The sequence below is a fragment of the Panulirus ornatus genome, chromosome 13, assembly GCF_036320965.1.
Source record: "Panulirus ornatus isolate Po-2019 chromosome 13, ASM3632096v1, whole genome shotgun sequence".
NCBI lineage: Eukaryota > Metazoa > Arthropoda > Malacostraca > Decapoda > Palinuridae > Panulirus > Panulirus ornatus.
The window spans coordinates 43,816,242-43,888,330 of NC_092236.1; positions in this window are offsets into that span (position 1 = coordinate 43,816,242).

The following is a 72,089-nucleotide window of genomic DNA, read 5'->3' on the forward strand; positions in this document are numbered from 1 at the left end:
TCCTCACCTGGCCCACTTCTCTGTTCCTTCTTTTGGAAAATTAAAAAAAAACGAGAGGGAAGGATTTCCAGCCACCCGCTCCCTCCCCTTTTAGTCGCCTTCTACGACACGCAGGGAATACGTGGGAAGTATTCTTTCTCCCCTATCCCCAGGGATAATATATATATATATATATATATATATATATATATATATATTTTTTTTCTTTTTTTTTTTTTTCCCAAAAGAAGGAACAGAGGGGGCCAGGTGAGGATATTCCAAAAAAGGCCCAGTCCTCTGTTCTTAACGCTACCTCGCTAACGCGGGAAATGGCGAATAGTTTAAAAGAAAGGAAAAAAAAAAAAAAAAATATATATATATATATATATATATATATATATATATATATATATATATATATATATATATATACTTTATTAACTTATTATACTTTGTCGCTGTCTCCCACGTTAGCGAGGTAACGCAAGAAAACAGACGTAAGAATGGCCCAACCCACCCATATACTCACGTCCACACACGCACATATACATACCTATACATTGCAACATATACATACACAGACATATACATATATACACATGTATATAATTCATACTTGCTGCCTTTATTCATTCCCGTCGCCATCCCGCCACACATGAAATGACAACCCCCTCCACCCGCATGCGCGTGAGGTAGCGCTAGGAGAAGACAACAAAGGCCACATTCGTTCACTAAGTCTCTAGCTGTCATGTATAATGCACCGAAACCACAGCTCCCTTTTCACATCCAGGACCTACAAATCTTTCCATGCTTTACCCCAGACGCTTCACATACCCTGGTTCAATCCATTGACAACACGTCGACCCCGGTATACCGCATCGTTCCAATTCACTCTTTTCCTTGCACGCCTTTCATCCTCTTGCATGTTCAGGTCCCGATAGCTCAAAATCTTTTTCATTCCATCCTTCCACCTCCAATTTGGTCTCCCACTTCTCCTCGTTCCCTCTACCTCTGACACATATATCCTCTTGGTCAATCTTTCCTCACTCATTCTCTCCATGCGACCAAACCATTTCAAAACACTCTCTTCTGCTTTCTCAGCAACACTCTTTTTATTATCACACATCTCTCTTACCCTTTCATTACTTACTCGATTAGACCACCTCACACCACATATTGTCTTCAAACATCTCATTTCCAACATATCCATCCTCCTCCGCTCAACTATATCTATAGCCCACGCCTAGCAACCATATAACATTGTTGGAAGCACTATTCCTTCAAACATACCCATTTTTGCTTTCCGAGATAATGTTCTCGACTTCCACACATTTCTCAACACTCTAAGAACTTTCGCCCCCTCGACCACCCTGTGACTCACTTCCGCTTCCATGGTTCCATCCGCTGCCAAATCCACTTCCATATATCTAAAACACTTCACTTCCTCCAGTTTTTGTCCATTCAAACTTACCTCCCAATTGACTTGTCCCTCAACCCTATTGTATCTAATAACCTTGCTCTTATTCACATCTACTCTCAGCTTTCTTCTTTCACACACTTTACCAAACTCAGTCACCAGCTTCTGTAGTTTCTCACCTCAATCAGCCACCAGCGCTGTATCATCAGCGAACACAACTGACTCACTTCCAAAGCCCTCTCATCCACAGCAGACTGCATGCTTGCCCCTCTCTCAAAAATTCTTGCATTCACCTTCCTAACAACCCCATCCATAAACAAATTAAACAACCATGAAGACATCACACACCCCTGCCGCAAACCGACATTCACTGAGAACCAATCACTTTCCTCTCTTCCTACTCGTACACATGCCTTACATCCTCGATAAAAACTTTTCACTGCTTCTAGCAACTTGCCTCCCACATCATATAATCTTAATACCTTCCAGTGGGCATCTCTATCAGACCCTATCGTATGCTTTCTCCACATCCATAAATGTCAAATACAAATCCATTTGCTTTTCTAGGTATTCTCACATACATCTTTCAAAGTAAACACCTGATCCACACATCCTCTACCACTTCTGAAACCACACTGCTCTTCCCCAGTCTGATGCTCTGTACATGCCTTCACCTTCTCAATCAATACCCTCCCATAAAATTTCCAAGGAATGCTCAAAAAACTTATACCTCTGTAGTTGAACACTCACCTTAATCCCCTCTGCCTTTGTACAATGGCACTATGCATGCATTCCACCAATCCTCAGGCACCTCACCATGAGCCATACATACATTAAATATCCTTTCCGACCAGTCAACAACGCAGTCACCCCCCCCTTTTTTTTTTTATGAATTCCACTGAATACCATCCAAACCCGCCGCCTTCCCGGCCTTTCATCTTCCGCAAAGCTTTCACTACCTCTTCTCTGTTTACCAAATCATTCTCCCTAGCCCTCTCGCTTCGCACACCACTTCTACCAAAACACCCTACATCTGCCACTCTGTCATCTAACACATTCAACAAACCTTCAAAATTCTCACTCCATCTCCTTCTCACATCACCACTACTTGTTATTACCTCCCCATTACCCCCTTCACCGATGTTCCCATTTGTTCTCTTGTCTTACGCTTTTTATTTACCTCCTTCCAAAACATCTTTTTATTCTCCTTAAAATTTAATGATACTCTCTTACCCCAACTCTGATATGCCCTGTTTTTTACCTCTTGCACCTTTCTCTTGACCTCCTGCCTCTTTCTTTTATATATCTCCCACTCATTTGCATTATTTCCCTGCAAAACTCGTCCAAATGCCTCTCTCTCTTCTCTTTCACTAATAATCTTACTTCTTCATCCCACCACTCACTACCATTTCTAATCTGCCCACCTCCCACGCTTCTCATGCCACAAGCATCTTTTGCACAAGCCATCACTGCTTCCCTAAATACATCCCATTCCTCCCCCACTCCCCTTACGTCCTTTGCTCTCACCTTTTTCTATTCTGCACTCAGTCCCTCTTGGTACTTCCTCACACAAGTCTCCTTCCCAAGCTCACTTACTTTCACCACTCTCTTCTCCCCGACATTCTCTCTTCTTTTCCGAAAACCTTTACAAATCTTCAACTTCTCCTCCACAAGATAATGATCAGACATCCCTCCAGTTGGACCTCTCAGTACATTGATATCCAAAAGTCTCTCTTTCACGGTCCTATCAATTAACATATAATCCAATAACGCTCTTTGGCCATCTCTCCTACTTACATACGTATACTTATGTATATCTCTCTTTTTAAACCAGGCATTCCCAATCACCAGTCCTTTTCCGGCACACAAATCTACAAGCTCTTCACCATTTCCATTTACAACACTGAACACCCCATGTAAACCAATTATTCCCTGAACTGCCACATTACTCACCTTTGCATTCAAATATATATATATATATATATATATATATATATATATATATATATATATATATATATATATATATATATATATATATATATATATATATATATATATATATATATATATATATATATATATATATATATTCATTTGTTTATTTCCTATTCATGAACTTGTGCGCTTTAAGCCCAGACTTGCTCTATAGTCAAGTCACAATTCATTTTCAGTAAATGAAAAATGGAAATGTTTTCTTTCATAACAATCATTTGTGAGAAAGATAATCACAGGAGGTGAAGGTCGGATCTAATTCTGGGGTGTCGTGTTCAGGTCTTCAGCAGGCTGCTCCCAAATGATCACCTTTATATGTCATTCATCAGATTATTGGAAAAGCGCAAGAGAATTTTCTCCCTTTGAGAGTAGATTTATTATTCATTCATACGGTGAATAATGAATGCAATCGTTGAACTACATTTATCTTTTTTCATATAGCTAGATTTGCCCAAACGTTCGTATGTAAAGCCTTCAGACCTTCTCCGCCACTTCTATTCATAAGGCAAGATTTACATATGATTTTCCAGTGAAAACATGGTTCTCTGAGCCCAACCCACTCCTCCTAAACAAAGCTCACCTAAAAAACATTACCAGCATAAGACCTTTTACTTATATATTAGACACTTAAAACCTCGTCTGATATCGGAGGCGTTCGAGATGGAGCTTCTTATATCCCTGGGCTTTACAGTTTGGTTATGTTATGTCTCCTTTATCTCTTACAAACGTTTCACTTCGGCCACAACGTTTCCTACTTACAGTGAAAATAATTTTGAGACCAAATCCCCGCCCGACACACTGCAAATGTTCCCTTAAGCACCGACGATCAGGCAGCGGTGGGCTGTGCTCCCTCCCTTCCCTCGACTTATAAAGGCTAACAACAAGGAATCTTCCTCCACCAGCCTCCCTCCTCCTCCTGCTCTTCCTCCCACTCCATCCCCACCTCCCGCCGCCGTCTGCACCGTCTCCTATAATCTTGGGCAGACAATTAAGACGTGACAATTAGCCGGCCCACCTGCTCCACTACTGCCGTTAATTAGCACAACACCTAGTCTAAGACGCTAACGAAGACGGCGCCGACGGAGGTGAAGAGGCTCATCACAAGGCGTCTTGATGGCGCTGCTACTGGTGTTGTGTGCCCTGCTATTGGCTTAACATGACGCGGAACCTCTTGATGGGGCGGAGCTCAGGGGGTGAGGAGGAGTAGACGCTTGCTGCACATGTTTATCTTGCTCTTTCTTTGTATGTCTTTGCTAGACTGTAAGTTTTTGTCTCTCCTTCTATTATCTCTTCCCTTTGTCTTCTTTCGTTGTCTGTGCAAGAGTTTGTCAGTCTCTCTCTCTCTCTCTCTCTCTCTCTCTCTCTCTCTCTCTCTCTCTCTCTCTCTCTCTCTCTCTCTCTCTCTCTCTCTCTCTCTCTCTCTCTCTCTCTCTGTCTCCTGTCAATCTCTGTTTTCTTTCTTTTAACACTGACTTAATCACTGGATCTATGAGATAGATGTTGGGGCTAAGAAGCAAACGTTCCCTCTACAGATGCACGTACCCCCAGGCCAATATACATTAGTCCACTTCCGCCCATGATGGAGTCTAACCCAACCACTTATGTTCATCATTAAATCTAATAAGAGACATTCTCTCTGTATCACTACTCTATTGCTAATAGTGTTTTTGCTGCGGCTCTAGCTGAAGGCAAAGTTTATTAGCTGATTAATAATTCTATACGACAAACAAGTTTTGAAGAGGATTTTGCTGAAGCTAATAACTTCATGTGTTCAAAGGATCTAATTTCTTTGATGTTCATCTGTTGCGTAAACATGTTCCCGGTTCGAGTCAGACGAGGGATGGAAGATCGTTGGTGGGGTTCTCCAGGAAGCCACAGTCTGGCTGAAGTTGCTGATCGTTCGCTTTGTGACGCAGGCTCCCTCTACAGGCTGGCCACGGAAGCGGTAGGCGGGTGTGGGTAGAGTGCGGGAACCATACCTATATACGTGACTGCCATACTAACGACGTCATTGTGATGTTAGAGACTTCGCTGTCCTTACAGGTTCTGCCAGTTGGTTGGTACTTCGACTAGAGGCTCGTCGCTGTGGTCTGTCCTCTGCTTCCGATGTGATGAAGATGATTTTTGTACAAGAACGGAGTACATATATTCTTGTAGTAACTGAACTTTTTTTTCCTCTTTTACAGGAAAAGATTTTGTAACTTTTGTCATTATTGTTCTCCAGCCAACCAGTTCTCCTACAAGCACCAATGCCAAGCCTTGCATGTACCTCCGCAGTTTCATGCGGGATGTCGGCATAATCATTATTCACTGACACTTCTTGGTTCACTAGCAATCTTCTCGCAATTTGTCGTTTCCTTATCTTTGGCCGTTCTTGTTGCATTCATTATGCTTGAGACTTAGGAGCGAATGAAGCCATGGAAGCGGAAGTAAGTTACAGGGTGAGGGAGGGGTCAAAGGTTCTTGGAGCGATAAAGAATGTGTGGAAGGATATACGTTATCTCAGATAGCAAAAATGGGTATGTTTGAAGGAACTGTAGTTCCAACAATATTATATGGTTGCGAGGCATGGGCTATAGATAGGGTTGTACGAAGGAGGGTAGATGTATTGGAAATGAAATGTTTGAGGACAATATGTGGTGTGAGGTGGTTGGATCGAGTAAGTAATGAAAGGATAAGAGAGATGTGAGGAAATAATAAGAGTGTGGTTGAGAGAGCAGAAGAGGGTGTGTTGAAATGGTTTGGACATATGGAGAGAATAATGAGTGAGGAAAGGTTGACAAGATGGATATATATGTCAGAGGTGGTGGGAACGAGGAGAAGTGGGAGATCAAATTGGAGGTGGAAGGATGGAGTGAAAAAGATTTTGTGCGACCGCGGCCTGAACATATGGGTGGGTGAAAGGCGTGCAAGGAATAGAGTGAATAGGAACGATGTGGTATACCGGGGTCGACGTGCTGTCAGTGGACCGAACCAGTGAATGTAAAGTGTCTTGGGTAAACCATGGAAAGTTCTGTGGGGCCTGGATGTGGATAGGGAGCTGTGGTTTCGGTGCATTGCACATGACAGCTAGAGAGTGAGTGTGAACGAATGTGGTCTTTTTCTTTTTCTGGTGCAACCTCGCTGAAGGGGGGCGGGGGAATGCTATTTCATGTATGGTAGGGTAGCGTCAGGAATGAATGAAGGCAGCAAGTACGAATATGCACATATGTATATATTCCTATGGGTCCACGGGGAAAATGAAACAAGATAAGTTCCCAAGTGCACTTTTGTGTAATAATCACATCATCAGGGGAGACAAGAGAGAAATATAAGTCAGTTGATATATATCGAAGAGACGAAGCTAGGACGCCATTTGGTAAACACACACACACACACACACACACACACACACATACATATATATATATATATATATATATATATGTTCATGGACAAACAAATGAATATACACCACTGGTCGGCTTCGAACCCTAGGTAGGGCATCTGGCTGCCTCGGCCATGCGGAAGTTGAAAGACACACACTAGTAGGGTGAGGAGAGACGGGAGGTGGTTGTGTTTCACGTGAGGTAATATGTGAGTAAGTGTGGTCACAACTCATGTTCCTCTGGGAGGCTTCAGGTGTGTCAGGTCAGAGGGTGGGGGCCTCAACTCATCATCATCATCAACATCATGTATGTCATCACCAACACTAAACTCATTACTTTCGTAATAATCATTTTTATACTCATAATATCATAACCCCTCAAGACGCCTTCTATGGGGATCCAAAGGCTTCAAAAGCTGCGCCCCATGCAGCTGTAGGGATATGGTGGACTCCTTTGGTGCATGAGTCTACTTAAGGAGACTGCACACCTCTCTGTCAATTGACGATGATGCGGCCTTACCAACAGTTGAGATTTTGCTCGCAACACATTGTGAAAAGAGTACAAAAAGACTATTTTTGTTTTTAGATTTCTTCGATTGTATTACTCATGTTTAATCAGTCTTTCATAAATGTGATTTTTTTGTTATTTGAATATCTATTTCATCCTGGACCAGATATCATATTTCGTACAAGAAGTAACTGATGTGCGGAAAAGTTTTGTGGTCAACGGATGTCCCTCCCACTCCATCGGTTACCCAAATGTAATTTCGTTCACGACGCAAATGAGAGGCTGGCACATATGTCCTTCCTGTCCTTAGGGAAATAGTGTTGAGGAGGTACGATGTTTGCACACCTCTATGGTTCCTTACTTACCTTTCCAAAGCTCAGGATGTTTGTAGACGTATATAAGCCCCTCGATTTACTGTCCTGTCTCTATCGATATACATAAGTAATGTGGGACCCTTCTACTGTCCTCCAGTAAATAACTTCATCATAGACCATCAGATGTTTCGTTGTGTGGCTTTCTATGTACCCCCATGTGCTCTACCGTCCTGCGGTGGGTAACATTATCATAGATCACCAGGTCTCTTGTTATCTGGCTTTCCCCAATATTCTGTTGTCTCCAGTAGATGACATGATCATGGATTATCAAGTCTGGCTTTCCTATGTACTCTGCTGCTCTCCAATAGATAACCTCGTCATAGATCACTACGTCTCCTGTTATCTGGTTTTCCCATACAGTCTGTCGTCCTCCAGCTGGTATATTATGAATAAAATGAAATTTGGTTTTGCTGTTAAATAAAAAGCCTGAGTCTATCTCCGTTTGTCATAACAGTGTATGGTCCTCGTCCTCTGTCAGTATTATAACGCTTAACTGTATCTCTCCTGTGGCAATATCCAGTCCCTGTGGCCACGTACCCTTTGTTGCTATAGTTACATCTTTCCTTTATCTTCTCTAATGAGAGAAAGACATCTAGGTATCACCATCATTACTTTCACCATCAGTGGCGACCCTCATAATCCTATTACCTCACTGCCACTCTCCTGATCACGCCTTATCACCACTTAAGCTTCTTCAGCATCCGCGGGGGAACAAGTGTTCATTACGTGTGGTTGTGGACACCTGTGTGCCTGGCTGGGTGCTGGCGCAGGTGTGGACCGTATCCTCAGACGAACGTTCATGGCAGTACCGTTGTAGATGCTGACGTCTGCGTCTGTCGGGTCGATTTTTGAACACTGGAGAGAAGTGGGCAAAAACTCATACACATATGTGAACTACACATGGCGTAATCTGTGTTAATGCATGCAACTTTCAATTTTCCTTTCTTATCAATGGTTGTATATGGTGATAAGTAACCTCTCTCTCTCTCTCTCTCTCTCTCTCTCTCTCTCTCTCTCTCTCTCTCTCTCTCTCTCTCTCTCTCTCTCTCTCTCTCTCTCTCTCTCTCTCTCTCTCTCTCTCTCTCTCTCTCTCTCAGGTACGTATGTATGTACAGTGACATACCTCCTCACGAATCTCCAATTACCTCTGTCTGATCCCAGCCTTACCGTAAGAGCTCTCGTGAAGGAGAGACTATCTGGCACACTCCGGGGACAAGTAAGCAATTTCCCACCATACACGACTGGCGCTGTGGATGCGACGAATCCGTAGACCGGAGGAGAGCAGCAGGTTAGAGTGGTGCCCTTCTTCCTGGCTGGTTATCCTCTCATCCCACCACCCGAGGTGGAAATCATACACCAAGGATGGGATTTGATCCTTGGGATGGGTGCCTAGCCACATCGGCACACGGAAGTTAAAACATATACTTGCAACCTAACCTCATCTCGGCTCTGATGGTGTGACTAAATTATAACGACAGACAGATAAATGTGTATAAACCACGGGGTCAGATACACGAATCCTGGGCAGGGCGTCTGGCCACACGCACACACACACACACACACACACACACACATATATATATATATATATATATATATATATATATATATATATATATATATATATATATATATATATATATATATATATATATATATATATATATATATATATATATATATATATATATATATGAACAGTTGGGTTGGTTGTGAGAAGACTGCTGAGCACCCAGGATTCTAGACCGGGCGGAACCTTCGTGAATCATGGCCAGCAACGCTAACCACCACACCACGGAGGGTGTATCTGTAACCAAAGAACGAGTCAAGCCCTCATGATCTTGTCAACATTCCCTCACAATGAATATTCCTTTCCGATATACACATTCACACTCTAATGCTACTGTGTTAATGCACGGATGCCCCCAGCGTGACCCATCACACTACCGCTCCACGACACACGTCTGCTCCCTACATCATCTCTTCTGCCACAAAAACTCTGCCTGTGTCTGCTAGAGAGTGCGAGGTTTGGCCTGACACTAGCCAGAGTCGCCAGCATCCAACTGACGACCCTCCACCCTCCCCGCCACCACACGGGGCCAGTGGCTCTCTGCCTGACACCCAAGGTGGGAGGTCAGGCTCCTGAGGGCCTCCTCCCTCAGTGTGCAGCTCCCCAGCGGGGAAATAATACCTCCTGGTATTCCAACTTGTCTCACGTGATGACCTATGAAATGGAGACGCGTCTTTTTTTAAGTTAATGAATTTGAATTAATTTAGTCATGAAAATCAAATTTACTCCGCATGAATATGGAAAGTCACGGCATAGCGTCCCTTGCTTCCAGGTGGGGAAGAGGAGAATAACTTCCAATAGAAAAATAGTCATTTGAAAAACCATGGCATTTTAAAAAAAGGTTCAGCATGAACACAGCCTGAAGTGCGACCGACGCTGTGGCGTCTCCCGTCTGACGCACTGACTGAAGGTGGACGTCTGGAGGCCATTGTCCTACCATGCAAGACACAGACATCATAACCCATGGACCAGTATGGACTCTCTCTCTCTCTCTCTCTCTCTCTCTCTCTCTCTCTCTCTCTCTCTCTCTCTCTCTCTCTCTCTCTCTCTCTTTTATTTATTTTTGTCTGTCTTACACGTTTCTCCATTTTGTAGCACCAAGATCTTAAAACATTACTTTCTTTTACTAAATTGTCAAAGAGATGTGTCGCCTTCACGCATTCCTGCACTTCAAAATCCCCCATAATTCTGTCTCGTCTCACCACATCGAAAGGTCGTTTTAGTCAACAGGAAACAGTAAACTCTGGCGGATCAAATTAAACTAGTGAGACGAAGTTATCTAGTAACCATTATCGATTGTGGAGCCTTGGTAAAAAACTCCCGTTGATATCTTGGTCATATTTAAGGACAGAGCTGAGGCTGGGGGGGTAATACAGCCATTGATGTATTACTTTAGAGCCAAGCAATGAGTTTGCTCGACTCAGGCACTCATTTATAATTCCTTGTTACTAAGTTCATACTGGACTGGGAATACATATGTCATTAGGGCAACTTTAATGGTACTAGCTGATCTAGCTGGTACTTAGTGGTCATAGCAAGTTACGGTACAGCTGATACTTCGTGGTTACAGCAGTTACAGCAGAGCTGGGATGTAGGTGGGTCCGGCAGTTACAGTACAGCCGGTTCGTATTGATTCTACCAAATACAGCTGACACTTCGTGGCTCTAGCAGTTACATTATAGCTGCTATATAATGATTATAGGAGTTATGATACAGCAATTACAGTAAAACCAGTCTGTAGTAGCTGTAGTAGTTACGGTACAGTTGTTACGTAGTAGTTCTGGCAGTTATATTACAGCTAGTATGTAGTGGCTCTAATAGTTACAGTACACCTGGTATGTATGGGTTACAGGAGATACATTACAGTTGTTACGTAGTGGTTCCAGCAACTGTGACCCACCAGGACAACCACTATGACCCACCAAGACAATCAATGAAACCCACCAAGACAACCACTGTGACCCACCAGGACAATAACTGAGGCCCACCAGGAAAACCACTGTGACCCACCAAGACAACCACTGAGACCCACCAAGACAACCGCTGTGACCCACCAGGACAATCACTGAGACCCACCAAGCCAACCACTGTGACCCAACAGGACAATCACTGAGACCCACCAAGACAACTACTATGACCCACCAAGACAACTACTGTGACCCACCAGGACAACCACTGTGACCCACCAAGGACAACCACTGTGACCCACCAGGACAATCACTGAGACCCACCAAGACAACCACTGTGACCCACCAGGACTACCACTATGACCCACCAGGACTACCACTGTGACCCACCAGGACAATCACTGAGACCCACCAAGACAACCACTATGACCCACCAGGACAATCACTGAGTCCCACCATGACAACCACTGTGACCCACCAGGACAATCACTGAGTCCCACCAAGACAACCACTGTGACCCACCAGGACAACCACTGTGACCCACCAGGACATCCACTGTGACCCACCAGGACAATCACTGTGATCCACTAGGACAACCACTGTGACCCACCAGAACAACCACTGTGATCCACCAAGACAACCATTGTGACCTAACAGGACAACCACTGTGACCCACAAGGACAATCACTGTGACCCACCAGGACAACCACTATGACCCACCAAGACAATCAATGAAACCCACCAAGACAACCACTGTGACCCACCAGGACAATAACTGAGGCCCACCAGGAAAACCACTGTGACCCACCAAGACAACCACTGAGACCCACCAAGACAACCGCTGTGACCCACCAGGACAATCACTGAGACCCACCAAGCCAACCACTGTGACCCAACAGGACAATCACTGAGACCCACCAAGACAACTACTATGACCCACCAAGACAACTACTGTGACCCACCAGGACAACCACTGTGACCCACCAGGACAATCACTGAGACCCACCAAGACAACCACTGTGACCCACCAGGACTACCACTATGACCCACCAGGACTACCACTGTGACCCACCAGGACAATCACTGAGACCCACCAAGACAACCACTATGACCCACCAGGACAATCACTGAGTCCCACCATGACAACCACTGTGACCCATCAAGACAACCACTATGACCCACCAGGACAACCACTGTGACCCACCAGGACAACCACTGTGACCCACCAGGACCATCACTGAGATCCACCAAGACAACCACTGTGACCCACCAGGACAACCATTGTGACCCACCAGGACAACCACTGTGACCCACCAGGACATCCACTGTGACCCACCAGGACAATCACTGTGATCCACTAGGACAACCACTGTGACCCACCAGAACAACCACTGTGATCCACCAAGACAACCATTGTGACCTAACAGGACAACCACTGTGACCCACAAGGACAATCACTGTGACCCACCAGGACAATCACTGAGACCCATCAGGACAACTACTGTGATCCACCAGGACAACCACTGAGACCCACCAGGACAACCACTGTGACCCACCAGGACAATCACTGAGATCCACCAGGACAACCATTGTGACCCACCAAGACAACCACTGTGACCCACCAGGACAACCACTGTGACCCACCAAGACAATCACTGAAACCCACCAAGACAACCACTGTGACCCACCAGGACAATAACTGAGGCCCACCAGGACAACCACTGTGATCCACCAAGACAACCGCTGAGACCCACCAAGACAACCACTGTGACCCACCAGGAAAATCACTGAGACCCACCAAGACAACTACTATGACCCACCAAGACAACCACTGTGACCCACCAGGACAACCACTGTGACCCACTAGGACAACCACTGTGACCCACCAGGACAATAACTGAGACCCACCAAGACAACCACTGTGACCCAACAGGATGATCACTATCACCCACCAGGACTACCACTGTGACCCACCAGGACAATCACTGAGACCCACCAGGACAACCACTGTGACCCACCTAGACAACCATTATGACCCATCAGGACAACCACTGTGACCCACCAGGACAACCACTGTGACCCACCAGGACCATCACTGAGACCCACCAAGACAACCACTGTGACCCACCAAGACAACCATTGAGACCCACCAAGACAACCACTTTGACCCACCAGGACAATCACTGAGACCCCCAAGACAACTACTATGACCCACCAAGACAACCATTGAAACCCACCAGGACAACCACTGTGACCCACCAGGACAATCATTGAGACCCACCAAGACAACCACTGTGACCCAACAGGACTACCACTATGTCCCACCAGGACTACCACTGTGACCCACCAGGACAATCACTGAGTCCCACCAAGACAACCACTGTGACCCACCAAGACAACCATTGAGACCCACCAAGACAACCACTTTGACCCACCAGGACAATCACTGAGACCCCCAAGACAACTACTATGACCCACCAAGACAACCATTGAAACCCACCAGGACAACCACTGTGACCCACCAGGACAATCATTGAGACCCACCAAGACAACCACTGTGACCCAACAGGACTACCACTATGTCCCACCAGGACTACCACTGTGACCCACCAGGACAATCACTGAGTCCCACCAAGACAACCACTATGACCCACCAGGACAACCACTGTGACCCACCAGGACAACCGCTGTGACCGACCTGGACCATCACTGAGACCCAACAAGACAACCGCTGTAACCCACCAGGACAATCACTGAGACCCACCAAGACAACCACTGTGACCCACAGGGACAATCACTGAGACCCATCAGGACAACCACTGTGACCCACCAAGACAACCACTGTGACCAACCAGGACAACCACTGTGACCAACCAGGACAACCACTGTGACCAACTAGGACAACCACTGTGACCAACCAGGACAACCACTGTGACCAACCAGGACAACCACTGTGACCAACCAGGACAACCACTGTGACCTACCAGGACAACCACTGTGACCCACCAGGATAACCACTGTGACCCACCAGGATAACCACTGTGACCAACCAGGACAACCACTGTGACCCACCAGGATAACCACTGTGACCCACCAGGATAACCACTGTGACCTACCAGGACAACCACTGTGACCAACCAGGATAACCACTGTGACCAACCAGGACAACCACTGTGACCTACCAGGACAACCACTGTGACCCACCAGGATAACCACTGTGACCTACCAGGACAACCACTGTGACCAACCAGGACAACCACTGTGACCAACCAGGATAACCACTGTGACCAACTAGGACAACCACTGTGACCAACCAGGACAACCACTGTGACCAACCAGGACAACCACTGTGACCAACCAGGATAACCACTGTGACCAACTAGGACAACCACTGTGACCAACCAGGATAACCACTGTGACCAACCAGGATAACCACTGTGACCAACCAGGACAACCACTGTGACCAACCAGGATAACCACTGTGACCAACCAGGATAACCACTGTGACCAACCAGGACAACCACTGTGACCAACCAGGACAACCACTGTGACCAACCAGGACAACCACTGTGACCTACCAGGACAACCACTGTGACCAACCAGGACAACCACTGTGACCAACTAGGACAACCACTGTCATCCTCCTGGAACCATTCTCACCCTCCAGGATATTCACCCTCACCCTCTAGGATAACAGCTGTCACACTCCAGGATATCCACTCTCACTCTTCAGGATAACCATTGTCCACCTTCAGGATAACCACTGTCATCCACCAGGATAACTAGTATCATCTTGCCAGACAAGCTTCCCATAATGTAACCAGATCATCTTGATATTTCCTTTTCTTCCTGCCCGTTCACCTCACCTCTGGCCTCACGTGAGGAACCCAGTCGACCTGGTGATGAACGGCTTCTGTTGAGGAAGGTGAGAAGTGAGGGAGGAGCGGGTGCACGTTCACGCTCGTGCTTCCGGTCCTTAGTGGGCGAGCCCCCATGATGGTGGGTTGTGGTGTGATGACATACAAACTCACACACACACACACACACACACACACACACACACACACACCAACTGACCTGTATGTAACACTTGAAGCGTATAGCACACCCTATGCACTGTTTCTGGGTAATGGCCAGACTCATGTTGTCACTACCTGTGGCTAGTCAGATTCATGTTGTCACTACCTATAGCTAGTCAGATTCATGTTGTCACTATCTATAGCTAGTCAGACTCATGTTGTCACTACCTGTAGCTAGTCAGATTCATGTTGTCACTATCTGTAGCTAGTCAGACTCATGTTGTCACTACCTATAGCTAGTCAGATTCATGTAGTCACTACCTATAGCTAGTCAGATTCATGTTGTCACTATCTGTAGCTAGTCAGACTCATGTTGTCACTACCTATAGCTAGTCAGACTCATGTTGTCACTACCTATAGCTAGTCAGATTCATGTAGTCACTATCTGTGGCTAGTCAGACTCATGTTGTCACTACCTATAGCTAGTCAGATTCATGTTGTCACTACCTATAGCTAGTCAGATTCATGTTGTCACTATCTGTAGCTAGTCAGACTCATGTTGTCACTACCTATAGCTAGTCAGACTCATGTTGTCACTACCTATAGCTAGTCAGATTCATGTAGTCACTATCTGTGGCTAGTCAGACTCATGTTGTCACTACCTATAGCTAGTCAGATTCATGTTGTCACTACCTATAGCTAGTCAGACTCATGTTGTCACTACCTATAGCTAGTCAGATTCATGTAGTCACTATCTGTGGCTAGTCAGACTCATGTTGTCACTACCTATAGCTAGTCAGATTCATGTTGTCACTACCTATAGCTAGTCAGACTCATGTTGTCACTACCTATAGCTAGTCAGATTCATGTAGTCACTATCTGTGGCTAGTCAGACTCACGTCGGTACCTTTGGCCAGGCTTATCCTTTACTCACCACATATGGCTGGTTTAGTCCGTTATTCATCACATTTGGCCGGATTTGTGCATTACTCATCATTTGTGGCCAGGCTTAGCCTTTACTCATCACATGTGGCCAAGTTAGTTCATTACTAATCAGATGTGGTCGGGTTTTTCCGTTACTCATCACATGTGGCCAGGTTAGCTCGTTACTCATCACAAGTGGCCAGGCTAGTTCGTTACTCATCACATGTGGCCAGGTTAGTTCGTTACTCATCACATATGGCCAGATTTGTTCGTAACTCATCAAATGTAGTTGGATTATATTCATGAATCACCTGATGGTGCCGGGGCGTGGCACTGCAGACTTTCAGCAACACAGGCGATCGCATCCTCTGACCGTCTGCATGTTGTGTTGACTCAGAGGACGTGATTATTGTGTTGAGTCAGAGGACGTGATTATTGTGTTGAGTCAGAGGACGTGATTATTGTGTTGAGTAAGAGGACGTGATTATTGTGTTGAGCCAGAGGACGTAATTATTGTGTTGAGTCAGAGGACGTGATTATTGTGTTGAGTCAGAGAACGTGATTATTGTGTTGAGCCAGAGGACGTGATTATTGTGTTGAGCCAGAGGACGTAATTATTGTGTTGAGTCAGAGGACGTAATTATTGTGTTGAGCCAGAGGACGTGATTATTGTGTTGAGTAAGAGGACGTGATTATTGTGTTGTGCCAGAGGACGTGATTATTGTGTTGAGCCAGAGGACGTAATTATTGTGTTGAGTAAGAGGACGTGATTATTGTGTTGAGTCAGAGGACGTGATTATTGTGTTGAGCCAGAGGACGTGATTATTGTGTTGAGTCAGAGGACGTAATTATTGTGTTGAGCCAGAGGACGTGATTATTGTGTTGAGTAAGAGGACGTGATTATTGTGTTGAGTAAGAGGACGTGATTATTGTGTTGAGCCAGAGGACGTGATTATTGTGTTGAGCCAGAGGACGTAATTATTGTGTTGAGCCAGAGGACGTAATTATTGTGTTGAGCCAGAGGACGTGATTATTGTGTTGAGCCAGAGGACGTGATTATTGTGTTGAGCCAGAGGACGTAATTATTGTGTTGAGTCAGAGGACGTGATTATTGTGTTGAGTCAGAGGACGTGATTATTGTGTTGAGTCAGAGGACGTAATTATTGTGTTGAGTCAGAGGACGTAATTATTGTGTTGAGCCAGAGGACGTGATTATTGTGTTGTGCCAGAGGACGTGATTATTGTGTTGTGCCAGAGGACGTGATTATTGTGTTGAGTCAGAGGACGTAATTATTGTGTTGAGCCAGAGGACGTAATTATTGTGTTGAGCCAGAGGACGTGATTATTGTGTTGAGTCAGAGGACGTGATTATTGTGTTGAGTAAGAGGACGTGATTATTGTGTTGAGCCAGAGGACGTGATTATTGTGTTGAGTCAGAGGACGTGATTATTGTGTTGAGTCAGAGGACGTAATTATTGTGTTGAGCCAGAGGACGTGATTATTGTGTTGAGTCAGAGGACGTAATTATTGTGTTGAGCCAGAGGACGTGATTATTGTGTTGTGCCAGAGGACGTGATTATTGTGTTGAGCCAGAGGACGTGATTATTGTGTTGAGTCAGAGGACGTGATTATTGTGTTGAGTAAGAGGACGTGATTATTGTGTTGAGTAAGAGGACGTGATTATTGTGTTGAGTCAGAGGACGTGATTATTGTGTTGAGTAAGAGGACGTGATTATTGTGTTGAGTCAGAGGACGTGATTATTGTGTTGAGTCAGAGGACGTGATTATTGTGTTGAGTAAGAGGACGTGATTATTGTGTTGAGTCAGAGGACGTGATTATTGTGTTGAGTAAGAGGACGTGATTATTGTGTTGAGTCAGAGGACGTGATTATTGTGTTGAGTCAGAGGACGTGATTATTGTGTTGAGTAAGAGGACGTGATTATTGTGTTGAGCCAGAGGACGTAATTATTGTGTTGAGTCAGAGGACGTGATTATTGTGTTGAGTCAGAGGACGTGATTATTGTGTTGAGCCAGAGGACGTAATTATTGTGTTGAGCCAGAGGACGTGATTATTGTGTTGAGCCAGAGGACGTGATTATTGTGTTGAGTAAGAGGACGTGATTATTGTGTTGAGTCAGAGGACGTGATTATTGTGTTGAGTAAGAGGACGTGATTATTGTGTTGAGTCAGAGGACGTAATTATTGTGTTGAGCCAGAGGACGTGATTATTGTGTTGAGCCAGAGGACGTGATTATTGTGTTGAGCCAGAGGACGTGATTATTGTGTTGAGCCAGAGGACGTAATTATTGTGTTGAGCCAGAGGACGTGATTATTGTGTTGAGCCAGAGGACGTGATTATTGTGTTGAGTAAGAGGACGTGATTATTGTGTTGAGTAAGAGGACGTGATTATTGTGTTGAGTCAGAGGACGTGATTATTGTGTTGAGTCAGAGGACGTGATTATTGTGTTGAGTCAGAGGACGTGATTATTGTGTTGAGTCAGAGGACGTGATTATTGTGTTGAGTAAGAGGACGTGATTATTGTGTTGAGTAAGAGGACGTGATTATTGTGTTGAGTCAGAGGACGTGATTATTGTGTTGAGTCAGAGGACGTGATTATTGTGTTGAGTCAGAGGACGTGATTATTGTGTTGAGTCAGAGGACGTGATTATTGTGTTGAGTCAGACAACACAACTAGGTGTTAGCCTAATCTCTGGTCACTAGGATCCTCGGGAATTTGGTATACAGTGACTGGCTACTGAAGACATTGGTTAGATGGACTGGATAATGTAGACTTCAGTTAAAGGGGCATGATTGATAGAGATCCCGGATGATTAAGCGAGAGCTGGATAATGATGGTTCTAGTCACGAGATGGTTTAAGATTATTAAGGTTGACCCAAGCTGGATGATCACCTCCACCTTCTTTCCCTCATTTATCAAAATTCTACTTTTCCCGTCTTTTCTCTCCCTGCGTCTTTCCTCTTCTTCGCTGTCCCTTTGACTTAATCCTCCCTATCACGTGCCTCGCCCTCCCTCCATCTAGTATCACCCTCCTCCTCTACTACCTCCAGCCGAACCTACCATTTCCCTCCCGTTCTCCCCCTCTGCTCATCCATCTCCTCTTAACCCATCTGTGGCCACCTCTCCCGCCAATCCCTCCTGCCTCACGGAGGCCACACACTCCCTCGCTCTAACCATCTTTGCTTGCTGTGCTGAGGGGCACGGATGGTGGCTTCAGGATAAACGACTTTATCCGTTATGATTTTCACTATTCTCCTCTTTGGTTTTCATCTATCTTCTCCCTACCTCAATCTCTCTGGCTGAGAGTGACGTCTCCACTCTGACTGCCACTCTGAATGGCACCCTGGTCTCTCACTCCAGCCATTTCTCTTGCTGAACACTGCTACAGCACAGTACAGTCTCGACTGTAGCTTATGCAGGGCTACCCTTCTGGCTGACACTGCGACGTCCTTACGCTACCGCTCTGATCTCTTCTTTGTCTAATGTTTTAGCTAAAACTCGGACCACCATCCTGGCCCCCACTCTGCTAACGTGCAATATGAGTGCCACTAGCGTGACTCAGCCTGTCCACGGATTACGTACAGACGTGCTATATAGGTTTGTGTTGTGGTGTGCGGAAGGTTCTATATACGGTGGTGTTGTGGTATGTGGGAGGTGTATTATGGGATTGTGTTGTGGTTTGTGGAAGGTGTTATGTAGGTTTGTGTTTTGGTATGTATGAGGTATTATGTGGGGCTGTTCTGGTATGTGGGATGTGTTATAGAGGGTTGTGTTGTGGTATGTGGAAGGTGTTATGTAGGGTTATGTTGTGGTGCGTGTAAGGGTTTTATAGGGTTGCTTTTTGGTGTGTGGAAGGTGTTATGTACGGTTGTGTTGTGGTATGCGGGTGGTTTTATGTAGGCTTATGTTGTGATATGCGGGATGTGTTATGTAGGCTTGTGTTGTGGTATGTAAGAGGTGTTATGTAAGGCTGTGTTGTGGTATGCGGAAAGTGTTATGTGGGATGGTGTTGAGCCAGGTTGTGTTGTGGTATGTGGAAGGTGTTATGTAGGATGATGTTGAACCAGGTTGTGTTGTACCAGGTTATGGTATGTGGGACTCTGTACAATGAGGCATTGCTTCTCGTTATATCATGTGAGAATATATTGTGCTTGTGTTGTGTTGGTGTTCAGCCAGTAACATGCCATGATTGTCTGTTGGTTTTCCTTGTGTTTCAGGAGTGTTGCTTCCTTGCCTAAGACTGAGTAGTGTAAGGTTGTGCTATGTAGAGCCGAAGTGTGTTGAGTGGTGTTGTGAGTGTGTATGATATGTATAGTTGTGATGTTCTGGGGTTTTGACCTACAGTGGTGTTAGAGTCCTCATTCTCCTGGGTTCCTCTGTATTTTCTTTGTATTTTGTATGGCGTTGTATTATCATTTTCATTGAAAACATTTTAGAGAGTAAGACGTAAACGATATATAACATAAAGTATTTTTGACGCCACACGCACATACTGCACTCACGTATGAACCTTCACTCACACACACACACACACACACACACACACACACACACACACACACACACACACACACACACACACACACAAACACACACACATTATCTAAACCACTGGGGATGAAGAACCATATATACATCTAAAAAAAGAAAAAACGAAAACTCAATGCAATGAAAAATTTCATTCCCCCCGCTTCCCAAAAATGGCCAAATTGCCTCTCTCACCCGCGATTATGAGTTACAAGGGCAAATGGGGAAGAATTCCGCGCGAGATTGTCATATTACAAATTCATGAAAGTCAGCCAGATCTCCACAAACTGTGAGTGGTCTGGGACCGGGAGGAGTGGTGGTGGGGGAGAGAGGGGAGAGGGCAGTGGGGGAGTGAAGGGTGGTAAGAGAGAGAGAGAGAGAGAGAGAGAGAGAGAGAGAGAGAGAGAGAGAGAGAGAGAGAGAGAGAGAGAGAGAGAGAGAGAGAGAGAAAAGAGACTAAGGGAGAGGAAGAGAGAGCAAAGGAGAGGGAGGATCACATGAAGGAAGAATCGTGAACACCAAGTAGAGACGTGGAGGAAGGATGCTATTTGGGGCGGTGTCAGGAACGAGACGAGAGACATGTTGAGGAAGTGAGGGAAACAGACGCGAATGATAGATGTAAGACAACAAGAGATAACTGAGATTCGGGAAATAATTGAGCCAAAGGAGGCGAGTAAGATTATGATAAAATCTAAGAATGTTAAGGACGAAGGCTGTTCTTCGTTCGTATCCTCCCACGAAGGCGCTTCCTTGTTCGTATCCTCCAACGATGATGGCTCCTCACTCATACCCTTCGTACAGGCGGTCCCTCGTTCGCGCCCTCCCACGAATCTTACGGATAAACCAAAGTTAGAAAGAGACACGAAAAGACTTACGAATAAGGGGAGAAAGATAGGAGGAAGAACATTCAAGACACAGATGGGTGACAGAGGAAACAAAAGATAAGAAAAGAAGAGACTGAAAGAAAATGAAATAAAGAAATATCCCTGAAAATAACTGAATGAAGTTCCAGGTGAAGAAGGCAAATGGGAAAGGAGTGAGAGACTCCTGGGTCATAATGACGTAATAGTTGCCAGAATACAACAGCAACAACGATGGAAAAACAAAAGAAACCATACGAGGCGGAAACAAAGGTAAACCAGAAAATAACTTCATAGTCCGTTGAGAAAGAAATGCCTTAAACATGCCGAATAGACGGGCCAAGGTCCTAATTCTGCTGTCCGGAAGAAAACTGTTCATTGGCTGTGAATGGAAAACGGAAAGACAGTAAGATTAGGAGACACAAAACGAGAAGTCCTTCAGTGACAATAATCAAACGAAAATTGTGCTTATATAAGTTCGGTTAAAAGGATTTAAAGTCTTCAAATCCCGGATGTTAAGGGAGAATGTAAGGTCCTTTGGCCAAGTGACAAAACTCCAATCTTTCTCCTCTTATTCATGAATCTTTTCGTGTGTCTCTTTATATATCTTCCTTTTATATATATATATATATATATATATATATATATATATATATATATATATATATATATATATATATATATATATATATATATATATATATATATATATATATATATATATATATATATATATATATATATATAAAGTGAAGGGGGCTAATGGGGAGGTGATAACAAGTGGTGGTGATGTGAGGAGATCGAGTGAGTATTTTGAAGGTTTATGAATGTGTTTGATGATAGGGTGTCAGAAAGAGGGTGTTTTGGTCGAAATGGTGTGCAAAGTGAGAGGGTTAGGGAGAATGATTTGGTAAACAGAGAAGAGGTAGTAAAAGCTTTGTGGAAGATGAAAGCCGGCAAGGCAGCGGGTTGCGGGTTTGGATGGTATTGCAGTGGAATTTATTGAAAAAGGGGGTGACAGTATTTTTGACTGGTAGGTAAGGTTATTCAGTGTTTGTATGACTCATGGTGAGGTGCCTGAAGATTGGCGGAATGCTTGCATAGTGCCATTGTACAAAGGCAAAGGAGATAAAAGTGAGTACTCAAATTACAGTGGTATAAGTTTGTTGAGTATTCCTGGTAAATCATATGGGAGGGTATTGATTGAGAGGGTGAAGGCATGTACAGAGCATCAGACTGGGAAAGAGCAATGTAGTTTCAAAAGTGGTAAAGGATGTGTGGATCAAATGTTTGCTTTGAAGAATGTATGTGAGAGATACTTAGAAAAGCAAATGGATTTGTATGTAGCATTTATGGATCTGGATAAGGCATATGATAGAGTTGATAGAGATGATCTGTGGAAGATATAAAAAATATATGGTGTGGGAGGCAAGTTGTTAGAAGCAATGAAAAGTTTGTATCGAGGATGTAAGGCATGTGTACGTGTAGGAAGAGAGGAAAGTGATTGGTTCTCAGTGAATGTAGGTTTGCGGCAGGGGTGTGTGACGTCTCCATGGTAGTTTGATTTGTTTATGGATGGGGTTGTTAGGGAGGTGAATGCAAGAGTTTTGGAAAGAGGGGCAAGTATGCAGTCTGTTGTGGATGAGAGAGCTTGGGAAGTGAGTCAGTTGTTGTTCGCTGATGATACAGAGCTGGTGGCTGATGACTGAGTTTGGTAAAGTGTATGAAAGAAGAAAGCTGAGAGTAAATGTGAATAAGAGCAAGGTTATTAGATGCAGTAGGGCTGAGGGACAAGTCAATTGGGAAGTAAGTTTGAATGTAGAAAAACTGGAGAAAGTGAAGTGTTTTAGATATCTGGGAGTGGATTCGGCAGCGGATGGAACCATGGAAGCGGAAGTGAATCATAGGATGGAGGAGGGGGCGAAAGTTCTGGGAGCTTTGAAGAATGTGTGGAAGTCGAGAACGTTATCTCAGAAAGCAAAAATGGGTATGTTTGAAGGAATAGTAGTTCCAACAATGTTATATGGTTGCTAGGCGTGGGCTATAGATAGAGTTGTGCGGAGGAGGGTGGATGTGCTGGAAATGAGATGTTTAAGGACAATGTATGGTGTGAGGTGGTTTGATCGAGTAAGTAATGAAAGGGTAAGAGAGATGTGTAGTGATAAAAACAGTGTGGTTGAGAGAGCAGAAGAGGGTGTTTTGAAATGATTTGGCCATATGGAGAGAATGAGTGAGGAAAGATTGACGTAGAGGATATATGTGTCAGAGGTGGAGGGAACGAGGAGAAGTGGGAGACCAAATTGCAGGTGGAAAGATGGAGTGAAAAAGATTTTGAGTGATCGGGGCCTGAACATGCAGGAGGGTGAAAGGCGTGCAAGGAATAGAGTGAATTGGAACGATGTGGTATACCGGGGTCGACGTACTGTCAATGGATAGAACCAGGGCATGTGAAGCGTCTAGGGTAAACCATGGAAAGTTGTGTGGGGCCTGGATGTGGAAAGGGAGCTGTGGTTTCGGGCATTATTACATGACAGCTAGAGACTGAATGTGAACGAATGTGGCCTTTGTTGTCTTTTCCTAGCGCTACCTCGCACACATGAGGGGGGAGGGGGATGTTATTCCATGTGTGGCGGGGTGACGATGGGAATGAATAAAGGCAGACAGTATGAATTATGCACATGTGTATGTATGTATATGTCTGTGTGTGTATATATATGTATACATTGAGATGTATAGGTATGTATATTTGCGTGTGTGGACGTGTATGTATATACATGTGTATGTGGGTGGGTTGGGCCATTCTTTCGTCTGTTTCCTTGCGCTACCTCGCTAACGCGGGAGACAGCGACAAAGCAAAATGAAATAGAAAAATGAATGAATATATATATATATATATATATATATATATATATATATATATATATATATATATATATATATATATATATATATATATATATATATATATATATATATATATATATATATATGTATTATCCCTGGGGATAACGGAGAAAGAATACTTCCCAGGTATTCCCTGCGTGTCGTAGAAGGAGACTAAAAGGGAAGGGAGCGGGGGGCTGGAAATCCTCCCCTCTTGCTTTTTTTTTAATTTTCCAAGAGAAGGAACAGAGAAGGGGGCCAGGTGAGGATATTCCCTCAAAGGTCCAGTCCTCTGTTTATGACACTACCTCGCTAATGCGGGAAATGGTGAATAGTGTGAAGAAAATATATATATTTATATATATATATATATATATATATATATATATATATATATATATATATATATATATATATATATATATATATATATATATATATATATATGTATATATATATATATATATATATATATATATATATATATTGATGGGAGATTTGAATGCAAAGGTGAGTAATGTGGCAGTTAAGTGTATGATTGGTGTACATGGGATGTTCAGTGTTGTAAATGGAAATGGTGAAGAGCTTGTAGATTTGAGTGCTGAAAAAGGACTGGTGATTGGGCATACCCGATTTAAAAAGAGAGTAATGCATAAGTATACGTATGTAGGTAGGAGAGATAGCCAGAAAGCGTTATTGGATTACATGTTAATTAATAGGCGCGTGAAAGAGAGACTTTTGGATGTTAATGTGCTAAGATGTGTAACCGGAGGATGTCTGATCATCATCTTGTGGAGGCGAAGGTAAAGATTTCCAGAGGTTTTCAGAAAAGAAGACAGAATGTTGGGGTGAAGAGAGTTGTGCGAGTAAGTGAGCCTGGAAAGGAGACTCGTTTGAGGAAGTACCAAGAGAGATTGGGTGCAGAATGGAAACAGGTGAGAGCAAGTGACGCAAGGGGAGTGGGGGAAGAACGGGATGTTATTAGGGAAGCAGTGAAGGATTTGCGCAAAAGATGCCTGTGGCATGAGAAAGGTGGGAGGTGGGCAGATTAGAGAGGGTAGTGAGTGGCGCGATGAAGAAGTAAGATTGTTAGTAAAAGAGAAGAGAGAGGTATTTGAACAATTTTTGCAGGAATATAGTGTATGTATGAAAGAAAAAAGTAGGATCAAGAGAAAGTGCAAGAGGTGAAAAAGAGGGCAAATGTGTTGGGGTGAGAGAGTATCGTTAAATTTCAGGGAGAGTAAAAATATGTTTTAGAAGAAGTTAAATGAAGTGCGTAAGGCAAGAGAACAAATGGCAATATCAGTGAAGGGGGCTAATGGGGAGGTAATGACAAGTAGTGATGATGTGAGAGGAGATGGAGTGAGTATTTTGAAGGTTTGTTGAATGTGTTTTGATCATAGACTGGCAGATTTAGGGTGTTTTGGTCGAGGTTGTGTGCGAAGTGAGAGGGTCAGGGAGAATGATTTGGTAAACAGAGAAGGGGTAGTGAAAGTTTTACGGATGATGAAAGCTGGCAAGGCGTCGGGTTTGGATAGTACTGAAGTAGAATTTATTAAAAAAGGGTGTGACTGTGTTGTTGATTGGATGGTGAGGATATTCAATGTATGTATGGCTCCTGGTGAAGTGCCTGAGGATTGGCGGATTGTATGCACAGTGACACTGTACAAAGGCAAAGGGGAGAAAGGTGAGTGATCAAATTACAGAGGTATAAGTTTGTTGAGTATCCCTGGGAAATTACATGAAAGGCTATTGACTGAGAGGGTCAAGGCATGTAAAGAGCAACAGATTTCGGAAGAGCAGTGTAGTTTCAGAAGTGGTAGAGGTGTGTGGATCAGGTGTTTGCTTTGAAAAATGGATATGAAAAATAGAAAAACAAATGGATTTGCATGTGGCATTTATGGATCTGGAGAAGGCATATGATAGAGTGGATAGAGATGCTTTGTGGAAGGTATGAAGAGTATATGGTGTGGGAGGTAAGTTGCTAGAAGCAGTGAAAAGTTTATATCGAGGATGTAAGGCAGGTGTACGAGTAGGAAGAGAGGAAAGTGATTGGTTCCCAGCGAATATCGGTTTGCGGCAGGGTGTGCGTGACGTCTCTCTGGTTGTTTAATTAGTTCATGGATGGGGTTGTTAGGGAGGTGAATGCAAGAGTTTTGGAGAGAGGGGCAAGTATGCAGTCTGTTGGGATGAGAGGGCTTGGGAAGTAAGTCAGTTGTTGTTCGCTGATGATACAGCGCTGGAGACTGATTCGAAAGAGAAACTGCAGAAACTTCTGACTGAGTTTAGTAAAGCGTTTGAAAGAAGAAAGCTGGGAGTAAATATGAATAAGAGCAAAGTTATTAGGTTCAGTAGGGTTGAGAGATAAGTTAATCGGAAGGTAAGTTTGAATGGAGAAAAACTGGAGGAAGTGAATTGCTTTAGATATCTGGGAGTGGATTTAGCAACGGATGGAACCATGGAAGTGGAAATGAGTCACAGAGTTGGGGAGGGGGCGAAGGTTCTGGGAGCATTGAAGAATGTGTGGAAGTCGAGAACGTTATCTCGGAGAGCAAAATTGGGTATGTTTGAAGGAATAGTGGTTCCAGTAATGTTATATGGTTGCGAGGCGTGGGCTATAGATAAGGTTGTGCGCAGGACGGTGGATGTGTTGGAAATGAGATGTTTGAGAACAATATGTGGTGTGAGGTGGTTTGCTCGAGTAAATAATGAAAGGATAAGAGAGATGTGTGGTAATAAATAGAGTGTGGTTGAAAGAGCAGAAGAGGGTGCATTGAAATGGTTTGGTCACATGGAGGGAATGAGTGAGGAAAGATTGACAAACAGGATATATATGTGAGAGGTGAAGGGAACGAGGAGAAGTGGGAGACCAAATTGGAGGTGGAAGGATGGAGTGAAAACAATTTTGAGCAATCGAGGCCTGAACACACTGGAGGGTGAAAGGCGTGCAAGGAATAGAGTGAATTGGAAGGGTATGGTATACCGGGGTGGACGTGCTGTCAATGGACTGAACCAGGACATGTGAAGTGTCTAGGGTAAACCATGGAAAGTTTTGTGGGGCTTGGATGTAGAAAGGGAGCTGTTGTTTCGATGCATTACACATGACAGGTAAAGACTGAGTGTGAACGAATGTGGCCTTTGTTGTCTTTACCAAGTGCTACCTTGCGTGCGCGAAAGGGGCGAGGGTGCCATTTCTTGTGTCGAGGGGTGGCGACGAGTATAGATGAAGCGAGCAAGTGTGGATGTGTACACGTGTATATATGTATATGTCTGTGTATGTATATGTATGTATACGTTGAAATGTATAGGTACGTATATGTGCTCGTGTGGGCGTTTATGTGTATACATGTGTTTGTGGGTGGTTTGGGCTATTCTTTTGTCGGTTTCCTTGCGCTACCTCGCTATCGCGGGAGACGACGACTAAGTATGATAGATAATATATATATATATATATGCATATATATATATATATATATATATATATATATATATATATATATATATATATATATATATATATATATATATATATGTATATATATATATATATATATATATATATATATATATATATATATATATATATATATATATATAATTATCATTATTATTATTATTTTGCTTTGTCGCTGTCTCCCGCGTTTGCGAGGTAGCGCTGGGAAACAGACGAAAGAAATGGCCCAACCCACCCACATACATACCCATACATCTCAATGTACACATATATACACACAAACAGACACATACATATATACCCATGCACACAATTCACACTGTCTGCCTTTATTCATTCCCATCGCCACCTCGCTACACATGGAATAACATCCCCCTCCCCCCCTCATGTGTGCGAGGTAGCGCTAGGAAAAGACAACAAAGGCCACATTCGTTCACACTCAGTCTCTAGCTGTCATGTAATAATGCCCGAAACCACAGCTCCCTTTCCACATCCAGGCCCCACAGAACTTTCCATAGTTTACCCTGGACGCTTCACATGCCCTGATTCAATCCATTGACAGCACGTCGACCCCGGTATACCACATCGATCCAATTCACTCTATTCCTTGCCCGCCTTTCACCCTCCTGCATGTTCAGGCCCCGATCACTCAAAATCTTTTTCACTCCATCTTTCCACCTCCAATTTGGTTTCCTACTTCTCGTTCCCTCCACCTCCGACACATACATCCTCTTGATGAATCTTTCCTCACTCATTCTCTCCATGTGCCCAAACCATTTCAAAACACCTTCTTCTGCTCTCTCAACCACGCTCTTTTTATTTCCACACATCTCTCTTACCCTTACATTACTTACTCGATCAAACCACCTGACACCACACATTGTCCTTAAACATCCCATTTCCAGCACATCCACCCTCCTGCGCACAACTCTATCCATAGCCAATGCCTCGCAACCATACAACATTGTTGGAACCACTATTCCTTCAAACATACCCATTTTTGCTGTCGGGGTTCTCGACTTTCACACATTCTTCAAGGCTCCTAGGATTTTCGCCCCCTCCCCCACCCTATGATTCACTTCCGCTTCCATGTTCCATCCGCTGCCAGATCCACTCCCAGACATCTAAAACACTTTACTTCCTCCAGTTTTTCTCCATTCAAACTTACCTCCCAATTGACTTGACCCTCAACCCTACTGTACCTAATAACCTTGCTCTTATTCACATTTACTCTTAACTATCTTCTTTCACACACTTTACCAAACTCAGTCACCAGCTTCTGCAGTTTCTCACATGAATCAGCCACCAGCGATGTATCATCAGCGAACAACTACTGACTCACTTCCCAAGCGCTCTCATCCCTAACAGACTTCATACTTGCCCCTCTTTCCAAAACTCTTGCATTCACCTCCCTAACAACCCCATCCATAAACAAATTAAACAACCATGGAGACATCACACACCCCTGACGCAAACCTACATTCACTGAGAACCAATCACTTTCCTCTCTTCCTACACGTACACATGCCTTACATCCTCGATAAAAACTTTTCACTGCTTCTAACAACTTGCCTCCCACACCATATATTCTTAATACCTTCCACAGAGCATCTCTATCAACTCTATCATATGCCTTCTTCAGATCCATAAATGCTACATACAAATCCATTTGCTTGTCTAAGTATTTCTCACATACATTCTTCAAAGCAAACACCTGATCCACACATCCTCTACCACTTCTGAAACCACATTGCTCTACCCCAATCTGATGCTCTGTACATGCCTTTACCCTCTCAATCAATACCCTCCCATATAATTTCCCAGCAATACTCAACAAAATATATATATATATATATATATATATATATATATATATATATATATATATATATATATATATATATATATATATATATATATATATATATATATATATATATATATATATATATATATATATATATATATATATATATTCTTTCTTTCTTTCATACTATTCACCATTTCCCGCATTAGCGAGGTAGCGTTAAGAACAGAGGACTGGGCCTTTGAGGGAATATCCTCACCTGGCCCCCTTCTCTGTTCCTTCTTTTGGAAAATTAAAAAAAAAATTAGGGGAGGATTTCCAGCCCCCCGCTCTCTTCCCTTTTAGTCGCCTTCTACGACACGCAGGGAATACGTGGGAAGTATTCTTTCTCCCCTATCCCCAGGGATAATATATATATATATATATATATATATATATATATATATGTTACAAGAAGTCACCGTGGTGCACGTAATCTATTATATACATATAACCACGGAAAAAATATAATACAGTAAGTTCCCAAGTGCACTTTCGCGTAATGATCAGAGTGTGGTAGTAGATTTAGAATAGTCAGTAGATATAGAAGGAAGAGGCTTACTTAGACGTGGTCACTAAAACACATTCACTGATATTTAGGAACTAAACCTTTTTTCAAATAAGGTGTCCGTACCAGTCGAAGACTTGGCATTTCGAGAACCTTTTCTTTATTTTCGAGACTGAATACAGATCTTATGAATGTTGTTAGACCCAGAATGAGAACTACCTTCACATGACGTAATCACCAGGGGCTATGGTGAAGGAGTGCTATTTTCCTAGCCATAACAAATTGCAGGTTCGATTCTTGCAGCAGTTTTGGTGACTGTGTCTTCATGGTTCTCAACATGAGCATTTCACACAGGGATCAGCGCGTGAGCGAAGACTGACAGAAATGACCGTAAGTCTTTTCTCTATGGCAAAAGATTTTGGTCACAAATGTTTATTTGATTCTTCCTGCGGGTCAGATCCCACCAGGAGTTGAGGAAATATGTAAGAATTGTCATCCTACAGGTTTCTAATGATGATATGACACGGTATCAACTTTGTGAGCATTTGAGAGGTGAGTTTGGCTTGTAACCCTTGACCTCCAGACAGTCACCATCATCCTTGGCTGGAGTTCCCCGAAGAAAAAAGGGTCATTGTGGACGTCCGGACCACGCTAGTGAGCCAACTGCAGGACCAACACAGTGATCGATGTCCCTGAGTCTAACACTGCCTCCAGGAACATATGATGAAGGCTTCCTACATATAGTGAAATACGATTGAGCGTTACAAATGGGTTAGAGGCGTCGGCCAAGATCAGTTCATCTGGAACGCCTGCCCTGCATCTTCTGTAAGACACGCCGCTCAAAACTACTGAAGAGGAAGGCAGCAGCGGTAATGCCATCCCCAGACCTCAGCCAGTCCCCGGGTGTAGCAGGTTCACGTAAGATGATCGGGAACATCATGATGAATATATGAAACCTGGAACTTTAAGCTTCTGGAACACTTCAGTCGTATTCCTCATTGTACCGTAACACCTCCTGTTCTACGTGGTCATGACGCGAGAACGCTGGAAGGACGTGGCCAGTCACCCATGAGGTATAGACTCTTTAACATCCCAGGTCGGTTCAGCCGAGATCCCACTACCACCAAAAACTTGGTGACGGACGGATCAGGAAATGCAAATCTCTTGGTGGCTCGGAATATGAGGTATGACGCGAGGCGACCATGGGACGACCGTGGCAGTTCGTGGTGTATGACACTGTGAGGTCACTCCTCAGACAATGCCATGCGAGGTCACGCCACGTCGTTCATGCTCTGATTTTGACCTGCAAAGCTAGACTTCAGAGGTCATGAACCGGACGGCGACTCCGAATTGAAAAGAAGAGAAGTAGATACCCTGGGACAGCTGGGATGTGTGTGTGTGTGTGTGTGAGAGAGAGAGAGAGAGAGAGAGAGAGAGAGAGAGAGAGAGAGAGAGAGAGAGAGAGAGAGAGAGAGAGAGAGAGAGAAAGAGAGAGAGAGAGAGAGAGAGAGAGGGAGTTAGGGAAGGCTTCCGATCCTTCACGAACAAATTAAAGCAACAATACCCAAGTATTTAATCAGGATCTCGTCATGTGTCTTACATCGTCCAAGTCACATGTGTTATACCTGCCGGTATGGCTAATGCAGAGTTGATGAGAAAAAAATAATTAGTCTTAATATTCTCTGATATTGATTACTATTTGGATGAAAATGTTAAAACTTACATTGTTGACTGTTAATTGAGCAGGGGATCACTATAGTTTCACTGCATGGGGCGTGTGGTTGGTGGCGCATGTTGATCATCGTGCATTTGGTTACTGGTTAGTGGTGTAAGTGGTTGGCGGTGCATGTGGTTAGTTTATGGTGTATATGGTTAGTGGCACATGTGAGTAGTGTGTTATTTACTTAGTGGCGCGTGTGCTTTGATGGAACAATTAGTGAAGTATGTTTAGAAGAACAAGTGGTTAGTGGCGCATACGATTAGTGGCATACAAGGTTAATGGCGCATGTGATTGTTAGCGCATGTAGTTAGCTCAGGATGAAGTTTGTGGCGGAAATATTTAGCGCAGCAGATGGTCGTGCACGTAGTTACGGGTGCATGAAGTTAATAGTTTGCGTAGTTTGTAGTGAATGTATGCAGTTTGCAGTGGATGTAGGAGGTGGTGCATGAAATAAATCATGCAAGTGTGTAGTGGCACATGCAATTTGTGGAGCAAGCCAGAATATGAAAAAATAAAAAGGGGTGGTAGGGGAAGAAAATATTTCCAAAAGTCACCGACTAACAGAGTTTTATACATATATGTATATATATATATATATATATATATATATATATATATATATATATATATATATATATATATATATATATATATATATATATATATATATATATATATATATATATATATTACCCTGGGGATAGGGGAGAAAGAATACTTCCCACGCATTCCTCACGTGTCGTAGAAGGCGACTAAAGGGGACGGGAGCGGGGGGGGGAAGAAACCCTCCCCTCCTTGTATTTTAACTTTCTAAAAGGGGAAACATAAGGAGTCACGCGAGGAGTGCTCATCCTCCTCGAAGGCTCAGATTGGGGTGTCTAAATGTGTGTGGATGTAACCAAGATGAGAAAAAAGGAGAGATAGGTAGTATGTTTGAGGAAAGGAACCTGGATGTTTTGGCTCTCAGTGAAAAGAAACTCAAGGGTAAAGGGGAAGAGTGGTTTGGGAATGTCTTGGGAGTAAAGTCAGGGGTTAGTGAGAGGACAAGAGCAAGGGAAGGAGTAGCACTACTCCTGAATCAGGAGTTGTGGGAGTACGTTATAGAGTGTAAGAAAGTAAATTCTAGATTGATATGGGTAAAACTGAAAGTTGATGGAGAGAGATGGGTGATTATTGGTGCATATGCACCTGGGCATGAGAAGAAAGATCATGTGAGGCAAGTATTTTGGGAGCAGCTGAATGAGTGTGTTAGTGGTTTTGATGCACAAGACCGGGTTATAGTGATGGGTGATTTGAATGCAAAGGTGAGTAATGTGGCAGTTGAGGGAATAATTGGTATACATGGAGTGTTCAGTGTTGTAAATGGAAATGGCGAAGAGCTTGTAAATTTATGTGCTGAAAAAGAACTGGTGATTGGGAATACCTGGTTCAAAAAGCGAGATGTACATAAGTATACGTATGTAAGTAGGAGAGATGGCCAGAGAGCGTTATTGGATTACGTGTTAATTGATAGACGCACGAAAGAGAGACTTTTGGATGTTAATGTGCTGAGAGGTGCAACTGGAGGGATGTCTGATTATTATCTTGTGGAGGCGAAGGTGAAGATTTGTGGGGGTTTTCAGAAAAGAAGAGAGAATGTTGGGGTGAAGAGAGTAGTGAGAGTAAGTGAGCTTGGGAAGGAGAATTGTGTGAGGAAGTACAAGGAGAGACTGAGTTCAGAATGGAAAAAGGTGAGAACAAAGGAGGTAAGGGGAGTGGGGGAGGAATGGGAAGTATTTAGGAAAGCAGTGATGGCTTGCGCAAAAGATGCTTGTGGCATGAGAACCGTAGGAGGTGGGTTGATTAGAAGGGGTAGTGAGTGGTGGGATGAAGAAGTAAGGTTATTAGTGAAAGGGAAGAGAGAGGCATTTGGACGATTTTTGCAGGGAAAAAATGCAAATGAGTGGGAGAGGTGTAAAAGAAAGAGGCAGGAGGTCAAGAGAAAGGTGCAAGAGGTGAAAGAGAGGGCAAATGAGAGTTGGGGTGAGAGAGTATCATTAAATTTCAGGGAGAATAAAAAGATGTTTTGGAAGGAGGTAAATAAAGTGCGTAAGACAAGGGAGCAAATGGGAACTTCAGTGAAGGGGGCTAATGGGGAGGTGATAACAAGTAGTGGTGATGTGAGGAGATGGAGTGAGTATTTTGAAGGTTTGTTGAATGTGTTTGATGATAGAGTGGCAGATATAGAGTGTTTTGGTCGAGGTGGTGTGCAAAGTGAGAGGGCTAGGGAAAATGATTTGGTAAATAGAGAAGAGGTAGTAAAAGTTTTACGGAAGAACAAAGCCGGCAAGGCAGCAGGTTTGGATGGTATTGCAGTGGAATTTATTAAAAAAGGGGGTGACTGTATTGTTGACTGGTTGGTAAGGTTATCTAATGTATGTATGATTCATAGGGAGGTCCCTGAGGATTGGCGGAATGCGTGCATAGTGCCATTGTACAAAGGCAAAGGGGATAAGAGTGAGTGCTCTAATTACAGAGGTATAAGTTTGTTGAGTATTCCTGGTAAATTATATAGGAGGGTATTGATTGAGAGGGTGAAGACATGTACAGAGCATCAGATTGGGGAACAGCAGTGTGGCTTCAGAAGTGGTAGAGGATGTGTGGATCAGGTGTTTGCTTTGAAGAATGTATGTGAGAAATACTTAGAAAAACAAATGGATTTGTATGCAGCATTTATGGATCTGGAGAAGGCATATGATAGAATTGACAGATTTGCTCTGTGGAAGGTTTTAAAAATATATGGTGTGGGAGGAAAGTTGTTAGAAGCAGTGAAAAGTTTTTATCGAGGATGTAAGGCCTGTGTACGTGTAAGAAGAGAGGAAAGTGATTTGTTCTCAGTGAATGTAGGTTTGCGGCAGGGGTGTGTGATGTCTCCATGGTTGTTTAATTTGTTTATGGATGGGGTTGTTAGGGAGGTGAATGCAAGAGTTTTGGAAAGAGGGACACGTATGCAGTCTGTTGTGAATGAGAGAGCCTGGGAAGTGAGTCAGTTGTTGTTGGCTCATGATACAGCACTGGCAGCTGATTCATGTGAGAAACTGCAGAAGCTGGTGACTGAGTTTGGTAAAGTGTGGGAAAGAAAAAAGTTAAGAGTAAATGTGAATAAGAGCAAGATTATTAGGTACAGTAGGGTTGAGGGTTAAGTCAATTGGGAGGTAAGTTTGAATGGAGAAAAACTGGAGGAAGTAAAGTGTTTTAGATATCTGGGAGTGGATCTGGCAGCGGATGGAACCATGGAAGCGGAAGTGAATCATAGTGTGGGGGAGGGGGCGAAAATTCTGGGAGCCTTGAAGAATGTTTGGAAGTTGAGAACATTATCTCGGAAAGCAAAAATGGGTATGTTTGAAGGAATAGTGGTTCCAACAATGCTGTATGGTTGCGAGGCGTGGGCTCTGGATAGAGTTGTGCGCAGGAGGGTGGATGTGCTAGAAATGAGATGTTTGAGGACAATATGTGCTGTGAGGTGGTTTGATCGAGTAAGTAATGTAAGGGTAAGAGAGATGTGTGGAAATGAAAAGAGTGTGGTTGAGAGAGCAGAAGAGAGTGTTTTGAAATGGTTTGGTCACATGGAGAGAAAGAATGAGGAAAGATTGACCAAGAGGATATATGTGTCAGAGGTGGAGGGAACGATGAGAAGTGGGAGACCAAATTGGCGGTGGAAAGATAGAGTGAAAAAGATTTTGAGTGATCGGGGCCTGAACATGCAGGAGGGTGAAAGGCGGGCAAGGAATAAAGTGAATTGGAACGATATGGTGTATCGGGGTCGACGTGCTGTCAGTGGATTGAACCAGGGCATGTGAAGCGTCTGGGGTAAGCCATGGAAAGTGTATGGGGCCTGGATGTGGAAAGGGAGCTGTGGTTTCGGTGCATTATTACATGACAGCCAGACACTGAGTGTGAACGAATGGGGCCTTTGTTGTCTTTTCCTAGCGCTACCTCGCACATATGAGGGGGGAGAGGGATTGTTATTCCATGTGTGGCGAGGTGGCGATGGGAACAAATAAAGGCAGACAGTATGAATTATGTACATGTGTATATATGTATATGTCTGTGTGTGTATATATATGTGTACATTGAGATGTATAGGTATGTATATTTACATGTGTGGACGTGTACGTATATACATGTGGATGTGGGCGGGTTGGGCCATTCTCTCGTCTGTTTTCTTGCGCTACCCCGCTAACGCGGGAGAAAGCGACAAAACAAAATAATATAATATATATATATATATATATATATATATATATATATATTTTTTTTTTTTTTTTCTTTTTTTTTTTTTTTTGCTTTGTCGCTGTCTCTCGCGTTTGCGAGGTAGCGCAAGGAAACAGGCGAATGAAATGGCCCAACAGACCCCCATACACATGTATATACGTACACGTCCACACACGCAAATATACATACCTACACAGCTTTCCATGGTTTACCCCAAACGCTTCACATGTCCTGATTCAATACACTGACAGCACGTCTACCCGGTTATACCACATCGATCCAATTCACTCTATTCCTTGCCCTCCTCTCACCCTCCTGCATGTTCAGGCCCCGATGACACAAAGTCTTTTTCACTCCATCTTTCCACCTCCAATTTGATCTCCCACTTCTCCTCGTTGCCTCCACCTCCGACACATATATCCTCTTGGTCAATCTTTCCTCACTCATTCTCTCCATGTGCCCAAACCATTTCAAAACACCCTCTTCTGCTCTCTCAACCACGCTCTTTTTATTTCCACACATCTCTCTTACCCTTACGTTACTTACTCGATCAAACCACCTCACACCACATATTGTCCTCAAACATCTCATTTCCAGCACATCCACCCTCCTGCGCACAACTCTATCCATAGCCCACGCCTCGCAACCATACAACATTGCTGGAACCACTATTCCTTCAAACATACCCATTTTTGCTTTCCGAGATAATGTTCTCGACTTCCACACATTTTTCAAGGCTCCCAGGATTTTCGCCCCCTCCCCCACCCTATGATCCACTTCCGCTTCCATGGTTCCATCCGCTGCCAGATCCACTCCCAGATATCTAAAACACTTTACTTCCTCCAGTTTTTCTCCATTCAAACTTACCTCCCAATTGACTTAACCCTCAACCCTACTGTACCTAATAATCTTGCTCTTATTCACATTTACTCTTAACTTTCTTCTTTCCCACACTTTACCAAACTCAGTCACCAGCTTCTGCCGTTTCTCACATGAATCAGCCACCAGCGCTGTATCATCAGCGAACAACAACTGACTCACTTCCCAAGCTCTCTCATCCACAACAGACTTCATACTTGCCCCTCTTTCCAAAACTCTTGCATTCACCTCCCGAACAACCCCATCTATAAACAAATTAAACAACCATGGAGACATCACACACCCCTGCCGCAAACCTACATTCACTGAGAACCAATCTCTTTCCTCTCTTCCTACACGTACACGTGCCTTACATCCTCGATAAAAACTTTTCACTGCTTCCAACAACTTGCCTCTATATATATATATATATATATTTTGCCTCTATCATATGCCTTCTCCAGATCCATAAATGCTACATACAAATCCATTTGCTTTTCTAAGTATTTCTCACATACATTCTTCAAAGCAAACACCTGATCCACACATCCTCTACCACTTCTGAAACCACACTGCTCTTCCCCAATCTGATGCTCTGTACATGCCTTCACCCTCTCAATCAATACCCTCCCATATAATTTACCAGGAATACTCAACAAACTTATACCTCTGAAATTTGAGCACTCACCCTTATCCCCTTTGGCTTTGTACAATGGCACTATGCACGCATTCCGCCAATCCTCAGGCACCTCACCATGAGTCATACATACATTAAATAACCTTACCAACCAGTCAATAATACAGTCACCCCCTTTTTTAATAAATTCCACTGCAACATCATCCAAACCTGCTGCCTTGCCGGCTTTCATCTTCCGCAAAGCTTTTACTACCTCTTCTCTATTTACCAAATCATTTTCCCTAACCCTCTCACTTTGCACACCACCTCGACCAAAACACCCTATATCTGCCACTCTATATATATATATATATATATATATATATATATATATATATATATATATATATATATATATATATATATATATATATATATATTTATTATCCCTGGGGATAGGGGAGAAAGAATACTTCCCACGTATTCCCTGCGTGTTGTAGAAGGCGACTAAAAGGGGAGGGAGCGGGGGGCTGGAAATCCTCCCCTCTCGTTTTTTTTTTTTTTTAATTTTCCAAAAGAAGGAACAGAGAATTCGGCCAGGTGAGGGTATTCCCTCAAAGGCCCAGTCCTCTGTTCTTAACGCTACCTCGCTAATGCGGGAAGTGGCGGATAGTTTGAAAGAAAAAGAAAATATATATATATATATATATATATATATATATATATATATATATATATATATATATATATATGTATATTAATATATATACACATATAAATGTACATATATATATATATATATATATATATATATATATATATATATATATATATATATATATATATATATATATATATATATATATATATATATATATATATATATATATATTTTGAAGGCTTGCTGGATGTGTTTGATGACAGAGAGGCAGATGTAGGGTGTTTTGGTCGAGGTGGTGTGCAAAGTGAGAGGTAAGGGAGAATGATTTGGTACACAGAGAAGAGATAGTAAAAGCTGTGCGGAAGATGAAAGCTGGCAAGGCTGCGGGTTTGGATGGTATTGCACTGGATTTTATTAAAAATGGGGGTGACTGTATTGTTGACTGGTTGGTAAGGTTATTTGATGTATGTATGACTCATGGTGAGGTGCCTGAGGATTGGCGGAATGCTTGCATAGTGCCATTGTACAAAGGCAAAGGGGATAAGAGTGAATATTCAAATTGTAGAGGTAAAAGTTATCAAGTATTCCTGGAAATTATAAGGGAGGGTATTGATTGAGAGGGTGAAGGTGTTTACAGAGCATCAGATTTGGGAAACACAGTGTGGTTTCCAAAGTGGTAGAGGATGTGTGGATCAGTTGTTTGCTTTGAAGAATATATGTGAGAAATACTTAGAAAAGCAAATTGATTTGTATGTAACATTTATGGATCTGGAGAAGGCATATGATAGAGTTGGTAGAGATGCTCTGTGGAAGGTATTAAGAATATATGGTGTGGGAGTTAAGTTGTTAGAAGCAGTGAAATTTTTCATGGAGGATGTAAGGCATGTGTACGTGTAGGAAGAGAGGAAAGTGATTGGTTCTCATAGAACGTTGGTTTACGACAGGGGTGTGTGATGTCTCTATGGTTGTTTAAATTGTTTGTGGATGGGGTTGGTAGGGAGGTGAATGCAAGAGTTTTGGAAAGAGGGGCAAGTATGCTGTCTGTTGTGGATGAGAGAGCTTGGGAAGTGAGTCAGTTGTTCGATGATGATACAGCACTGGTAGCTCATTCGGGTGAGAAACTGCAGAAGCTGGTGACTGAGTTTGGTAAAGTGTGTGAAAGAAGAAAGCTGAGAGTAAATGTGAATAAGAGCAAGGTTATTAGGTACAGTAGGGTTGAGGGTTAAGTCAATTGGGAGGTAAGTTTGAATGGAGAAAAACTGGGGAAGTAAAGTGTTTTAGATATCTGGGAGTGGATTTGGCATTGGATGGAACCATGGAAGCGGAAGTGAATCATTGGGTGGGGGAGGGAGCGAAAGTTCTGGGAGCGTTGAAGAATGTGTTGAAGTCGAGAACGTTATCTCGGAAAGCAAAAATGGGTATGTTTGAAGGAATAGCGGTTCCAACAATGTTACAATGTTGGGAGGCGTGGGCTATAGATAGAGTTGTGCGGAGGAGGGTGGATGTGCTGGAAATGAAATGTTTAAGGACAATATGTGGTGTAAGGTGGTTTGATCGAGTAAGTAATGAAAGGGTAAGAGAGATGTGTGGTGATAAAAAGAGTGTGGTTGAGAGAGCAGAAGTGGATGTTTTGAAATGGTTTGGTCACGTGGAGAGAATGAGTGAGGAAATATTGACAAAGAGGATATATGTGTCAGAAGTGGACGGAACGAGAAGTTGGAGACCAAATTGTAGGTGGAAAGATGGAGTGAAAAAGATTTTGAGTGATCGGGGCCTGAACATGCAGGAGGGTGAAAGGCGTGCAAGGAATAGAGTGAATTGGAACGATGTGGTATACCGGGTTCGACGTGCTGTCAATGGATTGAACCAGGGCATGTGAAGGAGTCTGGGGTAAACCATGGAAAGTTTTTTGAAGCCTTGATGTGGAAAGGGAGCTGTTGTTTCGATGCATTATACATGACAGCTAGAGACTGAGTTTGAACGAATGTGGCCTTTCTTGTCTTTTTCTGGCGCTACCTCGCACTCATGCGGGGGTAGGGGGTTTTCATTTCATGTGTGGTTGGGTGGCGAAGGGAATGAATAAGGGCAGGTAGAATGAATTATGTACATGTGTATATATATATATATATATATATATATATATATATATATATATATATATATATATATATATATATATATATATATGTATATATATATATATATATATATATATATATATATATATATATATATATATAAATATATATATATATATATATATATATATATATATATATTTATATATATATATATATATATATATATATATATATATATATATATATATATATATATATATATATATATATATATATATATATATATATATATATATATATATATATATATATATATATATATATATATATATATATATATATATATATATATATATATATATCCCTGGGGATAGGGGAGAAAGAATACTTCCCACGTATTCCCTGCGTGTCGTAGAAGGCGACTAAAAGGGGAGGGAGCGGGTGGCTGGAAATCCTCCCCTCTCATTTTTTTCATTTTTCCAAAAGAAGGAACAGAGAAGGGGCCAGGTGAGGATGTTCCCTCAAAGGCCCATTCCTCTGTTCTTAACGCTACCTCACTGACGTGGGAAATGGCGAATAGTACGAAAGAAAGAAATATATATATATATATATATATATATATATATATATATATATATATATATATATATATATATATATATATATGTATATATGTATATACATATATATATATTCATATATTTATATATATATATATATATATATATATATATATATATATATATATATATATATATATATATATATATATATATATATATATATATATATATATATATATATATATATATATATATATATATATATATATATATATATATATATATATATATATATATATATATATATATATATATATATATATATATATATATATATATATATATATATATATATATATATATATATATATATATATATATATATATATATATATATATATATATATATATATATATATATATATATATATATATATATATATATATATATATATATATATGTGTATTTTTTTTTCTGCTTTGTCGCTGTCTCCCGCGTTTGCGAGGTAGCGCAAGGAAACAGACGAAAGAAATGGCCCAACCCCCCCCCCCCCCCATACACATGTATCTACATACGTCCACACACGCAAATATACATACCTACACAGCTTTCCATGGTTTACCCCAGACGCTTCACATACCCTGATTCAATCCACTGACAGCACGTCAACCCCGGTATACCACATCGATCCAATTCACTCTTTTCCTTGCCCTCCTTTCACCCTCCTGCATGATCAGGCCTCGATCACACAAAATCTTTTTCACTCCATCTTTCCACCTCCAATTTGGTCTCCCACTTCTCCTCGTTCCCTCCACCTCCGACACATATATCCTCTTGGTCAATCTTTCCTCACTCATTCTCTCCATGTGCCCAAACCATTTCAAAACACCCTCTTCTGCTCTCTCAACCACGCTCTTTTTATTTCCACACATCTCTCTTACCCTTACGTTACTTACTCGATCAAACCACCTCACACCACACATTGTCCTCAAACATATCATTTCCAGCACATCCATCCTCTTGCGCACAACTCTATCCATAGCCCACGTCTCGCAACCATACAACATTGTTGGAACCACTATTCCTTCAAACATACCCATTTTTGCTTTCCGAGATAATGTTCTCGACTTCCACACATTCTTCAAGGCTCCCAGAATTTTCGTCCCCTCCCCCACCCTATGATACACTTCCGCTTCCATGGTTCCATCCGCTTCCAGATCCACTCCCAGATATCTAAAACACTTTACTTCCTCCAGTTTTTCTCCATTCAAACTCACCTCCCAATTGACTTGACCCTCAACCCTAGTGTACCTAATAACCTTGATCTTATTCACATTTACTCTTAACTTTCTTCTTTCACACACTTTACCAAACTCAGTCACCAGCTTCTGCAGTTTCTCACATGAATCAGCCACCAGCGCTGTATCATCAGCGAACAACAACTGACTCACTTCCCAAGCTCTCTCATCCTCAACAGACTTCATACTTGCCCTTCTTTCTAAAACTCTTGCATTCACCTCCCTAACAACCCCGCCCATAAACAAATTGAACAACCATGGAGACATCACACACCCCTGCCGCAAACCTACATTCACTGAGAATCATTATATATATATATATATATATATATATATATATATATTTTTTTTTTTTTTTTTTTTTTTTTTTTTTTTATACTTTGTCGCTGTCTCCCGCGTTTGCGAGGTAGCGCAAGGAAACAGACGAAAGAAATGGCCCAACCCCCCCCCATACACATGTACATACACACGTCCACACACGCAAATATACATACCTACACAGCTTTCCATGGTTTACCCCAGACGCTTCACATGCCCTGATTCACTCCACTGACAGCACGTCAACCCCTGTATACCACATCGCTCCAATTCACTCTATTCCTTGCCCTCCTTACACCCTCCTGCATGTTCAGGCCCCGATCACACAAAATCTTTTTCACTCCATCTTTCCACCTCCAATTTGGTCTCCCTCTTCTCCTCGTTCCCTCCACCTCCGACACATATATCCTCTTGGTCAATCTTTCCTCACTCATTCTCTCCATGTGACCAAACCATTTCAAAACACCCTCTTCTGCTCTCTCAACCACGCTCTTTTTATTTCCACACATCTCTCTTACCCTTACGTTACTCACTCGATCAAACCACCTCACACCACACATTGTCCTCAAACATCTCATTTCCAGCACAACCATCCTCCTGCGCACAACTCTATCCATAGCCCACGCCTCGCAACCATACAACATTGTTGGAACCACTATTCCTTCAAACATACCCATTTTTGCTTTCCGAGATAATGTTCTCGACTTCCACACATTCTTCAAGGCCCCCAGAATTTTCGCCCCCTCCCCCACCCTATGATCCACTTCCGCTTCCATGGTTCCAACCGCTGACAGATCCACTCCCAGATATCTAAAACACTTCACTTCCTCCAGTTTTTCTCCATTCAAACTCACCTCCCAATTGACTTGACCCTCAACCCTACTGTACCTAATAACCTTGCTCTTATTCACATTTACTCTTAACTTTCTTCTTCCACACACTTTACCAAACTCAGTCACCAGCTTCTGCAGTTTCTCACATGAATCAGCCACCAGCGCTGTATCATCAGCGAACAACAACTGACTCACTTCCCAAGCTCTCTCATCCCCAACAGACTTCATACTTGCCCCTCTTTCCAAAACTCTTGCATTTACCTCCCTAACAACCCCATCCATAAACAAATTAAACAACCATGGAGACATCACACACCCCTGCCGCAAACCTACATTCACTGAGAACCAATCACTTTCCTCTCTTCCTACATGTACACATGCCTTACATCCTCGATAAAAACTTTTCACTGCTTCTAACAACTTTCCTCCCACGCCATATATTCTTAATACCTTCCACAGAGCATCTCTATCAACTCTATCATATGCCTTCTCCAGATCCATAAATGCTACATACAAATCCATTTGCTTTTCTAAGTATTTCTCACATACATTCTTCAAAGCAAACACCTGATCCACACATCCTCTACCACTTCTGAAACCACAATGCTCTTCCCCAATCTGATGCACTCTACATGCCTTCACCCTCTCAATCAATACCCTCCCATATATATATATATATATATATATATATATATATATATATATATATATATATATATATATATATATATATATATATATGTATATATATATATATATATATATATATATATATATATATATATATTTTTTTTTTTTTTTTTTATACTTTGTCGCTGTCTCCTGCGTTTGCGAGGTAGCGCAAGGAAACAGACGAAAGAAATGGCCCAACCCACCCCCATACACATGTACATACACACGTCCACACACGCAAATATACATACCTACACAGCTTTCCATGGTTTACCCCAGACGCTTCACATGCCTTGATTCAATCCACTGACAGCACGTCAACCCCTGTATACCACATCGCTCCAATTCACTCTATTCCTTGCCCTCTTTTCACCCTCCTGCATGTTCAGGCCCCGATCACACAAAATCTCTTTCACTCCATCTTTCCACCTCCAATTTGGTCTTCCTCTTCTCCTCGTTCCCTCCACCTCCGACACATATATCCTCTTGTCAATCTTTCCTCACTCATTCTCTCCATGTGCCCAAACCATTTCAAAACACCCTCTTCTGCTCTCTCAACCACTCTCTTTTTATATCCACACATCTCTCTTACCCTTACGTTACTTACTCGATCAAACCACCTCACACCACACATTGTCCTCAAACATCTCATTTCCAGCACATCCATCCTCCTGCGCACAACTCTATCCATAGCCCACGCCTCGCAACCATACAACATTGTTGGAACCACTATTACTTCAAACATACCCATTTTTGCTTTCCGAGATAATGTTCTCGACTTCCACACATTCTTCAAGGCTCCCAAAATTTTCGCCCCCTCCCCCACCCTATGATCCACTTCCGCTTCCATGGTTCCATCCGCTGCCAGATCCACTCCCAGATATCTAAAACACTTCACTTCCTCCAGTTTTTCTCCATTCAAACTCACCTCCCAATTGACTTGACCCTCAACCCTACTGTACCTAATAACCTTGCTCTTATTCACATTTACTCTTAACTTTCTTCTTCCACACACTTTACCAAACTCAGTCACCAGCTTCTGCAGTTTTTCACATGAATCAGCCACCAGCGTTGTATCATCAGCGAACAACAACTGACTCACTTCCCAAGCTCTCTCATCCCCAACAGACTTCATACTTGCTCCTCTTTCCAAAACTCTTGCATTTACCTCCCTAACAACCCCATCCATAAACAAATTAAACAACCATGGAGACATCACACACCCCTTCCGTAAACCTACATTCACTGAGAACCAATCACTTTCCTCTCTTCCTACACGTACACATGCCTTACATCCTCGATAAAAACTTTTCACTGCTTCTAACAACTTATATATATATATATATATATATATATATATATATATATATATATATATATATATATATATATATATATATATATATATATATATATATATATATATATATATATATATATATATATATATATATGTATATAAATATCTATATATATGTATATATTTTCTTTCTTTCTTTTAGACTAATCGCCATTTCCCGCATTAGCAAGGTAGCGTTAAGAACAGAGGACTGGGCCTCTGAGCGAATATCCTCACCTATATATATATATATATATATATATGTATATATATATATACATATATATATATATATATATATATATATATATATATATATATATATATATATATATATATATATATATATATATATATATATATATATATATAAGAAGGAGATGGAGTGAGTATTTTGAAGGGTTGTTAGATGTATTTGATGATAGAGTGGCAGGCGTAACGGTGTTCTGGTCGAGTTGGTGTGAAAAGTGGGAGAGGTAAGGGAGAATGATTTGGTTATAAGAGAAGAGGTGGTGAAACCCTTGCGGAAGATGAAAGCCGGCAAGGCGGCGGGTTTGGATGGCACTGCATTTGAATTTTTTAAGAAAGGGGGGAATGTGCTGTTGATTGGTTGTTAATGATAATCAGTGTATATATGGATCATGGTGAAGTGCGTGATGTTTAGCGGAATGCATGCAAAGTGCCACTCTACAAAGGCAAAAGGGATAAAGGTGAGTGCTCAAACTACAGAGGTATAAATTTGTTGAGTATTCCCGGAAAATTGTATTGGAGGGTATTGATTGAGAGTATGAAAGCATGTACAGAGCATCAGATTGGGGAGGAGCAGTTTGGTTTCAAAATTGGTAGATGATGTGTGGATCAGGTCTTTGCTTTGACGAATGTGTAGAATATACTGAGAAAAACAGATGGATCTGTATGAGGCACATTTGGATCCGGAGAAGGCATATCATAGGGTTGATAGAGATGCTTTGTGGAAGGTCTTAAGATTATATGGTGTGGGAGGTAAGCTGCTAGAAGCAATGAAATTTTTCATCTAGGATGTAAGGAATATGTAAGAGTAGCAAGAGAGGCGAGTGATTGATTCTCAGTGAAGGTCGGTTTACGGCAGGGGTGTGTGATGTTCGAATAGTTGTTTAATTTGTTAATGGAAGGGATGGTTATGGGGGTAAATGAAAGAGTTTTGGAGAGAGGGACAATTTTGCAATCTGTTGGGGATGAGAGAGCCTTTGTAATGAGTTAGTTGTTGTTCGCCGATGATACAGCAGTGGTGGCTAATTTGAGTATGAAACTGCGGAAGTTGGTGACTCAGTTTGGAAAAGTGTGAAAGAAGAAAGTTGAGAGTAAATGTGAATATGAGAAAGGTTATTAGGTTAAGCAGGATTGAGGGACATGTTGATTGGGATGTAAGTCTGAACGGAGAAAAACTGGAGGAAGTGAAGTGTTATAGATATCTGGTAGTAGACTTAGCAGCGAATGGAACTATGGAAATGGAAGTGAGTCATCGGGTTGGGAGAGGCGGCGAAGCTTCTGGGAGCGATGAAGAATGTATGGAAAGAGAGAACGTTATCTCGGAGAGCAAAAATGATTTGTTTGAAGGAACAGTAGCTCCAACAATATTGTATGGTTCCGAGACATTGGCTATAAATAGGGTTGTGTGGAGGAGGGTGGATGTGTTGGAAATGAAATGTTTGACGACAATATGTGGTGTGAGGTGGTTTAATCGAGTAAGTAGTGATGTGTGGTAATAGAGTGTGGTTGAGAAAGCAGAACGGGTGTGTTGAAATAGTTTGGACATAAGAAGAGGATGAGTAAGAAAGGGTGACACAGAGAATATATGTGTCAGAGGTGGAGGGAACAACGATAAGCAGGAGAGCAAATTAGAGGTGGAAGGATGGAGTGAAAAAGATTTTGAGCAATCGGAGTCTGATCATACAGGAGGGTGAGAGGCATAAAGGAATAGAGTGAATTGAAATTTTTTGTGGTATACCAGGGCCGACGTTCTCTCAATGAACTGAACCAGGGGATATATAACGTCTGAGGTAAATTATGGAAAGGTCTATGGGGCCTGGATGTGGATAGGGAGTTGTGGTTTCGGTGCATTACACATGACAGCAAGAGACTGAGTTTGAATGAATGTAGCCTTTTTGCCTGTTTTCCTGGCGCAACCTCGCTGAAGCAGGGGATAGCGATGCTGTTGCCTGTCGGGCAAGGTAACGCCAGAAATGGATGAAGGCAAGCAAGTATGAGTATGCATATGTGCATATATGAATACTTCTGCATCTATCTGTATATGTGTATATCTTGACATTCATATGTAGTAGTCACTTGTTTACCAAATGGCATTCTAGCTACATCTTTTCGTTGTATATCAAGTGACTCATATTTTTTTCTTGTATCCCTCCTGGTGATGTGATTATTACACGAAAGTGCACTTGGGAACTTATCGTGTCTTATGTCTCCTTGGACTCATAGGTGTTTGCTTTGAAAAATGTGTGAGAAATACTTAAAAAGGCAAATGGATTTGTATGTAGCATTTATGGATCTGGAGAAGGCATATGATAAAGTTGATAGAAATGCTCTGTGGGAGGTAGTAAGGATATATGTTGTGGGAGGCAAGTTGCTAGAAGCAGTGAAAAGTTTTTATCGCGGATGTAAGGCATGTGTACGAGTAGGAAGAGAGGAAAGTGATTGGTTTTCAGTGAATGTGCGTGATGTCTCCATGGTTGTTTAATTTGTTTATAAATGGGGTTGTTAGGGAGGTGAATGCAAGAGTTTTGGAAAGAGGGGCAAGTATGCTGTCTGTTGTGGATGAGAGGGACTGGGAAACCAGTCAGTTGTTGTTCGCTGATGACACAACGCTGGTGGCTGATTCGGGTGAGAAATTGCAGAAGCTGGTGACTGAGTTTGGTAAAGTATGTGAAAGAAGAAAGCTGAGAGTAAATGTGAATGAGAGCAAGATTATTAGGTACAGTAGGGTTGAGGGACAAGTCATTTGGGAGGTAAGTTTGAATGGAGAAAGACCGGAGGAAGAGAAGTGTTTTAGATATCTGGGAGTGGATTTGGCAGCGGATGGAACCATGGAAGCGAAAGTGAGTCACAGGGTGGGGAAGGGGGTGAAAGTTCTGAGCGTTGAAGACTGTGTGGAAGTCGAGAACATTATCTCGGAAGGCAAAGATGGGTATGTTTGAAGGAATAGTGGTTCCAACAATGTTATATGGTTGCGAGGCGTGGGCTATAGATAGAGTTGTGCGGAGGAGGGTGAATATGCTGGAAATGAGATGTTTGAGGACAAAATGTGGCGTGAGGTGGTTTGATCAAGTAAGTAATAATAGTGTAAGAAATATGTGTGGTAATAAAAAGAGTGTGGTTGAGAGAGCAGAAGAGGGTGTTTTGAAATGGTTTGGTCACATGGAGAGAATGAGTGAGGAAAGATTGACAAAGAGGATATATGTGTCAGAGGTGGAGGGAACAAGGAGAAGTGGGAGACCAAAATTGGAGGTGGAAAGATGGAGTGATCGGGGCCTGAACATGCAGGAGGGTGAAAGGCGTGCAAGGAAGAGAGTGAGTTGGAACGATATGGTATAATGGGGTTGACGTGCTGTCAATGGATTGAACCAGGGCATGTGAAGCGTCTGGGGTAAAACAAGAAAAGTTGTGTGGGGCCTGGATGTGGAAAGGGAGCTGTGGTTTCGGTGCATTATTACATGAAAGCTAGAGACTGAATGTGAACGAATGGGGCCTTTGTTGTCTTTTCCTAGCGCTACCTCGCACACATGAGGGGGGAGGGTTTTTTTATATCAAGTGTGGCGGGGTAGCGATGGGAATGAATAAAGGCAGACAGCATGAATTATGTACATGTGTATATATGTATATGTCTGTGTGTGTATATATATGTATATGTTGAGATGTATAGGTATGTATATTTGCGTGTGTGGACGTGTATGTATATACATGTGTATGTGTGTTGGTTGGGCCTTTCGTCTGTTTCCTTGCTGACGCGGAAAATGGCGAATATGTATGAAAGGAAATATATATATATATATATATATATATATATATATATATATATATATATATATATATATATATATATATATATATATTACATTGTGAGTGAAATTACATTGTGAATGAAAAGTCATTTTGCTGAGTATTGATCGCTGGGCGACAGTTTCGTCAAAAACCTGTCAATTCAAAGCTTCAAAACAGCTTCAATAGAAGCTGAAACGAAACAGTGTTCAGCAAGGATATCACTTGCTGCTAGTCCCTTCAGATACCTGTTGATTACCTTAACCATGGGTACTGTAACGGAGAAGCTGATGCCGAGGATCTATACAGCGAAGTGGCACGCTACACGAGCCATCATAAGGCGTAGTTGTCAGTAACTTACCTTCCTGTAAACCATCACATGAATTACTATCAGGGTTGCTCACCCTCGACGTTTCGACCAGTCAGCCTTGAATCTGTGTTTTCTACCTCCCCGCGAAAAATATCGAATATAGAGCAGATATAAAACATAGACTGTAGAGCAGAGATGAAGCGAAGCAGGGATACAAATGATGGTAATATTCTTAAGGTAGTCAGTCATCGCCAGCCGGCACACTCCAAAAGAAATTATACTGGAAAACAAATCACCAGCTCGATCGGTTCGAAGCCATGAAGCCCCCCCAAGCGAAGCTTGAGGACCGTAGCATATTCGGTCGGACCCGTGGCCCCCGGCCTGGAACTTGCCTTCAGACCCAAGGCTCCAGGGGCTCAACCCGCCACTGGAATTTGGCGTGATTCCGGCAGTGCAAACGAGGTACTGCTGCCAACACTATGTGGTTGAACTCGCGTCTGTATAATGTGCCACAGCGAGCCTGATTAGGAGTGAGATTGATTGTTTCGTGGCCATAAATATCTAAGGTAATTAGACCAGTGCGACGAGTATATTGCCAACCACATCTGAGGCTAGAATTGGGAATGTCGGAACAAGGATTGGTGCTTAAACTTTAACGCAAACTCTTCCATGCAACAGTTATAGCCAGCGCGGGATCCGCCCAGGAGACCACAAAATGCGACACATCCCGTCATGTGTGAGGCCAGCAGGTACACTTCTCCAACAATTGACTCTCATGGTTTTATAATCATCTTGACCAAGACTTCCATGAAAACTCAGGTTAATGTAATGTTAGAGAGATCGTGGTGTACCATCAGAGATAATGAAGAAATGCGTTCGACGTGTAAACATCTTTTTATGAGCAGAAAAGGAGTCGAGCTCTCGTGCAGGCCTATCAACACGTCTCTGAACTTTGTCTTCTCTGACTCAAAATCTACAGAATGAACACGAGCAACGTGATCGCAAGGCCACGACTGGATGATTAAGGCTAAAGATTAAGGCTAAAGAAAATTGCCAGCTGGTATAAACATGAAAACTAGCGAACATGAGAAGTAAGATGTGGTCTTCGGGAGAGGAGCAACGCAGGTATCTCGAGAAATACCGCTACCCCAGAATGTATCTCAGATATCATCAATTTTGCCCTAATCATATTTTCCTGCATGGTCAACGGAGAAATGCAACAATAATTCTTATTTTCATCGTATTTCCATATCGGTTGTCTGCGAATATGGTAATACTTACTGAAAATACGAAATAAAAAGACACTACTGAAATACTAATGATAGACCAACAAATATTACATGTTCTAAAATCCTTCAACAAAAATCCAAGCTTGCCTCTGGTGTCCGGGCAATGGTTTCCTCTGTCAATAAGAAGAATCAAACTCCACCCACCGAGTGCTACAGAGGCACTATTTCATTCATCAATGTGACCTGTTTCCACGAAAGTAACTTTATATATAAATAAGCTGTAGCAAAAATATACTTAACGCAACCCACTGTCCTCTATATTGCACACCACTTAGCTCTGTAAGTATATATATATATATATATATATATATATATATATATATATATATATATATATATATATATATATATATATATATATATATATATATATATATACATATCATTTATTTTATTTATTGCTTTGTCGCTGTCTCCCGCGTTAGCGAGGTACCGCAAGGAAACAGACGAAAGAATGGCCCAACCCACGCACATACATACACATGTATATACATACACGTCCACACACGCAAATATACATACCTATACATCTCAACGTATACATATATATATACACAGACAAACATATACATTTATACACATGTACATTATTCATACTGTCTGCCTCTATTCATTCCCATTGCAACCTCGCCACACATGAAATAACAACCTCCTCCCCCCTCATGTGTGCGAGGGAGCGCCAGGAAAAGACAACAAAGGCCACATTCGTTCACACTCAGTCTCTAGCTGTCATGTAATAATGCACCGAAACCACAGCTCCCTTTCCACATCCAGGCCCCACACAACTTCCAATGGTTTACCCCAGACGCTTCACATGCCCTGGTTCAATCCATTGCCAGCACGTCGACCCCGGTATACCACATCGATCCAATTCACTCTATTTCTTGCCCGCCTTTCACCGTCCTGCATATTCAGGCCCCGATCACTCAAAATCTTTTTCACTCCATCTTTCCACCTCCAATTTGGTCTCCCACTTCTCCTCGTTCCCTCTACCTCCGACACATATATCCTCTACGTCAATCTTTCCTCACTCATTCCCTCCATGTGCCCAAACCATTTCAAAACACCGTCTTCTGCTCTCTCAACCACGCTCTTTTTATTTCCACACATCTCTCTTACCCTCATATTACTTACTCGATCAAACCACCTCACACCACATATTGTCCTCAAACATCTCATTTCCAGCACATCCACCCTCCTGCGCACAAGTCTATCCATAGGCCACGCCTCGCAACCATACAACATTGTTGGAACCGCTATTCCTTCAAACATACCCATTTTTGCTTTCCGAGATAATGTTCTCGACTTCCACACATTCTTCAAGGCTCCCAGAATTTTCGCCCCTCCCCCACCCTGTGATTCACTTCCGCTTCCATGGTTCCATCCGCTGCCAGATCCACTCCCAGATATCTAAAACAATACACTTCCTCCAGTTTTTCTCCATTCAAACTTACCTCCCAATTTACTTGACCCTCAACCCTACTGTACCTAATAACCTTGCTATTATTCACATTAACTTTCAACTATCTTCTTTCACACACTTTACCAAAGTCAGTCACCAGCTTCTGCAGTTTCTCACATGAATCAGCCACCAGTGCTGTATCACCAGCGAACAACAACTGACTCACTTCCCAAGTTCTCTCATCCACAACAGAATACTTGCCCCTCTTTCCAAAACTCTTGCATTCACCTCCCTAGCAACCCCAACCATAAACAAATTAAACAACCATGGAGACATCACACACCCCTGCCGCAAACCTACATTCACTGAGAACCAATCACTTTCCTTTCTTCCTACACGTACACATGCCTTACATCCTCGATAAAAACTTTTCACTGATTCTAACAACTTGCCTCCCACACCATATATTCTTAATACCTTCCACAGAGCATCTCTATCAACTCTATCATATCCCTTCTCCAGATCCATAAATGCTTCATACAAATCCATTTGCTTTTCTAAGTATTTCTCACATACATTCCTCAAAGCAAACACCTGATCCACACATCCTCTACCACTTCTGAAACCACACTGCTCTTCCCCAATCTGATGCTCTGTACATGCCTTCACCCTCTGAATCAATAACCTCCCATACAATTTACCAGAAATAGTCAACAAACTTATACCTCTGTAATTTGAGCACTCACCTTTGTCCCCTTTGCCTTTGTACAATGGCACTATGCAAGCATTCCGCCATTCCGCAGGCACCTCACCATGAACCATACATACATTAAATAACATTACCAACCAGTCAACAACACAGTCACCCCCTATTTTATAAATTCCACTGCAATACCATCCAAACCCGGTGCCTTGCCGGCTTTCATCTTCCGCAAAGCTTTTACTGCCTTTTCTCTGTTTACCAAATCATTTTACCTAACCCTCTCACTTTGCACACCACCTCGACCAAAACACCCTATATCTGCCACTCTGTCATCAAACACATTCAAGAAAACTTGAAAATACTCACTCCACCTCATTCTCACATCACCACTACTTGTTATCACCTTCCCATTAGCCCCTTTCACTGAAGTTCCCTTGTCTTACGCACTTTTTTACCTCTTTCCAAAACATCTTTTTATTCTCCCTAAAATTTAATGATACTCTCTCTCCCCAACTCTCATTTGCCCTCTTTTTCACCATTTGCACCTTTCTCTTGACCTCCTGCCGCCTTCTTTTATACATCTCCCACTCATTTGCATTATTTCCCTGCAAAAATCGTCCAAATACCTCTCTCTTCTCTTTCACTAATATTCCTACTTCTTCATCCCACCACTTACTACCCTTTCTAATCCGCCCACCTCCCACGCTTCTCATGCCACAAGCATGTTTTGCGCAAGCCATCACTGCTTCCCTAAATGCATCCCATTCCTCCCCCTCTCCCCTTACCTCCCTTGGTCTCACCGTTTTCCATTTTGTACTCAATCACTCCTAGTACTTCCTCACAGAAGTCTCCTTCCCAAGCTCACTTACTCTCACCACTCTCTTCACCCCAACATTCTCTCTTCTTTTCTGAAAACCTCTACAAATCTTCACCTTCGCCTCCACAAGATAATGATCAGACATCCCTCCAGTTGCACCTCTCAGCACATTAACATCCAAAAGTCTCTCTTTTGCGCGCCTATCAATTAACACATAATCAATAACGCACTCTGGCCATCTCTCCTACTTACATACGTATACTCATGTATGTCTCATTCTAAACCAGGTATTCCCAATCACCAGTCCTTTTTCAGCACATAAATCTACAAGCACTTCACCATTTCCATTTACAACACTGAACACCCCATGTATACCAATTATTCCCTCAACTGCCACATTACTCACCTTTGCATTCAAATCACCCATCACTATAACCCGGTCTCGTGCATCAAAACCACTAACACACTCATTCAGCTGCTCCCAAAACACTTGCCTCTCATGATCTTTCTTCTCATGCCCAGGTGCATATGTACCAATAATCACCCATCTCTCTCCATCAACTCTCAGCTTTACCCATATCAATCTAGAGTTAACTTTCTTACACTCTATCACATACTCCCGCCACTCCTGTTTCAGGAGTAGTGCTACTCCTTCCCTTGCTCTTGTCCTCTCACTAACCCCTGACTTTACTCCCAAAACATTCCCAAACCACTCTTCCCCTTTAACCTTGCGCTTCGTTTCACTCAGAACCAAAACACCCAGGCTCCTTTCCTCAAACATACTACCTATTTCTCCTTTTTTCTCGTCTTGGTTACATCCACACTCATTCAGACACCCCAATCTGAGCCTTTGAGGAGGATGAGCATTTCCCGCGTGACTCCTTCTTCTGTTTCCCCTTTTAGAAAATTAAAATACAAGGATATATATATATATATATATATATATATATATATATATATATATATATATATATATATATATATATATATATATATATATATATATATATATATATATATATATATATATATATATATATATGGAATCTCTTAAAAAAGGGGGTGACTGTATTGTTGACTAGTTGGTAAGGTTATTTAATGTATGTATGATTCATGGTGAGGTGCCTGAGGATTGGCGGAATGCTTGCATAGTGCCATTGTACAAAGGCAAAGGGGATAAGAGTGAGTGCTCAAACTACAGAGGTATAAGTTTGATGAGTATTCTTGGTAAATTATATGGGAGGGTATTGATTGAGAGGGTGAAGGCATGTACAGAGCATCAGATTGGGGAAGAGCAGTGTTTTTTCTGAAGTGGTAGAGGATGTGTGGAACAGGTGTTTGCCTTGAAGAATGTATGTGAGAAATACTTAGAAAAGCAAATGGATTTGTATGTAGCATTTATGGATCTGGAGAAGGCATATGATAGAGATTCTCTGTGGAAGGTACTAAGAATATATGGTGTGGGAGGCAAGTTGTTAGAAGCAGTGAAAAGTTTTTATCGAGGATGTAAGGCATGTGTACGTGTAGGAAGAGAGGAAAGTGATTGGTTCTCAGTGAATGTAGGTTTGCGGCAGGGGTGTGTGATGTCTCCATGGTTGTTTACTTTGTTTATAGAAGGGGGTTGTTCGGAATCTGGAAGCGGAAGTGAATCATAGGGTGGTGGAGGGGGCGAAAATTCTGGGAGCCTTAAAGAAAGTTTGGAAGTTGAGAACATTATCTCGGAAGGCAAAAATGGGTATGTTTGAAGGAATAGTGGTCCCAACAATGTTGTATGGCTGCGAAGCGTGGGCTATGGATAGAGTTGTGCGCAGGAGGGTGGATGTGCTGGAAATGAGATGTTTGAGGACAATATGTGGTGTGAGGTGGTGTGATCCAGTAATTAATGTAAGGGTAAAAGAGATGTGTGGAAATAAAAAGAGCGTGGTTGAGAGAGCAGAAGAGGGTGTTTTGAAATGGTTTGGTCACATGGAGAGAATGAGTGAGGAAAGATTGACCAAGAGGATATATGTGTCGGAGGTGGAGGGAACGAGGAGAAGTGGGAGACCAAATTGGAGGTGGAAAGATAGAGTGAAAAAGATTTTGAGTGATCGGGGCCTGAACATGCAGGAGGGTGAAAGGCGTGCAAGGAATAGAGTGAACTGGAACGATGTGTTATACCGGGGTCGACGTTCTGTCAATGGATTGAACCATGGCATGTGAAGTGTCTGGGGTAAACCATGGAAAGTTCTGTGTGGCCTGGATGTGGAAAGGGAGCTGTGGTTTCGGTGCATTATTACATGATAGCTAGAGACTGAGTGTGAACGAATGTGGCCTTTGTTGTCTTTCCTAGCGCTACCTCGCACACATTAGGGGGGGCAGGGGTTTGCTATTCTATGTGTGGCGAGGTGGCGATGGGAATGAATAAAGGCAGACAGTATGAATTATGTACATGTGTATATATGTATATGTCTGTGTGTGTATATACGTGCATACATTGAGATGTATAGGTATGTATATTTGCGTGTGTGGACGTGTATGTATATACATGTGTATGTGGGTGGGTTGGGCCATTCTTTCGTTTGTTTCCTTGCGCTACCTCGCTAACGCGGGAGACAGCGACAAAGCAAAATAAGATAATATATATATATATATATATATATATATATATATATATATATATATATATATATATATATATATATATATATATATATTCATATTTGGGAGACAAAGGTTTAGATATATATATATATATATATATATATATATATATATATATATATATATATATATATATATATATATATATATATATATATATGTTGGAGACAAAGGTTTAGACCACAATAACCAATAATACCAAAGTTATCATGATGTGTTGAACGTGTGTGGTATAGAAAACGGCTCAACTACCTGTCGAGGACTAACCAACGGGTCGCACAACAAACGGGAAGTGAAAAATATAGTCCACCTCACTTCGAAGGATACCCCAAGAGGAAATGTTCCTGACACTTCGAATCACCAGAGACCATAACACCCCTTCACTTTTTAACCCATTTCTTCCCTATAAGACGAGGACAATCGGTGTTCCAGGCCCAGAATTAACCCTCGATTGTTTCTCGCGTTAAAGAACGGTCTGTCAGGTGCATTATGGAGTGATGGGAAGGGAATTGTTCAGTGAAGGATATAGGTGTTGCTCAGCAGACGTGAAGTGGGGTAGGAGTCGGGCAGGTAGGAGGGTGTGGGGAAGGTACAAGTAAGAAGCATTAGGGTAGAGAAGTGAGAATGGGAAACCTTTGAGGAACAGAAGGTGGAGGCAGCGTGTTGAGGATCACAATTGTTAATTGGGATTATTAATCTTCTTATGAGGAAGGTAGAACGTGTGTGAGAGGAGTTAGCACAACGGATGACAATATAAATGTAGAATAATATGTTAGTGAAAATATATGAAGTGGATTTATTCAAATGTGATTAGTTCTAGAGTAGATGATGGTGGGGAGGAAGGTGTGGTGATAGAGGGAGCATATCTATTATAGCAGCAGCAACAACAACGGTTGCTCACAGAACTTCCTTTTGCTTCTTGTCAGGCTTGGGAAAGTCTTCAGTTCCCTAGGCTTATTTTTGGACAAGTAAATGTGGTGAAGGGGATCCTAAATTAGATAACTCTTGAGTGTGATATTTCACCTTGTGAATTTGAGGAGAAAAAAGACAGTGGGGAGGGAGGACAAGAAAATTCAAGTCGATTGCTCAGGTTTTTGGTCCTCTGTGAATTTTTTGATGATAGTTTCTGTAAAGAGTATCCAAACAGAAGTTGTTGTGAGTTCCTGTCATGGAGTGTGTAGGGAAGTTTATCCGAAGAATTACTTTAAAGTATTTGTTCATGATGAGCAGCACCACCAACTGATGCACTTCACTTCATATTTCTGGACAGATTCTCATTTTGAGTTAATAAGGTAAATATCATATTTTCTTGGTGATTGAGGGAACGGTTTAAGAGCGTGAGTATCAAATGAAGCAGGTAAACAGGGACCCACAAAACCAGTGCAAGTATGATTTAGATCAGAAGTCATCTTAGACCTTGAAAGTTTGTATCACACACACACACACACACACACACACACACACACACACACATACACACAAACACATCTAAAGGAACGTAAGATCGTATTTTCATTTGATTTTTGAATAAAGATGGAATCAGACAAGGGAAGTCATCAAGATCAAACTGTTGTGACTGGATCCATAACAAGGAAGCCAGAAAAGGAGGGTCCTATAAGAGATGGAAATGAAGAAAACGGAAAATTAAAAGGTAAAACACCTGAGACATGAAGGTCGGGGAAATGAAATGAATTGATCGAAAAACAGAATCAAAGGTCATCACACATGCAGGAGGATATACAGGACCTGGAGAATCAAAGCAAATCAAAGGCAAATGAGAAATGCCACTAGATCGGTGGAGAGAAAATTAAGGTGTCGAAAAATATGGCCAAAGAGCATGAACACAAAATCAAACCGGTTGAGAAGATTCAGAAGGTATGTGCCAGAGGAAGGACGAGAAAATGAATGGAAAGGAAAAATGTTTAGAAGGGTCTTTTTTTCACGCCGTAGACACTGTTGCTCAACGAAAGCAAGTGCCGGAAATACGTTGCATAGTGACTGTCAGTAATAGCGGACGGGGAAGGTGAGAAAGAGTAGTTTTTGGAACTGTCGAAGAGAACGAGAACATAAAGACTGAAGCAGAGAGAAGGAAACCTTCGTGGAATTTGAACAGAAGGACGCACAGAACCAAGTGAGGATGTAGAAAAAATAACGTGTAGCTATGAATCTTACGACCATATTTTAGATAGAGTTGAAAGGATGAAGAAGATATGAATGCTGATCAAAAACATGCGGAGGCAACACACATGTCATGCACACTTTATGTTGTGATATAAGGAAAGTTGATGGAGACATTCAGGACACAAGGAGACGGCCAGTAATGGTTAAGTTCGGTGCAGAGCCATTTAGTTAGGATATATTTAGATATATAGGAAGGCCAAGAGAGAGAGAGAGAGAGAGAGAGAGAGAGAGAGAGAGAGAGAGAGAGAGAGAGAGAGAGAGAGAGAGAGAAAGAGAATATAGGCAGAAGGCAAAAAATCAGGTGTCAAATTAGGCAAAAGGAGGAGAAAGCCCCGACATTACTGTTGAGAGATCAGGAATGTTACGTGATGGAAATGTCGCACTAAAAATCATTGTACACCAATGCAGATGTAGCAGTAGATGGGAAAGAGGTGGACGCCATGTACTGTATGTTTAGGAAAAATGCACATGGTATAATTATCTCATCTCTTCTGTCCGGTAAACTACATGGCAGCAAGGAATGAATGAGAAGACAAAGGAGGTGGACGACTGGCCCTCTTACTTAGAAACAACCTTAAGTCTCCGAGACACTGGAAAATGGTCTGTTTAAACTGCACATATTGGGACAGGTAACTATTGGAAAGAAGTGCAAAGTGGTACTGATAATTCATAATCCTTCAAAGAATTTCGAGAAACCAGAACAGATATACAATAACAACAATGAAGAAACAATAATTAGGATGGTCAGTAAAGCGGTATAATGCGCACTTCTCGGTGATGGCAATGTATTAATACAGGAAATTTTGTGTTCTCATGGAAACAGGGAATCATGGAGACAAGTGTCTAATGTGGACACAGGAAAAAAAGTTCAGTGCTTTCCATGTCAGTGAACACACTGGGATAAGAGGGAATGATACACCACTATTAATAGATCACCGTCACATATAAAGGCGAGGAAGTTGTAATCATACACGATACCCCATTTAGGATAACCCATACACGAATATACGATACCTCATATGCGATATCCCATTTAAGATAACCTATATTCAATAACACATATACGGTACCCCATATGCGATGCCCCGTTTACGATAACCCACATACAATAACCCATAAACGATATCCCATTTATGAAAACCTATATACGATACCTAATTTATGATGACCCATGTACGATACCTCTTTTACGATAACCCATATACGATACCCAACTTACGATAACCCATATACGGTACCCGATATACGATACCCCACTGACAATAACTCATATACCGTACCCCATATACAATACCCCATTTACGATAACCCATATACCATAACCCATACACGATACCCCATTCAGAAAATGTCACTTAAAGCCGAAGAAACTTCTCAAGCCTCTGGTTGTTCTATCCTTACGTCTTTCGAAAACTTTTCACCGGTGATTTCATCAAACTACTTTAAATTCTTAACATATTAATCTTGTTTCTTCTAAGGTTAGCAAATTCAAGGCCTCTAACCTTTTCGTATATTTCAGTTCCCTTATGTATGGTACTATCTTTTAGGCTAGTCAGTCTACGAAATCACAAAAGAAAAAACTAATTGCAACAGAAATGAAATTGTTTTGCTACAAAGATATTTTTCTTGCAGACGTTACATCGAAAACTGAAAACAAAACAAAATCAATGAAGAATGATGTTTTTTTGGGGTAAGAAAATCTTTCTTGAAAAACCATTGGAAATTGGATTATTCTTTTTACTTTTTTTCTATAATTTCTTTGTCTCTTCTTTTGATATACATTAGTATTAGTGATAATTACTATAATATATAAGCAATATTTGTCATATCAATGTTTTTGTAATATTTTGTAATAATACTATAAAGAATATCTTAATCAGGAATTCACCAGAAAATTCTCTTGGTTGCATCTATAAAGTGCCTTGTGGAAACTGTGATAAATTTTATGTTGGTCAGACTGGTAAGGATCTTTCTGTTAGACTTAAGCAACATAAATATAGTATAAGAACGGGACAAGAATCAAATGCCTTGTTTAACCATGTCAAAAACTATGATAATTGTATTAACTGGTGTAACGCCATCTCAGTTATTAACTCTAACTCTATTACCAAGAGAAATATCATTGAATCTTCTATTATTGAATACACAAAGAATTATAATCTTAATATTAGTGATGGTCTATACAAATTAGAAAACTTTATTGTTGATAAGATTTGTAAAATGATATGTTTATGAACACTCGTTGTATGTTTTGGACAATCACATGTTTACCAAATGGCGTCCTACCTTCGTCTATTCGATATATATCAACTGACTGTTATATTTCTCTCTTGTGTCTCCCCTGATGATGTGATTATTACACGAAAGTGCACTTGGGAACTTTTCGTGTTTCATTTTCCCCGTGGACTCATAGGAATATCTTGATCACGCGCAAAATTGTGATCCTTTCCAATATACATATATATATATATATATATATATATATATATATATATATATATATATATATATATATATATATATATATATATATATATATATATATATATCTCCCGCGTTTGCGAGGTAGCGCAAGCAAACAGACGAAAGAAATGACCCAACTCACCCCATACACATGTATATACATACGTCCACACACGCAAATATACATACCTACACAGCTTTCCATGGTTTACCCCAGACGCTTCACATGTCCTGATTCAATCCACTGACAGCACGTCAACCCCGGTATACCACATCGATCCAATTCACTCTATTCCTTGCCCTCCTTTCACCCTCCTGCATGTTCAGGCCCCGATCACACAAAATCTTTTTCACTCCATCTTTCCACCTCCAATTTGGTCTCCCACTTCTCCTCGTTCCCTCCACCTCCGACACATATATCCTCTTGGTCAATCTTTCCTCACTCATTCTCTCCATGTGCCCAAACCATTTCAAAACACCCTCTTCTGCTCTCTCAACCACGCTCTTTTTATTTCCACACATATCTCTTACCCTTACGTTACTTACTCGATCAAACCACCTCACACCACACATTGTCCTCAAACATCTCATTTCCAGCATATCCATCCTCCTGCGCACAACTCTATCCATAGCCCACGCCTCGCAACCATACAACATTGTTGGAACCACTATTCCTTCAAAAATACCCATTTTTGCTTTCCGAGATAATGTTCTCGACTTCCACACATTCTTCAAGGCCCCCAGAATTTTCGCCCCCTCCCCCACCCTATGATCCACTTCCGCTTCCATGGTTCCATCCGCTGCCAGATCCACTCCCAGACATCTAAAACACTTTACTTCCTCCAGTTATTCTCCATTCAAACTTACCTCCCAATTGACTTGACCCTCAACCCTACTGTACCTAATTACCTTGCTCTTATTCACATTTACTCTTAACTTTCTTCTTTCACACACTTTACCAAACTCAGTCACCAGCTTCTGCAGTTTCTCACATGAATCAGCCACAAGCGCTGTATCATCAGCGAACAACAACTGACTCACTTCCCAAGCTCTCTCATCCACAACAGACTTCATACTTGCCCCTCTTTCCAAAACTCTTGCATTCACCTCCCTAACAACCCCATCAATAAACAAATTAAACAACCATGGAGACATCACACACCCCTGCCGCAAACCTACATTCACTGAGAACCAATCACTTTCCTCTCTTCCTACACGTACACATGCCTTACATCCTCGATAAAAACTTTTCACTGCTTCTAACAACTTGTCTCCCACACCATATATTCTTAATACCTTCCACAGAGCATCTCTATCAACTCTATCATATGCCTTCTCCAGATCCATAAATGCTACATACAAATCCATTTGCTTTTCTAAGTATTTCTCACATACATTCTTCAAAGCAAACACCTGATCCACACATCCTCTACCACTTCTGGAACCACACTGCTCTTCCCCAATCTGATGCTCTGTACATGCCTTCACCCTCTCAATCAATACCCTCCCATATAATTTACCAGGAATACTCAACAAACTTATACCTCTGTAATTTGAGCACTCACTCTCATCCCCTTTGCCTTTGTACAATGGCACTATGCACGCATTCCGCCAATCCTCAGGCACCTCACCATGAGTCATACATACATCAAATAACCTTACCAACCAGTCAATAATACAGTCACCCCCTTTTTTAATAAATTCCATTGCAATACCATCCAAACCTGCTGCCTTGCCGGCTTTCATCTTCCGCAAAGTTTCTCTGTTTACCAAATCATTTTCCCTAACCCTCTCACTTTGCACACCACCTCGACCAAAACACCCTATATCTGCCACTCTATCATCAAACACATTCAACAAACCTTCAAAATACTCACTCCATCTCCTTCTCACATCACCATATATATATATATATATATATATATATATATATATATATATATATATATATATATATATATATATATATATATATATATATATACATATATATATTTATATATATATATGTATATATATATATGTATATATATATATATATATATATATATATATATATATATATATATATATATATATATATATATTTATTTATTCATTTTTGAATAATAAATACATCTCTATCATTTCTCAAGCACTCTTAATCTGTAGAACAACGTTAACTCATTTGTAACTAACTATGAAACACATTAACTGTAGGATAAGCCTGAAAATGAGAGAGATTGGGTAAAGTTAAATGATTGTAGAAACTAATAGGTATCAATATTTCAGTATGATATAGATTCACCCAAAATGTAATTTCACATGTCTGAATATGAAAAAGAAAACCACTTTGTTTTATGATGTAATCAAATCGTTTGATGATGGACGATGGGGAGTGAAAGAGGCGGTAGGGTGTTGGTATCAGTTCATACATTTATTACAGAGAGCAACTTTTACGCCCTTAATTTTCAGATGATGTGTTTGTACATGAACAAGTTATGAGTCACGGTGTATTTTAGACCTAACGATCGTCAACATTATGAACCTCCATTTCATCAACTCGGTCAGGTTCCCACGAATTCTGAGTAATCATGACAATGGCTAGTGCTGACGGAACACTGTACACCATTCTGTCCACAACTACATCCACGGGTGCACATGTGCAGACGATGCTAGGGCTTTACTTTTACTAATTTAAAACAGTTGTCCACACAATATGTACATACCATCCACAATCATTAGGATTCAGATTTTCATTTGCCTTTCAATAGTGGCATTACATGTATGTATGTTGACCATGGAACTGAGCAGCGTGAGGCATAAGCACCAAGCACTGGACTTATACTGAGTTCGACTCGACTGCGATTTTCGATTTAAACTTTCTGTATTTAAGAATATCCAATCCTTCACGTGGATCCCCTTCATAAAGACACGAGATAACCTCATCACCTGCCTCATACACCATTCCTATCAACTTTAACATTGGAAAACACATTCAGATTGTTTCCAAAGTTTATATATATTATTCAGCTTTTTCAGCGCATCCTCTTTCCCTGTCGCAAACATCCCAAAGTTGTGTCACATCCTAAACTATCATATGCAGCTGGGAGGAGATATGTCATATATTTTGTTTCCTTGATGTCCATTTATTCGCGTTGGGTCAGCTCCGAAGATTTCTTCGCAAGCAGGATCCGAGTAGTAGCAAAGGACAACAATGTGCATCTTCGCTGACAACCGCAAATTCTTTTTCCTTTAAAGTCTGACTGTTTCTTTTGAGGAATTTCTTTTAACCATTTTGTTTTTGATTATGGTATGCGATGAGATAGTGGTCCTCCATCAAGGTCGTGTGAGACTGTGTTCGGTAGAGTTTCAGCATCAGCGTCCCTCAAACCCTAAATGCAGTCCGTAAGACTAGACTTCAGTTCTGTAATTGACTCGGAAGACAATTGGCATCAAATGATACTGACGACATGCTACATGGTTCAAAGACTTTAGCCAAGTCTTCAGATGTACCATTGACTGCTGCTGTTAAACACTGAAAGATCAACTGCGTCTCAGTTTGTATTGGTTCATCATCAATTTTCAAATGACTGTTAGAATTAAGGGTTGGCACTTGATGCGTTGTCTTAAATGCGGGAATCAAGATCTTCTCTCCTATCAAAGATCGTAAGATTTCTTCTACTTTCTTTGCAGAATATCTATTCAAGTTTTCTTTTTTTTTCAGCAGTGATTCCTGTCTCAGTGTTTCGTACCAAACGGGTATTTTCAAATATGTTCCTTTCCTTGATCAACAACAAGATTAACATCATAACTTTTCTGTTCCCTTTCATTCGAATGAGACTTGCTTGTTTATGTTGCTCACTGTTTGTAAACCCGGTGACATTATTCATGGCACTGTTAATAACGGCATATGCTGCCACTGATAACAGCATATGTGAAAGTTGGCTGCGTGTCATGCCGCCTCCTCCAGTTAGGCCTCCAGATGACTTGTTCTATTTTGAGGTCGATAGACAGACGAGCCCAGCTTCTATCTGATCTTCTCATCACATGGTGTCCATCTGGAAACTTGGTGTGGACTCCTAAAAGTTCCTCAGGTAAATTCTGCATATCCGAAATATACCTGTAGGGCGACCTTGTGTTGGGGTTGTGGCCGGATGCAGCAGAGACTGGTAAGAGAACCCTGACGGTGATGATATGAGAGCCAGCATTCTGTGTACATGGATTGACAAACTTCAGCCCCAAGTATTGTATGTTCCCCTTTCTATGCTGATACCGAAATAAGAAGTAACACTTCTATGAACAAATGCTTTTTATTGTAATTAGTTTAAATTAATCTGTACACTGACAAACCTGACTGTTACGCTCCTCAGGACCTTCTCTATGAGTTTCTTGTGGTACTTTCAGTGCGACGACCAAACTTGAGAGGCATGTTCTAGTTTTGGCATATTATAGGACGTAAGTATTTTGTCGAGTATTTCTCTATCCAGAAATTTGAATGCTATTCTAAGAGTTGCCAGCAGATGATTTGTCTCCTTTGCTATTCCAGGGGACAGTTTAGGGACGATGTCTTCCCCAAAGCCCCTCTTAACGAACAGATTTCTGTAGCTTATACCTCACTGGATAATATTCATGCTGAGGTCTTTCACTATGTCCTTTACATTTACTCAGTTGAATTTCATCTGTCAACATTGGAGTTTGTTTTGGTCCCCTTGAAGGTTGATGCCATTCTCCTTTCTTTTGCCTACCTTACGACCTCTGCATCATTTGCAAACACAGATTGGTACGAGTTCAAATCCTTCTTTGCAAGTGCTTTGCACAGATCAAGAAGAACAATGGTCTTAGAACAGGGCTATGCAGCACACCACAGATGCACTGGGGAGAGTATAGAGATGAGCTACCGGACTGAGAAACAATCCTGTGACGGCCGACTGAACGGCTTAAATCTATTAATTTAGAAAATAGAAGGTTAAGGGATGACCTGATACAGGCATTCAGTATCATCAAAGGCTTTGATAATCTCGATCTAACGACTTAGACAGGGATAGATTTGTCTGCTTTCACTCGTAGTAATGGTTACAAACCTGTCGGCAAGCATCTTTACCTCGAATAAGGCAAAATACATTTTCTTAAACGCTATGGTAAATATATGGAATAATTTACGAATTAGAGTGGTTGAAAATATTACCAGAGATACGTTTAAGAAAGACTTGGTGACTATTTCGCTTCAAATCCACTACAGACATTATTTGCACCTCCGTAGCTACACGAAAAGTTTATGATAATTTTTCTGTTCTTGATAAGTACGTATTTCTACTCTTGCCACACTGATCTATGATTTCCATATTTCTTCCAATGCCACAAACAGCCTCGAAAGGACTCAGTGGCCTGTTGATGTTTGAAGTCGTTTTATATTCTTATGTAAGGCGTTCTTTGTTCCCTTCCATTAAGATGATCTTTTGTCCACCAAACTAGTCTCAATCTTAATCGTGCTTGAACATTCGTCTTCTTTGCCAGCCTCGTGCGTGTACAATGACAAAGCTATATGACAGTTCAGCTAAAGACAGTCGACCTAGCCTTCACTTTTGTCTGAAACGGATCTCTCTCTCTCTCTCTCTCTCTCTCTCTCTCTCTCTCTCTCTCTCTCTCTCTCTCTCTCTCTCTCTCTCTCTCTCTCTCTCTCTCTCTCTCTCTCTCTCTCTCTCTCTCTCTCTCTCTCTCTCTCTCTCTCTCTCTCTCTCTCTCTCTCTCTCTCTCTCTCTCTCTATTACAGAATTAAGAAGCTCGTTTAAAATAATTTCTTTTCACTACAACCGGACTATTTCTCACTTAGATATTTCATTCTTAGCAAGAGGTCATCACTTTGCTTCCTGATGACTTGTTTCTCGTACTTTAAAGACCAAGATCGTCAGGGAGATTGGTCTGGTGAACAGCTCCTCTTCCTAATCACCTTTTTAAGGTATTGATATAAGATTTGCCTTCCTCCACTCCCTTAGCATCATACTTTTCTCCAGCGACGTCAGGTGGTATACCAGCTTGATCTGCTCACATCTTCATCACATAAGCAGATGTTTCATCAGGACCATCAGCCTTACATGGATCAAGACGTTTTAGTATTATATTTATGTATTTTGTAGATATTTCAGTGCTTTTTCAAGACGTCTTTTCCTTTCCATCACATTGGTGTGAGAACTTGTCATTCAGCTCCTCATATATTTTTGCATCATCTTCTACAGCTCCTCCCTCTGAAATCCTCTTCTTTGTTCATTGTTATTTAGGTAACAATTTACTCCTAACAAATCTGTGGAAAATTTGAATTGTCTTCTGCCTCATCCACAGTAATCCTTTCATAATGTCTTTGTTCCTCCTTTCTTTTCCTAGTATGGCCGTTTATTGCTTTCCTGTACCTCTCAGATGCTGGCTGGGGTCACTTCACTAAGTTACAACACGTTGATAAGTTCCTTCGTTTTTTGACACCTTATATCTTATATCTTATATCTTATATTCAACCTAACCTTCACTTTACCCTTCGCTCTGCATTTGAGGCTTTACTTACCTATGTTCCTGCTCCATCTTTGTAGATCTCAGTGAACCTGGTTTCTGAACTCAGTTTCCCAGTTTATGTTAACATAAAAATTCTCGAGATCTACATGACTTTCACGATTATATTTCCCCTTTGAATGTGTGTGTGTGTGTATGTGTGTGTGTGTGTGTGTGTGTGTGTGTGTGTGTGTGTGTGTGTGTGTGTGTGTGTGTGTGTGTGTGTGTGTGTGTGTGTGTGTGTGTGTGTGTGTGTGTGTGTGTATGTGTGTGTGTGTGTATGTGTGTGTGTGTGTGTGTGTGTGTGTGTGTGTGTGTGTGTGTGTGTGTGTGTGTGTGTGTAATTACTCGTACTGCACGGGGAGGGAATCTTACTATCGTGGGACATCATCTCTTGAACTTTCTTGTCTGTCATAGAATTATCTAAACCTCTGTATGTTGCTCACATTCACATCCTGATCCAGTGCATTCGATTCTTCCTCTACCTCTATACCATAAAAGCTCTTCAGATCTTAACTAACAACATTTATGGTTTGAATTCATGTAATGACCTCTGGTTATTTTAACCTCATACTTTTAGAAGAACTGTTCACCGATGACATCAACAAACTGGTTTAAAAACATAAATTTGTAATCAGGTCTTCCCTTTCCATTACTGATATATCTAATGCCTTTAGCCTTACCCTGTAACTTTCTTAGTTCCGGCAACATCTTTGTTGCTCTTGTCTAGACCGTCTCTATTAGTCCTTACGGCCCATTAAGTTCAGTGACCAGAATTACGAAGCATTTTCTAGTTTTGGCCTAATGTAAGATGTGAACAGCTTGCTGGAAGTTTCCTTATTCTAGTACTTGAACACAGTTGTGATATTAGCCAGCAGACAATCTGTCTCCTATAATCTCCGAAGGTGGGACCTTGGGCGACATCAATAGTAGAGTCGTCAATATACTTCTATCAAGCAGATGTCTCCATCAAGTCATCATTTACAAAGATGAGAAAACAGAAACAAGAGTTCTATCTTTGTGACATCCGGTACGCTACAGGTGAGGGACTGGAAGATGGAGAAGATGGCCTGTTACAGGAAGTGCAGACCCGGACAACGATCACTGAGGAAGTCTGCAGGCCATGGGACGAGGCTTCCCCGCAGCACCGAGGGTAATTTGGTCGAAAGCCTTGGTGCAGGCAACGAAGGTGAGAGCCACAGAGCCACAGAGGTTGCGACGGGTTGAAATTAGGAAACAGACGAGGCAGTGGATGGTGGAGGAGGTTTGCTTGTTATCTAACTTTGTAACACCACTTAAGGTGTGTGTGTGTGTGTGTGTGTGTGTGTGTGTGTGTGTGTGTGTGTGTGTGTGTGTATAAATACCTATTTGTAATTTCACACTCATGGGGGACCACATCTCCTGAAACTTCTCTTCTGTCTCACAATTTTTCAAACTACTGTAATCACCTATTCTTACTTTAGCAGGGAGGGAGGTTTAACCCCGCGGGACCCCTTCTCTTGAACATTCTTGACTATCATATAACCTTGTAATATGCTGTATGCTGTTAGTATTTACCAAGTACTCTTTCAGATTGTTCCATTCGCTCACAACTCTTATGGTATTAAAGTACTCATTTACGTCTTTTTAAACAAGTTTCTTACTTATTTTCATGTGAGGTGATTTGACTGTTATGTCTCTATATATTTCGATGAACTGTTTACCATATCATCAGACTGGTTTAAAAACTTAAATGTTGTGATCACTCTTCTCTCATCCATGATAGGAAAATTTAATCAAGGCCTCTACCTTTCCCTGTAAACAAACTCTCTTAATCTTATCACCATCTTTGTTGTCCTCCTCTGAACCTACCAGACTAGCTCTTTGTGCTTCTGTACGTGCGTTGGCTAGACTTGAGAAGCATTGTGCAAGTGTGTGTGTGTGTGTGTGTGTGTGTGTGTGTGTGTGTGTGTGTGTGTGTGTGTGTGTGTGTGTGTATGTGTGTGTGCGTGTGTGTGTGTGTGTGTATGTCGGGTGTAGATGGGCGGGGGGGGGGGAGGGGGGAGGGGGGTTGTGTTACGGGAGGGGGGGGGGGGGGGGGGGGGGGGGGGAAGGTTAGGGCGGGGCTCTGAGAGGCTGCGGGATATTGCATGTGAATATTTGATGCCACAATCAGGGGTCGACGCTCCCCCGGACTCTGGGGCGTCGTTCGCTAAGACACTTCTTCCCAACCTACGCTCCTTGCCACCCTAATGGCCTGCCCCACCCACTACAGCGGCCGCCTCCTGTACCGACCTCCACAACCCTGCTCTAGCGGCCGTCTGGTCTGAAGGACTCTCGGGCGGCATCCCTCTGGCTATACTGGCTGATGGTCTCCTACAGGACCTTGCTATGGTGTCCCTCTGGTTACAGCGACCACTCTCACCCTGGAGTACCTTGCTAAAACGCCATCCTGTTATAACAAACCCTTATATCGTATATGGCTATCATACAACGACCACCTAGCTACACTAACCTCTGTTTTGCAGTGTTACTAACTGGTTATACCGGCTATTAATCCCCTGCAGGATCCAGGTGCTACAGCGGCCCTATTCCATCGGCCACTTGGCTATAACGCGTCATTTGTGGTCCATTACGGGACCTTCATATAGTTGATTAAAACCCATCGATATGATGGCATACGGATAAATTCTCACATATGATGGTATACATTACCAATTTTTTTTCAAGTGAATTTCTATGTAGATCAGAAGATAATACTACATTGTGTGACATAGATTCTTTTATGTTCTTGCGTTTGTTAAACGCTTCTTTTTACTTTGCTAGTCTGTCCAACATTATTGTTTCGAAGTTCACAAAGACTAAGTGATTCAAGGCGCCCAGTGGAACTCTGTACCTCAGTGAAGATGCGAGACACACCACTTCCTACCTGCTCAAAATCTTTCTTCCTCAGGTGTTTAACTGACTCCGTAATTCATCCTGACACTTTCTGTTTTATGCATATTATGAATGGTGAATAATGTTATGGTTAAAGATATATCATTATGGTTAAAGATAGATTGTTATGGTTTAAGATCTATTGTTATGGTTAAAGATCTATTGTTATGGTTTAAGATCTATTGTTATGTCTAAGGCTATATTGTCGTGGTCAAAGATTTATTGTTATGTTTAAAGATATATTGTCATGGTTTAAGATAGATTATTATAATTAAAGATATATTGTTATAGGTTAAAGATCTATTGTTATGTTTAGAAAATGTATTGTCATGGTTAAAGAAATATTATGATCTTTTGAGTACATTATGACGAGTGCATAGTGAGTGTCACATTGTGAGTCTACAAAGAAATAGTTTGAAAAGCTTAGGTGTTGATTGCTACCCCAGCCGATCTGGTTGCACAACTCTGTAATTAACGAATATATTTTAGTTAATTCTTGTTAACCCCTTACTGCAATTTCCTCTCATTTCCTGCTAATCCCTTATTAACTCTTGTATTCCCTTGCCACTACTCCCTCTTCACTATATCCTCACGAACTCTTCGTTAACCTGTGATGTCCCTCTCGTGGATCAGTGGATCAGTGACAGAGGAACAGTTTAATTCTCTTCCAAGTGTTTTATTCACTGTTTCATGAGACCTGTGACTCTGAGGTTGATCAGTGGTGAAGGTCACGAAATGATAAATGACAAGAGGGGATTCCCAGTCTATTTGTACAGTTTTGATTAATTTCATTTGCATTTTTCGAGTCCCTGTCCCACTTAACAGCTTTAGTAAGGTAGGCTCTTCAAGGAAAATCCTAGCTTGGCTTCTTAGCATAAAGAAGAAGAAGAAGAAGAAGAAGAAGAAGAAGAAGAAGAAGAAGAAGAAGAAGAAGAAGAAGAAGAAGAAGAAGAAGAAGCAGAAGAAGAAGAAGAAGAAGAAGAAGAAGAAGAAGAAGAAGAAGAAGAAGAAGAAGAAGAAGAAGAAGAAGAAGAGAAGGCTATGTTTAAGAGTGTGTTAATATTTCTATTGTCCACATACGTAACTGTGCGGGAGCGCTTGCGTCGGTACAGTTACATGGCCTCTGTAGTGAGTGAGTGAATGTTATGGCTGTAGAGTTTCGTGTGTGTAGCTCCCAAGGACGTCCTGGCAAGAGGGCTGTGTCAAGTGACCTGATGTAGAGTTTACCTCTCGCTTCTTTCTGACAGATGATGATAATCACTGATGCTGTTAAACACAGTAAAAACAATTTAGCTCAAATCTAGGAGCATAGAACTGGAGGACATCTAGAGGGGGAAAAAGGACTTAAGATGATTAAGATTATAATGAATAGCAATTCATCTTTGACGTGTGTACAAGAATCTTTGAAAAATTTTTTAAATGTAACTTCAGGCAACATGTAAATTC